This window comes from Podarcis muralis, chromosome 1, assembly GCF_964188315.1.
Source record: "Podarcis muralis chromosome 1, rPodMur119.hap1.1, whole genome shotgun sequence".
NCBI lineage: Eukaryota > Metazoa > Chordata > Lepidosauria > Squamata > Lacertidae > Podarcis > Podarcis muralis.
In genome coordinates, this window is record NC_135655.1 from 8,903,039 (window position 1) to 8,963,337 (window position 60,299).

Here is a 60,299-nt window from a genome sequence, read left to right on the forward strand (position 1 = left end):
CTATGTTGCAGGCCTTTTACTAAGGACTTCTATACCATGTTGGTTACATTTGTGTTGTAAACTGCCCTGTGGTCTTCTGACAAAGGGCAGTAAATAAATTTAATAAATAGTAATAATAATAGTGTAAAGCAGTGAACTTCAGCTGAGGGGCCAGGACCCACTACTTGGGTCGTGGGGTGATCTAAAATGGGTCACAAGAGTAGCACTGCCAACATATATAAATATAAATTTATAAATTAAAAATAAAATTAGAAATTGTGGTGTTTTTATATGCGCTGGAAGCCACCCAGAGTGGCTAGGGAGATCTATTTTCCAGGGACGTCCCCGATTTACAGGTTTCTGATTTCATCCTGGAATGTCCTGCTTTTCCTTAGGACAGCCCTATTTTCATCGGAGAAATGTTGGAGGGTACGGAGTTATCTGACCCTTGAGGCATCTGAAGGCAATCCTATATTGGGAATATTTTTTTAAATGTTTACTTTTTTATTATGTTTTTATATATGTTGGAAGCTGCCCAGAGTGCTTGGGGCAGCCCAGTAAGATGTGTGTGTGTATGTATAAATCATCATCATCATCTTAAAAATATAAAGAGGTATAGAAATGAAATGAATAATAATAATGGAATGGGACGTCCCTATTTTCATTGGATAAATGCTGGAGGGTACAGATCCAGCCAGATGGGCAGGGTAATAATAATAATAAATTTCCCCCCTGAAAATATAAAGCGGTATAGAAATAATAATAATAATAATAATAATAATAATAATAATAATAATAATAATAATAGATTTTTGTCTTTAAAGTATAAAGCGGTATAGAAATGAAATGAATAATAATAATGGAATGGGACGTCCCTATTTTCATCAGAGAAATACTGGAGGGTATGGACCCAGCCAGACGGGCGGGATAATAACAATAATAATAATAACAATAATAATAATATATTTCCCTCCCTTAAAATATAAAGCTGTATAGAAATAAAATGAAAAATTATTATGGAATGGGACGTCCCTATTTTCATCGGAGAAATGCTGGAGGGTACAGATCCAGCCAGATGGGCGAGGTAATAATAATAATAAGAGATTTCCCTCCCTGAAAATATAAAGCGGTATAGAAATAATAATAATAATAATAATTAGATTTTTGTCTTTAAAGTATAAAGCGGTATAGAAATGAAATGAATAATAACAATGGAATGGGACGTCCCTATTTTCATCGGAGAAATGCTGGAGGGTATGGACCCAGCCAGATGGGCGGGGTAATAATAATAATAATAATGATAATGATAATAATAATAATAATAATAATAATATTTCCCTCCTTTAAAATATAAAGCTGTATAGAAATAAAATGAAAAATTATTATGGAATGGGACGTCCCTATTTTCATTGGATAAATGCTGGAGGGTATAGATCCAGCCAGATGGGCGGGGTAATAATAATAATAATAATAATAATAATAAATTTCCCGCCTTGAAAATATAAAGCGGTATAATAATAATAATAATAATAATAATAATAATAATAATAATAATAATAATGGGGTTTTGCCAGCTGCCCGCCCTTCTTCTGCCGGAGCCTCTTCGTCTCCCTCTGCACCCACCGCGCACTTTTGCGATTCGCCAGGTGAGAGAGCCTGCTGTTAATAAAGCAGCCCCTTTTTTTCTTTTCTTTTCCTTTCTTTTCTTCCCCCCTTTTTGATTCCCCCTGGAAGGGAGAGAGGAGGGGAGGGAAGGGGAGGCGCCACGGCGGCCGGCCATCGCCGCCGAAGAAGAAGCCATTTCCCAGCCCCGCATCCTCCTCAGGAGCCCAGGAAGGAGCAGAATTCAGAGAGGGAGAAATAAATAAATAAATAAAAGCAGAGAGAGAAATAGAAATATCTTTTCCTCCCCCCCCCCCCAGGCTCCCGGAGAAGGGCGGGCTCCCTCGGCTGGGTGAGTGGGCGATGGATCGATATCTCTTGATCGATATCGGGGGGGAAGAGGAGGAGGTGCGGGTCCCCGCGGGATCGGCGACGGCCGCTCCCTACCCTCCGAGGAGACCTCTGTTGCGCGCTCTCCTTCCTCCGCTTTGCCGGGGCCAAAATGGCGGCGGCGGCCCTGAGGAGAAAAAGGCGCGAAGAAGGGAAGGGAGGAGGAGCGGCGGCTCCTCCGCAGGCTCCCTTCTTCTTCGCCTTCCTGTCAGGTTTCCGGCCTTTGGGGCTCCTTCTCGGCCCCACCCGGCTAAGCATGAAAGGCTTTTGCCGTAATAATAAACGTTTTTTAAACTGGCCACGGGACTCGCTATGTGGTTGTATTTTCGCCCTCTCTCGGCCTCTGCTCCCCCCCGAAAAGCGGCTGGTTTGGGGTTTTCCGGGCGGGGAGAGGAAGGAAGGCGCTTGCTGCTGCTGCCGGCCAGGGTCTGGCTCTTGCTCAGCCCCTGCCTTGCCTCGGCGTGTTGCTGCCAGCCAGGGTCAGGCTCCTGCTCAGCCCCTTGCTTTGCTTTTGTATGTGGCTCCTGGGTGGTGGCTGCCGGCCAGGGTTTCACTCTTCTTCAGCCCTTGCTTTGCCATGCAGCTCCTGGGCTGCTGCTGCCAGCCAGAGTCTGGCTCAAGCACCCCTTTGCCTTGCTTCGGTACGTAGCTCCCAGGCAGCTGCTTGCTGGGGTTGCTGCCAGCCAGGGTCTGGCTCCTGCTCAGCCCCTTTGCCTTTATTTGGTATGTGGCTCCTAGGCGGTTGCCAGACAGAGTCTGGCTCTGGCTCAGCTCCTGCCTTTGCTATGCAGCTGTGAGCCAGTGTCCAGCTCTTGCTCAACCCCCTTTTTTTTGTATGTGGCTCTTGGTCTGCTGCTGCCAGCCAGGGTCAGACTCTTTCTCAGCCTCTTGCCTTTGCTGTGCAGCTCCTGGGCTGTTGCTGCTGCCAGCCAGGGTCAGGGCTCTTGCTCAGCCTCTTGCCTTTGCTGTGCAGCTCCTGGGCTGTTGCTGCTGCCAGCCTGGGTTGGGCCCTTGCTCAGCCCCTTTGACTTGCTTTGTCATGAGGCTCCTGGCCTTCCTATGACAACTTGACCCTTTCGCTATAGAAACCATCAAAAGGTAGAGTTGTGGGTGTGTATTGTGCCTATTCTGTGTTTGTTAGTTCCTCTGCAGTTGCCAAGTGATGGTGGGTGAGGGAGAACGGATCTCATTAATTGCTCTGCTTTATAACTTGTTTTCTTCTTTTTTTAAGGCTACGGATTCTCTTTAAAGGGTTGTTTCATCCAGCAAGCCTGCCGTTCTTTTCAGCCTCTGAAATGTAACCTTCCCCAGGTATGTTGGTTTCTGCTGTGGAGTTGACCTCTGTTTGGTCACAAGCGGCGTCCATGTCTCTTGAGAGGCTCAGCCTCAACTTGCTGGTTAGGGTTGCCAACTCTTAATTGGCCATTGCACCCTGTGCTTTTTAACACCAGCTTGTTGCGCAAGAGATGGGGGTGAGCGAATAGCAAAACATTCTGTATTTGCAGATTTCTGCAAATCAGGCTGCTGAAACAGGCACAGAAGTAGGCCGCATTAAAAAAAAAAAATCCTGATAAGTTGGCAGTCGTACTGTGGTGCAGTGGGTAAAGTGTTTGATTCTGAATCCCCGTGAATTTGAATCCCCTTTAAAGCCACTCTAATTTTTTTGATGAATTGGCATAAACTGCCCCCCTCCGTCCCCAAATGACACCTGAGTTGCAAGAAGCCTCTTTGCTTGAAAATTGGCTTTAGTTTTTCATACTTGAAGTTTATATTTTATATGTGTGATTCCCACATGTGCCTTTCTGCGTGTCTCAGTGTACACTTAGTTAGGCTTACATTCTAGTTTATAAAGAACTGAAAGCTGATGTTTTAACATTTAATTGATAAGTACACCTACATTCTAGCTTATAAACAGTCACTTAACCTCAACTGAACCTGAGCTTGAATTAAAAGCTAGGTTTCCACTTTTGGTTCATAATCTGGCTTCTTCCAATATCTGGGTTTGCACCTTTTGGTACAGAACAATTGTGTGTGTGGACACACACTCTTGTGCAGTTATTAATGTATTGGGAGCAATTAAATCACTGACTGGTTCTCCAGTATTTGCAGCGGGGCTAGTGTGCGGTGCGATGGGGTCTAGCTTCCACTGTGCAGCAAACTTCATTATACCTGCCTCTTCCACACATGGAACCTCGGTTGTTGAACGCTTCAGAAGTAGAACATTTCGGCTTTTGAACTCCAACAACACAGAAGTGAATGCTTCCTTATTCGAACACGTCTCAGAAGTCAAATGGCTTCCGAGGCGCGTTTCTCCATTTTTTCAGTGGATTTTGCCGACTGCCCATTGCGCCTCGGTTGTCAAACGTTTCGGAAGTTGAATGGTTTTCTGGAACATATTACGTTCGTCAACCAAGGTTCCACTGTTTTAGCATTTTCGGGTAGTAGGAGGAAGCTTTATTTTTCCCATCATTTATAAGTCATTAGGCATACATACACAGGTGTGTACAGGGGAATTGCCATTATAAAATAAGGTTACCAGATGTCTCTGTTTCTTGGGGACAGTTCCCAGATTTACAAATCAGTCCCCTGACAAAATCCATTGAAGCTGAAAGGTGTCCCCGAATTCATTGAAAAAAAAATCTGGTAACCTTATTATAAAAGAACAACTCATGGTGAGTTCTGGCACCTCACCTCTTTTTCTAGAAAAATAGCACTGCCTGATCCTATCTAACCAGTGATCAAGAACATATAAACGTACACAATATAAAATCATCCTCTTACAAAGCACAGAATATCAAGTCCCTGTTTAATAACCAAGGGACAGACTTCTGTAATGCTGGTGCAAACATGCTGAAGGCCCTGTTGGCAGTCGCTACAGCCTGAGCACATGGCGCCACCAGCAAGCACACATTCCAGAAGTGCTATTAAGCCAGACCTGCTTCTGATTTGCCAACATCTTGGGCCCATATTGGAAGGCGTCTTATACTAAGTCTTGCCTTAGTCCATCTAGTCTGGCACTGGTTCTCTCAGGAGGACTTGGGCATCCTTCCTAGCCTGGGCGCCCGAGATCGTTTTCACAGGCGATTCCACAGAATTTTATTCCTTGGCATGAGTTCACCAACGGTTTTCCGGTGTGGTGTTCTATTACAGGCAATTCTCCATTTACACACGCTCAATATGTGTGTGACTGCGCACACATGCATTGTACTGAACCTGGAAGTGCCCCGAGAAAGTACGGTAAAGGACCAGAACAGCATGGGAGCTGAGCAGGGTGTTTGCAGGCTTTTAAAGTGGTGTTTCAAATATATGCAGTTTGGCTTAAACACATGGTGCCTCGGAATGTAACCTTCTCATAAATGGTGGGTTGCCTGTATTTCCCATTCTGTTGCCCTCTTCTACCTGCTAAGCAAGCCTAAGAGTAGTAAGGCATCATGAAAAACTAGGATGGAAAAGCTGAATATCTCATCTGGGGCTAACTAAGTTTGTTCTTGGTATAAGCTTTCGTGTGCATGCACACTTCTTCAGATATACTGAAACACTGAAGAAGTGTGCATGCACACGAAAGCTTATATCAAGAACAAACTTAGTTGGTCTCTAAGGTGCTACTGGACAAATATATATATATATATATATATATATATATATATATATATATATATATATATAGACTGTGTCAGACCAACATGGCTGCCTACCTGAATCTAGATCCTCCGAGGCTGTTGAAAGTCCAGCAGCATCTTGAAGTTCTTCACTTCTGCTCTAAAGTATGTGTTCTCTCTTAAGACAATTTAGCAGCAATTTAAATTTTATTACTGACCAGCTGGACTTGAAAACCATTAATCTGTGGGGTAAGATGACTGTCAGTGGTACATGGTAGTGATTCAGAAAGGCCTGTGTCCATAGTTCGTAACAGGCAACGATGCCTTTATTTTGTAAATCCTGTGGTGGTTCCCAAGCAGAAGATAATGGATGCTGGTTACCGAGACACTTAAAAGGTATTAAATATTATAGTAGGAAGATTTGAAAAATCGCTTTGCTTTCCCCCCTCTTGCTAGTAATAAAAGATAATTTAAAATGAAGCAGGCTGCCCTTAAGCAACGCAAGGCAGGTGAGGTTTAAGGAGTGTCTAGGTTAGTGCTTCTTGTTCTACGGCCACAGATACCAGAAGAAAAAGCAGATGTCATGCTGCAGTTGACCAGGAGAAAGCTAATGTAGTGAGATGCTTCTGGGGAGAAGGCTCCCCTCTGCGTAAGATAATGATGTCTTGATTTGTGGTCATGCTTGAGTCCACTGAAACCACCCAGATACTGCATAGCCTGCTGGATAGTAATGTCAGTTATGCAATTATTCATTCACGAAAGATTGTTTATAAATATACAGAACAGTTCCCCTAAAGCAGCGGTGAAGAACCTGTGGTCCTTCAGATGTTTTTGGACTCCAGATGCCATGAGCTGCACTCAGGATGTTCTATAATTGGGGGACGATGGAAGTTTTAGTCAAGCATCTTCCCAAGGGCTACCAGCTCTCACCTGTGGCTCCCAGAAGCTGCCAGCATGTGACAGTGGAACAGCCTCCTTCAAGAGGTTGTAGATTCTCCTTGCTTGGGAGTTTTTCAAGCACATCTGTAATGGATGCTTTAGACGAGATTCCTGCATTGCAGGGGGTTTGACTAGATGACGCTTGGGGATCCCTTCCAATTCTGCAACTCGATTCTATGACAGCAGCCACACCCCAGGGGGGGGGATTGCGAGGGGAGGTTGAGGAAGAATCAGCTGATAGAATATGCCCAATTCCCCCCCCCCTAATAGGGAGTTATTAGACCTAATGTTGCCCCAATCAGGGTTATGGAGAATCTGGTTTTTAGAACGAGGCTTTCACTTTCATTTTTTTGGGAGAAACGCTGTTTTATTATCAATATTTAGAATGGCACTCTTATTAGTAAAATTTTACTTTTGTCCCTTTTCCTCCTCAGAGAAAATGAGATTCATTCAAAGTCTGAGTGAATGAGAATGGGCCCAGATGTTCCTCTGCTGAACGACCACAAACAAGAATTCCTCCTGAAACGTTTTCCGCAGACTGTTTTGGGCGGCCCTCGATTTAAATTGGGACACCCTGCGCCTCTTTATGTCTACGTGAACCAGATTCTTCTCTTCCTGCTACCATGTCTTCTGGGAGGTGTGGGGACGCTGCTCTACCAACTAAGTGTTCTGCAAGACTATTCTGCGGCTGCTGTCTCTGGAGGACTCATGCTAGTTGCTGCTGTTACTGTCCAGGCAGCAAGCCTGTATGCAAAACAGAAAACGGCTTCGGTGGAAAGAGTGCATACCCACAGTACCCTAACGGATGAAGATGAATGGGAGTTCTCTAGTTGTCTGGGCTCAGAGACAGTCAAATTTATTATTCCAGGCAAGAAATACATAGTTAACGTCATCTTTCACTCACTTCTCGCTGGGGTGCTGTGTGGCTTAGGAACTTGGTACCTTCTACCTAATAGAATCGCCTCGTTGTATGGAGGTAACATTGGAGGAACTGTTGTGATCTTTGTCTTTGGTTGGGTGACGGTCTGCATTGGGGAGTACTCCTTAATTGTCAATACTGCTTCAGAGACAGCTACGTACCAAGCACTAGACACTTACGAAATTGTACCTCTGATGAGACCTTTCTACATTTTTGTCTTCTTCGCAGTGGACCTCACTCACAGGTAAAAATGTATGCGCGGCCTACAGCAGTGACTGCCTTAGGAGATTTTAATTTATTTCTTGCTATGGAAGCCAGGTTATAATCTTTTAAACAAATCAGTACTTTTTACTGGTCCATCTTGTGCAACATCTTTCTGTAAACATTTGTATTTAGTTACATAAATTGAAACAATCCATAATAGGGCTCAGAAACTCTTCAGCAAAATGGTGGGCAGGGCAATGCGACTGGATGTAAAAAGCCTGTCTTCTGTCCCAGAAATAATACATATTTCCATTTTTTGTCCAGATTCATTGCTGATGTTCCAGCTTTAAAACTGGCAAACCAGATTTTGCACGTTGTGTTTTTGTGTTTGCCATTCTTGTGGACTCTGGGAATTTTGCCCCCACTGGACGCACTTTTTCTCTGGGGAATGGAACAAGTGTTGGAGCTCGGTCTAGGCGGTTCACCCATGTCAAGTAACACAAGGTAATCATTGTTTGGCATAAGAATACACATTTATTCCTCTTCAGTTTCATTCTGTTTTATGGGTTTTTAAATGCATGGTAAATTCTGCATTTTAATATTTTCGTTTTGTAAAAGCAATGAACAAATAGTAGTAATCTGTTGCAGCAAAAACAACTTATTTTGTGGCATCTTAAAGGCAAAGACATGTATTAAAGCTTAACCTTTCATGAACTAGAGTCCTCTTAATCGGATGCAGGAAGCATTATCCTAATGGAACTGTAAACAGTGACGTTTGAAAGAAATGGCCTGCATTTTGCATCCTCCTGAATTCATTCCTTCAAATTCCTCACCCTCTGCAACCATATCTGCCGATTTAGGTTAACATTTTGCATATCTGTTGACGTGAACTCCAGTCTTAAGATAATTTATGCTCTCATAAGTTTATTAGGTTCTGGGGTGCCAATATATTCTTTATTTTTTTAAAAAACCATGCAGTTCAGCAGAAGCATATCCCTAAACTACACACAGGCTTCAAAGCAAGTTTCACAAACCCTCCAAACAGTTTGCAAAACTGCATAGGAGATTAATTGCTAATACAGTGGTACCTCGGGTTAAGTACTTAATCCGTTCCGGAGGTCCGTACTTAACCTGAAACTGTTCTTAACCTGAAGCACCACTTTAGCTAATGGGGCCTCCTGCTGCTGCCGCGCCACCGGAGCACAATTTCTGTTCTCATCCTGAAGCAAAGTTCTTAACCTGAAGCACTATTTCTGGGTTAGCAGAGCCTGTAACCTGAAGCGTATGTAACCCGAGGTACCACTGTATGGCTCTTCCCAAAATGAAAATAGACCCAACTCTCCAGATGTCATTTATGACTTCTTCCTAACCAAATAAATCTTTTTTCTCCCCTTTCTAGGCTGCTATTAATGTTTCTGATTTCTGTGGGAACAGCTGTTGCCTCTTATTTCATCCCCAGCACTCTTGGTGTCGTCCTCTTCATGACTGGATTTGGATTTGCATTGAGTCTTAACTTAAGAGAGATTGGGTTTGCGTTCAAGTGCACTGTCATCAACTGCTTAGCCTCCAACAAGTTTACAAAGGCATCTGGCTGTTGTGGGACCCAGTTTGGATGGCGGGAATTTGTTTTCTATTTGACTGCATTGACTTTGGCTCTCCTGGAAGCTGGCCTGTTGCACTCCTTCCTCGGTCCTCAGGCGTTTTCTAAAACCAGCCTCCAGGCTGTTGTGAGCTATTTGCTGATGGCATTGTTCCTTGCGACGTGGATTCTTGGACAGATTCAGGCCGTGTACCTGTTCGGAATGTTGCGAAACCCGTTTTATCCAAAGGATGTCATGACCGCGAATGTATTTGTGGAGAAACAAAAGAGGCTAAAGAAAATTGGTGTGCTCAGAAGGATTTTGCTAGCTGTAGGTAAGAGAGCCTGCAGCCTTCTGTATTATGTATAAGCTGGAGACTGAAGAAAATTCATGAAATGTTCTATACGTACATTCCAAAATAACCCACATTAAGTGGAGCCAAGGCATTTAAATCTTAATGATCTGAGGGTTTACTGAATAAGTGTTCCTTTATAAATGCCACATTCTGTGGAATATACTGAATTGCTGAGTTCTCCCTTAAAAATAAGCTTTGATTTAATGGTCATTCTTAGATTCTAAAGCAGGAGTGAGAAACCTGTGGCCCACTAGATGTTGCTAGACTACAACTACCATCATCCTTAACCATTTGCCATGTTGAGTGAAGCGAGTGCCCACTATATCTGGAGCACCAAGGGTCCGCAAACCCAGTGCCAATCTAGAAGAAGGCATTTAGGAGATAATATCTGATTCTCTACCTAAGTTAATCATTCAAATAAAATACAATTTAGCTGGTGTACTGAATTTCAGAATACAGTAGAAGAATTGAATTGGCCATTATCTAGCACAGAACTGTAGAATTTAAGGCATATGAAGCAATAAAAAACAATAGGTTTTACTATCAAAGGCAATTGACCGGGATATCTAATTTGACATGTTACAACTGATTTCAAATGTTTCAGAACATCCCTTCTCTCCCCCTCTCCCCAATTTGCTGAATAGAAAACTTGTTAGAATTTTTTTCTGTAATTATAGTATATAGTGTAGCAATTGGCAGATCAGTCTTATTATACAAAAGGGCTACTGGATTACACTGACTTCTGAAAGTGACAAAGACATTATGTCAATGCCCCTTGCAATAAGATTTTCAAAACAGCTTACAAAATGAAACATAAAATTGCTTGACATTAAAACAAAATAAGAACCAGTTATTAAAAGTCAAAACTGTTAGCACAACACTAAGGTCCCAGTTAAGCATTTTCTAATGGGGGATGAACGTCTGCCCACTCAATTTTGAAGAGATGTTAGAACATAGACACCTATCCTGTAGACACCTTGCATTTTTGCCAGAGATAAAAGCCAATCTGAGCCTTTCATAAGATCTTGGGACCAGTGAGAGTCACCTAGAGAACGTCAGCCGCTGAGAGCCACATAACATCAGTGTAAACGATTTTTAAAGGCCTGATAATCATTAAGTATATAATTCCACTTTTACCTGCATGCACAAATTTAAGTGCACTGTGTTGAACTCTGTTTTAGTAAATGGAACATTCATTGCTGCCTTCTTTCCAACTTCCCATGGAATCCCAAATAGACAAAACTCTGTAGATCATGGTTGCAAAATCTCTGTTCTGAAGCATGCCCCTTATGTATATACTTCTTGTATGAGGAAAAACATTGTGTATAATTTCTTTTCTCTTGTAATTTCAGTGTCTCCATTTGCTATGATAGCGTTTCTTTCCCTAGACAATTCTCTGCATCATCTTCCATCTGTATATGTTTCCATTGGATTCTCAAGAGGCTTTAGAATGGTAACTTTTAAGTATTTTGTAAAAAAAAAAAAAGCACCATGGAAGAAAAGCACTTAATTTTTAGGGAAGATAGAATAACGAATGGATGTGAGAATTACATTTTCCAGTTCCTGTAAGGGGATATTTGTTCATAATAAGGGATGTAGACAATGTGACTTGTATTTTCACGGCCCCATGTTTAAATTTAAGTATCTCTAGTTAAAGAATTCTTAGGTAACATTGACCTAAGTCATTGTTGGTCGTTGTTTGGATTTAGACAAGGGATTGTTCTCTGCCGCAGATGCCATCGTGTATTGTGGAGGGTAAAAGACTGGCCAGCCTTAACGTTGTTTGTAAGGATTACTGAGATAATGCATGCAAAGTATTTTGACTACTTGGAAAGCATTAATAGAGCACTATTTATAAAGTGCTTTTTCTATTATTATTATTATTATTATTTTCTATTATCTAGCTTACTGGTTTGATGTACCGTGTTTAAATCTAGATGTATTTTGTGTCTGGAATATTGCCATGGTTTTGTATGGAGTTATCTAGTGCAGAATTCAGCTTGCCAAGTTTGAGTTTATTGCTACTTTTTTCTTTCTCTTCTCCCCCCCCCCCCCCATTTATCACCATTTTGGATGTGCTGTTGAGAACATGGGGGAATTATATGGTCTGAACTTTGAATTCTGAGAGAGATACGAAAAAAGCTGGCAGTGGGAACAGCTGGTGCGAGTAATTTCTTGCTCTCCGTTATGGGCTCTGTTTGTCTGACTCTGCCAATGCTCTATTGCCCAATCCCATTTTATTTTCCTCGGGACCTGAGTAAAGATTAATTGAAAACCTGATTCTTGGAATTAGAGCAAGTCACACAAAACAAGCACATGGTGGACTGCACATGCTGTTCTTAGCCTAAGGCAGTACTTCTATAACCTAGCAGTTCAAAAGCACGTCAGTGCAAGTAGATAAATAGGTACCGCTGTGATGGGAAGTTAAACGGCGTTTCAGTGAGCTCTGGTTGCCGTCACTGTGTTCCATTGCGCCAGAAGCGATTTAGTCATGCTGGCCACATGACCCGGAAAGCTGTCTGTGGACAAATGCCAGCTCCCTTGGTCTGAAAGGGAGATGAGCTCTGCAACCCCATAGTCAACTTTGACTGGACTTAACCGTCCAGGAGTCTTTTACCCTTTTTAAAAAAAAAACAAACTTCTATAATAATATGAGAATTACTGTATGGGACAAAAATGGCAAACAGAGGAAAGACGAGTAAATTTTAGGCAGCATTAAAAAAAAAAAAGATACTTGAATAGATCTTTGGTGGTCAGGCACCCAAAAACATTTGAGAAACTCCTGCAAAAAAAAACCAGAGGAATAACAGTTTTGGGTTGTATCCAAAACTGCATGAACAGTGTTCCAGTTCTGAGGGCCTTCTGGCCGTTCCCTCAGTGCAAAAAGTTACAGGGAACCAGGCAAAGGGCCTTCTTGGTAGTGGTACCTGCTATCTTCTATCTTCTAGTTTTAGAAGACATCTGAAGGCAGCCCTGTATCAGGAAGCTTTCAATGCTAGATATTCACTTGTGTTTTTATATTATGTTGGAAGTCACCCAGAGTGGCTGGGGCAACCCAGTCAAATGGGTAGGGTAAGTTATTACTATTAATGGGCCTCCATTTCCTCTCATCCCCATGTGCTTCCACGTACCTCCAAAATCTCCTCTGTTAGGTCTCCAGAGCAGATTTTGAGGGTGCACAAGGGGGCTGTAGAATACAAGTGAGGAAGGCACAGTTCTGTGGTGCACACAGAAGTCCGTTGCACGGATGGAGCTGCAGTGTTGAATATAGCCCTTTTTATTTTAAGTATTAAAATTTTCAGGTCAGGAGTGAGATGAACATATTGTAAGTCAATAAAGTAATCTTTGTTCCAGGTATGGCAGGATACAGAGCATGCTTTGTTGGATATGGTGGTAGTGTCAACTGTGCAGTTGCTGGTGTTCAATACTGATCTTTGGTGGAATAGAAGCATTGATACAGGAATCAGGCTCTTGCTGGTAAGTCTGATTTTATTTGTAGCTTCCTTCAGCATTACTATTCCTCCTTTCATATATATATCCTAGGTGGTGAACCAAGTAAGCAGAAATTAAAGCAAATTATTAAAAGGCCAATTAAACAAGTCAAGAACAACAAGTCAGAGTTGGTATCAAACAGTGGCACTGTCAAAACCTGTTTTTAAAAGGTCAGACCAGCCTCTTGGAGAAGGTTAAGTCCTAGCTGCTCACCAAAAGGCAAGCAGTAGTTGAGCCAGGGAAAGTTTCTGTAGCAGGTGCCACCACTTAAAAGGTCCCGTGCCTCATGCCTTTCCCCCACCCCCAGTGGAGGCCAAAAAATTGAAAGCAGAAAGCCTCGTACAGAGATTTCTCTGTTGTGGCACTGCAGCAGACTGGTGTGAGTGTGGGGTGGTTCTTAAGATACTCTGGTCCCAGGCCATACAGAGCAGCTCTTAAGATAAATTGATAACCCAAACAGATGGTATTTGATCTGATCTACATACTCCAATGGGACGCGGGTGGCGCTGTGGGTAAAACCTCAGAGCCTAGGGCTTGCCAATCACATGGTCGGCGGTTCGAATCCCCGCGGCGGGGTGAGCTCCCGTCGTTCGGTCCCAGCTCCTGCCCACCTAGCAGTTCGAAAGCACCCTTAAGTGCAAGTAGATAAATAGGTACCGCTTTATAGCGGGAAGGTAAACGGCGTATCCGTGTGCTGCGCTAGTGCAGGCTCGCCAGAGCAGCTTCGTCACGCTGGCCACGTGACCCGGAAGTGTCCTCGGAAAGCGCTGGCCCCCGGCCTCTTAAGCGAGATGGGCGCGCAACCCCAGAGTCGGTCACGACTGGCCCGTACGGGCAGGGGTACCTTTACCTTTACCTTTAATAATAATAATTAAAAATCTTATGAAACGTGCTATTGCCCTTCAGCCCTCCCCTATTCCTTCCCAAATAGACTCCTATTTTGATTCAAACCAGAGTTAGGGTCAGAAAACCATGTGACAACCAATTCAAGCTTGATAATAATATTCTGAGGACATCCCAGCGACTTTAGCAATACAAAGTGCTGTAGAAGAGCCTACAATTTAAAGAAAAAATGATATGCTATTTCTGTCCTGCTAGGTCGGAATAATCCGGGATCGACTGTTTCAGTTTGTTTCAAAACTGCAGTTTGCACTTACTGTTCTCTTGACATCATGGACAGAGAAAAAGCAACGCCGGAAGTCCACTGCTACCCTGATTACACTCAACATTGTCTTCTTTCCAGTTGTACTGACCCTCATATTGCTGTCTGCACTTCTGTCTTCCCCCTTGCTGCCCCTTTTCAGTCTCCCCATATTTCTGATTGGCTTTCCAAGACCTATCCGAAGTTGGCCGGGACCTGTGGGTGTGACGGCCTGCATTTGTCCTGACACCATATATTACCAGCAAATGATTCCAAGTTTGACTACTGCATTGCAGTCAGCACTGTCCAATGGTAGCCTGGGTAAGTAAGCTTCAAAACAACTTTGTCACTCATTAGATCACATTTTATCATGTGCTGAAAGCTGACCTGACTACATGGCTATGAGGCCAGTTTGAATCGGACCTTTTATACTCAGAAGCCTCCAGTTGATTGTAGCAGCTGTGGCCTCTAAAGGCTGCTACAGCTGAATGGAGGCTTCTGGGTATGTAGGGTATGGTTCAGTCCCATAGTGGTTACCAGATCTGGAAAATGATTTTCTCATATCAGTAAATGGATATCAAAAGCAGGTGCAATGTAAGAAGACTATTCTTTGTTACTAGGGTTGATGGGTGGGGATCTATGTTAGACATTTTCAAAGGTATGGGGAGAAATGCAGTAGGAAATCTCTTTGGCTCACATTGGAGAGTTCTGTGCTAGGGCATGTATGCCTTGGGGATTTAAATGATTTTAAAAATTAATTATCAAGAAAAAAATTACCTGGTCTTTAATGGGCGAGGCCTTGACTAGACATGTCTTGGCAGGATATCACTTTATGTTTTAAGGTTAAGGCGTATTTTATCAGTTTTGGCAGCTATGCACAATTAAGGAAACCTTTACAAAAATGTTAGCAAGAGAATGCACTCTATTAGCTCAGCAGGATAGAAAAGGCTATTTTAAATTTTAACTAATGTAATGGCAGGTTTCTTAGATTGCACTTGCTTTATTCTGAAACGCTGTAGTTTTAACTGTGCCAGCTGAGATAATTTAGTAATCAGTGGTATGCAGTCAGCCGACATCTGACACATCTCAAACCCCTGCAGTTATGTGGGGGGAGTAGTTTTGCTTCTACGACAAAATAGGTTTGGTTCGATTCAGTAATGTTCTCTTTAAAAGTGTAGTTGCAAATAATAGTTGTGCACGAACAGTTGTGCAGAGCCGATTCCTCTCTTCCATGCTGCGGTGACTGCAAAAGCTTTGTCTACCAAATTCTCTCCTCAACAATTGCTGTTAGTGTGGCAGCCCTTTTCCTGTAATCATTAAAGTGAGATTTTGTTGATCCGTTCGGCACCACTGTATCCACTAATGGAAACAACCAATTCAAAGCAGAAAACCTCAACTGAAACTCATGACATCCATGCGTCTCCAAACGTCCATAGCTAGAATCTGTTTGTAACCTGTCGACACAACAATTTCCCCATCTCTCCATTATTTTCGAGGATTGCCATTTGGGTCAGGGTTTGTCCTTTTATTTTTCTCACTGTACCTTTTTTTTAATATATAAAAAAGGGAAATAGTAACCACATGCAGCTGTGTCTTTGTAGAAACTGTGCATGTCAGTGTGATAGCTGCAGTCATGTACAGCTGAGATTCAGTAAGCAATTTCAGGATTATGGCTATGATGTAGTCTGATGTATTTAGTTTGTTACTTTAACCCCACTTTTCTGTGAATATAACAACCGTTGCCTTGATTCCTGCATTGCAGGCAGTTGGCCTAGATGTCCCTCGGGGTCCCTTCCAAAATGCCGTTCAGCAATCCTGCAGCAAAAATTAATTCTTTGTGTGTGTGTGTGTCTTTTTCAAAAGGGCTCTGCTCACCTGGCTCTCACTACCTGTGCCGATTCCAAGACAGACTGGTATGGATCCTTGTGTTAGAAAGAGGCTTCACTTATTGTTGTCTTAATATCAAGGTGACTATTGCTAAGCCTATCTGGTACCATTGTGGCAGAGGAGTAGCTCCCCCCCTCCTTGGCAGTCAGTAGAAGTTGCTCTAATTTTCATGGCGCACGAACTATCTGCTAGAGTGACCCAAGGAGGGGTAAAGTTAAAAAAAGAAAACATGCTACATGTGTGGGCATTGGATTCAGACTATCTGGGGGTGGAACTTTTTTCACGGGACTATCCAGTCCCTAGGGAAGAGGAATTTTGTGAATTTCCCTCTTCCTTCTGCAGGACCTACATGGAGGGTTGAAGACCCTTTCAGAACAGCCCGGGAAGTAGCGTTGGGGGCTGTAATGTGGGTGGGAAAGAAAACTGGCCCAAAACACCCCTCTTCCTGTAGCACAGCCTTCCCAAAACTTGTGCTCCGCATGTTTTGGACTACAAAATGCTGCCTGGTGCCGATGGGAGTTGCAGTCCAGCACATATGGAGGGTCCCGGCTTGGCGAAAGCTGCTCTAAGAGGAGCCTGTGGTGGGTGTCTGTGCTTCTGCTCCCATAATGGCAAGTCTGAATCCAACCCAAGGTGTCTGATTCATTCAGAAAGCTGCTTAACCTTTCTGCAACTCGGAAACTGTTCTTGCTAGCATGTTTTAGGTTGAATATTGCTGTGTTGCCTTCTGACCATCTTTCTACTGCCCTGCCCCTCTGTTTCCAACATTTAGAGACGTGTGGTGTTGCATACATAGCTTAAAATAGCCATATCCATGCACAGGAGGGGACCATACCTACTGGCTTGGGGAAACCTAAAGTTTGCAGAAGTGCAAAAAAAAGGGGCTAGCGGGAGACTCACACACACACACACACCCAAAAAAAATCCCAGTTCAAGGGAAAGGATGAAGCATGTTTTTATGAGTACGACCAGCAACAAAATGTTGCAGTAAATCCCCACTCTTGCAGGATCTCTTCGGGAGAAGCAAAGGCTCAGGAGCTACGACAGTTGGATGGTGCCTTGTATGCCTCCTTCTGGGGACTCCTGCAGCTAAGCTGGTGTCAAACGTCTTGCTCTCTCTGCTTTCCTTTGGGCCACATCAGCGAGGCCGAGAGGAGGGGTCTTGTCGTCTGGGCAGCCCAGGCTTGCACCCCAGGGAGGTCACTTCGGTGCTGCTAACGCAGCAGTTTGATTTCACCCCCGGATGCACACTCCATTGTCTCTCAAGACAGATGGATGCCAACCCAAGGCAGGGGTGGCTAACCTTTTTCCGCCCAACAGCCACCACCCTTTGGAGGGTTGCATGCCAGCTCATGCTCACATGCTTGCACTTGCAGCTGGGGCAAGCGAGTAGCCTGCACAAATGCTCAGCAGTGGGTGGGGGGTGACAGAGAAGCAGCCACACATGCTTGCTCACTCAATTTCAGTACACACCCCATTGCTACTATCCCAGTTTTGCCCTGAGGTAGAAAAACACACCGTTCTTGCTCTCTAGTGCTGCACCGTAGGTTAGAAGGGCCTTTCCCCCCTTTCTCTTAAACAACCCTATATAGTTCATAGAGTAAGAGTCTTTTGACCACACAGCACTCACCCCTTCTCTATCATAATAATCTCTCTTCCTCCAGGATATTTAGCTCTGTTGAGACTCAACATAATGTGCAGTGGTACCTTGGCTTACACGGCGTTCCGTGTGCTGCGCTGGCTCGCCAGATGCAGCTTGTCACGCTGGCCACGTGACCCGGAAGTGTCTGCGGACAGCGCTGGCTCCCGGCCTATAGAGTGAGATGAGCACACAACCCTAGAGTCTGGCAAGACTGGCCCGTACGGGCAGGGGTACCTTTACCTTGGTTTACAAACTTAATCCGTTCTGGAAGTCTGTTTTTAAACCAAAGCAAATCAAATATCTTTAATACGGTCAATGACCAGCAAGTAAACCAAAGCATTCTTAAACCAAGGTGTGCTTTCCCATAGCAGTGGGGGACTCAATTTACAAATGGAACACACTCAACAGGAAGCGGAATATGTTCTGCTTCCAAGGCAAAGTTCACAAACCAAAACACCTACTTCCGGATTTGCAGCGTTCTTAGTCCAAGTTGTTCATAAACCAAGCTGTTCTTAATGAGCATGTGGCTTATTTAAAAGCAGATCTAAACCAGACCCATGTAGAAACCATGAATTGGCACCTTTTCTATTTCAAAGTGATAAGCACTCGGCCAACTGAACTCACTGTTCGTATGCATGTGTGTGTTTTTCCCCATCTTTCCACTGAGAGTACCCAAGGTGTATAAAAAGTAGAATTAGTCATAAAAACTTAACAATTGAACTAATAACAATAAACACTCATGATGATGCAGTTTGCAGGCTCAGAAAGCTGATATTCATGCAGATGATCTTGCTGTGAGACATTGCTTTCTGTGTCCCATTAAAGCTGAAGGGCTACATAGCGAGGGAACCTGTAGCCCTCCAGATGTTGTGGCACTAAATTCCCACGGTTCTTGACCTTTGGACATGCTGGCTGGGCTGGTGGGAGTTGTAGTATTGGGAGCGCCATGGGTTCCCCATCCCTACTCCATCCATATGTTCGTTGTGATGTCCAAATCAGGTTAGCGCTACCTTTAAAACCATGGCTTGAAGTGGGCCTGCAAAATCTATGATTGTGATGACCATCTAAACTGAGCCAGTGTATTACTCTGTGTACTTGAATACACAGGTTTTTTAAAATCTTTTTTCCCCTTTTTGTCTGTTTGATTTTCAGGGGTTAGAATTGCAGGAAACCTCCTGCCATACTGCTGAAGCTCACAAAGTAGATGAAATGTTTGAGACGGCCTTCGAACACGAGGAGCACAGGAAGATCCTCTCCCTCAACCATCACTTTTTAAATATTTTAACACCTTGTTGTGTTCTTCCTGTGAAGCTCTATTCAGATGCCAGGAACGTCTTGTCTGGAATTATTGACTCGCCTGACAACCGGAGGCAGTTGAAAGACGATTTTCTGAAAAACCTCTTATGGGTGCTAGTCCAGTACTGCTATAAGAAATCAAAAACACACAGAACACGTGAAAGAACACCCATATCCAAGCATAAGTCGCCTTCAGTGGAGCCACCTGAAGTTTTAAGCAAGGCAATAGAAAGTCCAGACTCCTGGAAAAATGATGACCACCTCAGTGTGGAATCAATAGATGAGTGGACTGACGACAGCAACCTTTTTGATGATGAACCCAGCAAGAAAGGACCCAAAATGGCATCGCGAGGAAGCACACCAAGACCCTTCTTTTCTCTCCCAGGTTCAGTCGAAATACACACCACAGACACCGAACTGCCAGAGGCCCCCAGTGTCAATAAACTCTACAAACCTGTTGTCCTTGGTCTTCCTGCTGTAGACACTGGGGGGAAATGGGGCGTGGTGGATTTACGCCCTGTTAAGTTTAGCAACTCTTATTCTGAGCTGCTAAGCATTCCCGAAGAGTGGAGAACTGTACCCTTACCTGTGGCCAAACTTTACGAAATGAAGCAGAAGTTCCCGGAAGACTGGTACCATTTTGTACTTCGCCAGCTGGACTTCTTCCCCTTGAAGGAAAACCCTTCAAATTTACTCGAGGACATCGTTAAAGATGCTGCTTTGAAAGACTTGTACGTCAAGTGTGCCCTGTCCTGCTACATTGCCGTGTTTGGGCTAGACGATGTTCTTCCCTCGCCTGGCCACATATTCAGAGCCTACAACGGAGGCCTCCCCTGGTCGGTCTGTTTGGACTGGCTGGTGGCAAAGCAGGAGCTGTTTCAGCTGGCCCTGAAAGTGTTCAGGTAACCGTGGCAAGAAACTGTTGAAATAAGGGTAGCAAAAGTGCAGCTAAGAAGCTCAAATCATATTTAGGACTGGCAACCTTTATCGGAAATTAAAACAAATGTCCAGACTTTAACATTCAAATACTTTACTTGCAGAAACTTATAGTTATAGATGAATTAAAACATAATATTTACAGCCCTATGCTTCTCCAAGCACGGGCTTGCAGTCTGTTCTTCTAACTTCCAAACAACTGTATTTTCCTCTTTCTAGAGTTCAGCACTTTCAGACTTCTGTATCTCAATTACAGCTTTTACAGAGATTTCCGCTTTTACCTTCTGTAGTTTTACCCTCTTTTTTTTCAAGTAGAGAAGCGCTCCAGCATTACACTTTCCATTTTTAAGTTTGGAATAGAGTAGTTGCTTTGGAAGACACTAATCAGGCATCCGCACAACATGACCAGTCCAGCAAGGACTGGGCTTTATATACTAATAGTAACACCTTGAACTCGGCCCGGTATCTGTATTGCAATTGTTTCCAAAGTATCTTATGTTTATCACTTGTTTGCCTTCCTGGCCTCCCTTTGGGAGGAAGAGCAGGATGTGAATTCAATAAACAATGACTGGGGATGGGGTGATTTGCTTCTGCATTGAGTACTGGACTCCACTGCCCCCTCTCTGTGCTATTACATTGCTTTTTCTTTTACCTCCAAAAATGGAGGTTTTGGGGGAGCAGAAAAAATGGATTTGGGTTGCGTTGGGCCTCCAGACTGGGCCTTAGCCACCCCTACTATAAAGTTGTGCATTCACATACAAATATACAGAGAGAGAGAGAGATTAATAGTATTGTGAGCTGAATCACTAATGTGCCACTCTGCACGTTCAGCATGGGTTATAGAGAATGCACATCATCTGTCCATGAAGAAACACTTGTGCACATTTCCTGGTCAGTACATACAGTCTTGAACAAACCTTAAAAGAATGTGCATTGGACATAAATCTAGACTGTGCACTGGAGATAAAAACCAAGGGTGTGTCTCTTGGAGAAATGTACAAGATTCCAGTATTCTTTGAGTGAGGCGGGACTCTGAAATCACAAGGGCATCGCTAAAAGGCTCATGACCTGTTCTCAAGAGGCTCTGGCCTTTACATTTTAAGAAGCCATGAGTAAGAATGCTAATCAGGAAAAGTTATAGAAGGATGTCTTTTTTTCTTTTACTTAAAACAGAACCATTCAGTAAATGAGTTGGTCAAGCCATGTGTGGCAGAGCAGCTGCAATCGCCCTCTGCGGCTGCGTGGATAGAAAGCTGTAATATATTTCTTCGAAAATTGGTTTTGATCCAGTAGCCCTCTTACCATCTAATGTGCAGTCTAGCCAAAGAGCGTTTAAAGGGTTTTTGCAGGAACTACTGGCCAGACAGGACAGGGAAACCATGAAGGCTGAATGAGCTACACGCAAGTAATTTGCTTCCCAAATCAGCAGGTGCAGACATAACCTTATTGGGTGATTAATGCATGTTATGCTCATAATTAATCCTAGGCAAATCTAGCTGTGGCTTCAGCCACACATGAGTGTTCCCAGGGTGTCGTTATAGGCATTCTTTCTTAAGTAGCTTTATAGATCTACACATTGTGCACTGGTCCTTATATGGTTTATCTTACAGATACACAGTTAAGCTTTTGGTTGACCAAGCAAGTCTGGGACCAGTGGAAAGTTTCAAAGAGCTGCTAAGCTGTCTTGAAGAATATGAGAACGACTGGTACATTGGACTGGTGTCTGAAGAAAAGTGGCAGCAAGCTGTTTTACGAGAGAAGCCATATCTTTTTTCCTTGGGGCATGACCCTAATATGGTAAGTGGTTTTTCTATTTTTCATGCATGAATTTTGCTGCAAGGCACAAGAATGTTGCTTTTTGTAAAAGAGTGTTAATTAAAAACAGTTCAAAAGAACTTTTTAGACCCAATCAAGGTGCTTGAATTAGATGTAGTTATTGGACAACGAATCCTTTAATTGAATCCAAAACTATGATTCAGCTGTTGTAACTGGCTTGGGGGCATGAAACAACCAATTTCTTTACTCAGTTAATAACCTTGTAAGGTATTTTATGGCCTTGGATTGTATCCAAGGATGTTCCTCTGCTTCTGAAGGGCACTTTGACTCAGCAGATGTTTCCATCTGTGAAGTGGGTAGGGACACGCTCATTGTTAGGAATGTAGGACCATGTCATTACCAAGGAGGCAGGCTTAGTCGTTGTTTGAGGACCATCCCTGCCTCTGGGTCTGGCCCTGACCAGAAGGATACTGGAATCAGCAAGGGAAACCCACATGACCTGAAAGTGTTGCTGTGCAATGCCAGGTCAATGATGAATAAGACCACTGCCATCCACGACCTGATTGTGGATGGAGAACTTGACCTGGCATGTGTGACAGAGACTTGGTTGGATGAAGCAGATGGGCCTGTCCTTGTCGCTGCTTGTCCACCAGGTTTCTCTTACCCACAGCAATCCAGGTCATGTGGGCGAAGTGTGTGTGTGTGTGTGTGTGTGTGTGTGTGTGTGTGTTGCAGTGATTTTTAGAAAGTCACTAGTTTGCACCAGGTGTCCTATTGGGAAGACCCAGTTTTCTGAGTGCATGTTCTGGAAGTTGGGCAATAGGGGCAGTACAGAATTCCTTTTGGTGTACCGACTTCACCGCTGCACCAAGGATTCCCTGCCCGAGCTGCTTCAGGTCGTGGTGGATGTGCTCCTGGAGACACCTAATTTGGTTGTCCTACCTAGGGGATTTTAACATCCATGCCAACACGAACTTACAAGGGGCCGATTGGGACATTGTGGAAAGCATGGCCTCCATGGGGCTCTCCCTAAATAAGTTTGGCCCATCTCATAGCTGTGGACATGCCTTAGACCTGGTGTTCACCTCTATGGATGTAGGTGATCTGACACTAAGTAAAAGAGAAACAAAAGAAGTGCCATAGTCAGATCACTTCCTGGTGCAACTGGACTTCTCCATGACCCTTCCCCTCTGCAGGGAGGTGGGACCTATTTGGATGGTCTGCCCCCGCCACTTAATGGATCCAAATGGCTTCCAGAGAGTGGTAGGGGATGTTTTATCTCATGTCGATGGCCTTTCAGCTGTTTTCCTGGTGACCCGCCAGAATGCAGAGTTAACCAGGGCTATTGAATGTCTGGCTCTGAAGCGCCCTCCGATTGCTCCATGGTTTTCCCTGGAGATGAGGGCGATGAAACAATTGTTGAGATGGCTAGAGCGCCGGTGGCAGAAAACTCATTCTGAATTGGACTGGACACAGGTTAGGGCTCAATGTTGAGCCTACCAAATGGCGATGGCGAAGAGGACCTTCTTCACTGCCTTTATTGCAACTGCAGAAAACAGCAGCAGGAGACTCAGGTGGTTCACAATCTATCAGAACCACCTTCATCACCGGAGCCTGGTAGGGACCCCAAGAACTCCTGCAATGCTTTTGCAAAGTTTTTTGCAGATAAAGTCGCTCAGATTCGGAAGGAGGTAGACTCCATTTGGGAGCAGGGCTGGGGCAGGAGAGTGCTGGAGTCCTGTCTAGTTATGTTATATGGGATCAATTCCAACCTGTTACCTCCGAGGATGTGGACAGGCTGCTTGGACGAGTGAAACCAACCACCTGTCTCCTTGATCCTTAATAAAAGCGAGCCAGGAAGGGCTGGGCGATGGGGTCTGCAGGGTGGTGAATGCTTCTCTCTGCGGGGGAGCCTTCCCAGACCCGCTGAAAGAGGCAGTCATTAAACCACTTTTTTAAAAAACATCTTTAGACCTGGCCAATTATTGCCCAGTTTCAAATCTTCCATTCTTGGGCCAAGGTGATTGAGCAGGTGGTTTCCGAGCACAATTGAAAGTGTTGTTGCTGACCTTTAAAGTCAGTATACCTTGGTCCAGTATACCTGAGAGTGTCCACCCCCATTGTTCAACCCGGACACAGAGATCCAGCACCGAGGGCCTTCTGGCGGTTTCCTCACTACGAGAAGTGAGGTTACAGGGAACCAGGCAGAGGGCCTTCTCGGTAGTGGTGCCTGCCCTGTGGAACACCCTCCCATCAGATGTCAAGGAAATAAGCAACTCTCCTACTTTTAAAAGACATCTGAAGCAGTCCTGTTTAGGGAAGTTTTTAATGATGAATGCTGTATTGTGTTTTTAATATTCAATTGGGAGCCACCCAGATGATGATGATGATTATTATTATTATTATTGGAAGATGCTTTATACAGAGTTTGGTCTGCCTAGCTCAGTAGTGTGTACACCGTCTGGAAGTGGCTCTCCAGGGTTTGACACGGGACATTCCCAACACTACCTGGAGATCTTGGGGTTTGAACGAGCGGCCTTCTGCATGCAAAGCAGATGCTCTACTATTGAGCTATGGCCCTTCACTCTGCAACCCCGTCACCATCTCCCACACTACTTTGAAGTGTCCCCCACCCTAAACTCTAGAATATTTGAGTGAAAAACTACCTTCCTCCCCATTCCAACGACAAGCCTCTGATGGGTCAGAATCTGCTGTCAGCAATATACAAGAGCGCTAATTTTCCACATACAGTGGACGCTCGGGTTGTGAATGTGATCCGTGTGGGAGGTACATTCGCAACCTGCAGTGCTGCATCTGCACACGCACGGGTTGCAATTCTGTGCATGCGCAAAGCGCAATTTAGTGTTTATGCGCGAGCGCCAAAACTCAGAAGTAACCTGTTCCGGTACTTCCGGGTTCAGGGTGGTGCGCAACCCGAAGCATCTGTAACCCAAGGTATGACTGTATGTGCCTTGTCTTTCAGGGAGTTTATACCAGCAGAGTCCTCACCCTTCAGGAATTCCTAGTGCAAGTGGGGAAACTGAACAGCGAAGCTGTTAGAGGGCAGTGGGCAAACCTTTCTTGGGAGCTGCTCTACGCCACCAACGACGACGAGGAACGCTACAGTATCCAAGCTCATCCTGTCCTCTTGAGGAATCTGACCATACAAGCAGCAGATCCTCCCCTGGGCTACCCAGTTTATTCCTGCGAACCTCTCCATGTACCTCTGCTCTAGAACTTGACCCTTGGCCCTTTGGTTTCCTAAAGAAAAACTGCATTAATTTTCTTGACTCTTGCAGCAAGGAAAACTTAAGTTGCCAAAGATGTCGGTGGCAGCAGAAGAGGCCGGGTTTTTTGGGCAGGAATATTATGAACGTGTCTCTTTCAGCCCCAGTGATGTCTGAACCTCTGATCCTTGTTGGGCTGATGGAGGGAGATGCTGGGAGAAGACTTAAAAGCAGGCAATAAGCTCATTGATGTATTCTGCGAGGTTGTTGTTTTTTTAAATGAAAAATCAGTAACTTGACAGGTGACTTGCATTAGAAGGCAGGTCACAGCTTACATACTTTGAAACCACAGGTTAGTACAAAAATGTACATAGGATGAAAGCTTTCCCCCTGATTTTGAAAGACCACACTTCAATTTTATCACTTGTTTATATTGTATAACTTTATTTGCATTGTCAAAGCGATACTTGAAGAAACACTCAATAATACATCTGTTCAGCCTGCAGCGAGTTCTTTTCAAATATAGCAAGTCGGATACTCTTACTTTGGTGCAAGCAGTCTCATGGTGTAATAAGCCTGGCAAGTGGAAAAGCTTGCTCTGCTAATGTGCCCACCTCTAGATAACACTGAAATCATTGGGACCAAAATTCCTATAAGCAAGGAGAGGTTTGAAACCCGTTTTTACCTGTACCCTGCAAGGTGGAAAAACAAATCTCATGTAATATTTCCTGCCTCAGAGTACTTTAGAATGACTGCTGTAGAACATGGAAATGAACATCTGGATTTTTGGGGGGTAGAAAAGGCTTTCTGACCTCGTTTTGCTTCGTTTTAGCATTTGATTTGAATTGTCCTTTAACTTTCAGTATCTTCCCATCCTGCTCTTCCACTTACATTTTGGCATGAGACTTACTAGGTGTCCCATTTATAAAGCCAAGTGCTTCAAAGGCAACCCAAACCACCCGCCCCCTTTCATGCAATCTCTCCCCTCCCCCTTCCTTCCTGCACACCCACAGGAAGGAGCTCCGAAATTTCTGCTTCTAATTAACAGCAGCTTGCCGCATTGTTTGAACGGCTAGCCTTGATGATGAAAAGCAGAAAGAAGCCAGCTTCAATGCGCAAGCTTGTGAACCTTTGTTTTTACTAGCTATAATCAAGTTTTTACTAACTATAATCAAGACACGTTTAAGGCTCATTTGAATTAATCTTTTAAATTTGAAGCAGCTTTGGGTCTCATCGCCACATGGGAGAAAGCCAGGCTAAAAGTCAACATGAGATCTAACTGCTGCCAAAGTACTTTTCTTTATAAATGTAAATATAGTGAAAACCACTTTAAGAACACAGCACTGCCTTAGTAGCATTCAGTAAGAAAATGGAGGTGGTAGATAAAAGCTTGGCCCTTTTTGTGTACCTGCAGGTCCCACTATCCAAACGCTCGTTATGCAAAAATCCATCCAAAAACGAGGAATTAGTACCCAAACCTCGTTATACCCACTGCATTCAGATATCCAAACAGCCAGACCTGTTTAAACAAATAAGCAGCCTTAAGCAAGCCTTACTTATTTGTGTTTTGCTAGTAGATAGCAGCCATTTCACCAGAACAAGGCAGAAAGGGGGATTGGACAACTGTAGAGAGCTTTCCCACTCCCCCTTCCTCATTTGCCTTTCGCAAGCTTTCGGAGGGTTTTCCAGTGAAAATTCCATGGTCAGGAACACATTAGAAATTTCCCCATAGGAATCAATGGAAATGGCTGGTTTTATGCAAGCGCTCGCCTAACAAACGTTTTCCTGAGAATGCATTGTTTGGAGAGAGACACCTGCATATATTAACATTCTTTTTTTGTATCCTGAGGTCTTGAAATGAAGCAAGAGGCAAAAACAGTAAATGAGTCACTAAAGACATTAAGGCAGGGCCTGAGAAAATACTGGAATGGGCTGTAGATTTGAATGGTCCCCCTAGCATACAGCGGAAGATAGCACCATGAAAGGCCAGGTAGTAAAGGTTTTTGGTGGCTAACCACACTACATTATCAACAAGCGTTATAAAATCATTTTTTATTCAAGAGACTATAGTGAAACAGGTATGGGTTACGTATTATAACGTCATTCCTTATCCTCAAAAAAGAATGTGTACTTTAAGCCGGGGTTCTTCCTCCTCCTTATGCTGGTATTGGTGAAAAGGAGAACGTAATGCTCCTTTAAGAAGATTTTTTATAGTAAGAAACATCAGCGTCCTGCAATGAACAAAAAGCACAACTTAGTCCAGACTGCTCTTAATTTCATTTATACTTAAGTATACCCGAAGGAGAGGCCCTGTATACCTGAAGAAGCATCTCCACCCCCATTGTTCAGCCTGGACACTGAGGTCCACTTCCGAGGGCCTTCTGGTGGTTCCCTGACTGCAAGAAATGAGGTCACAGGGAACCAGGCAGAGGGCCTTCTCAGCAGTGGCGCTCACCCCGTGGAATACCCTCCCATCAGATGCCAAGGAGATAAACGGTCTCCGACCGTAATAAATTATCTATCTACAGCTTTTAGAAGACACCTGAAGACAGCCCTGCATAGGGAAGTTTTTAATGTTTGATTAAATATTTAAAATGTTATTATGCTTCTATATTTGTTGGAAGCCGCCCAGAGTGCCTGGGGCAACCCAATCAGTTGGGTGGGTTACAGAGAACAAAAACATTTTTTTAACACTCCTCCAACTGGGCTGTAGGAAAGAGGACCACTTTCGCTGCCTAACAGCTTTAATGCATCATGGGATTAAGATCGTCTAACTTGAGGAAGGATCCAAAGAGTTGGGCCAGAGCCTTTGCCACCACCTGCCCCTCCCCTCTTCCTCCACCTACAGCTTGTGAAAAGACACTCTGGGAACCTGAATGAATATTGCAAAGGCAGGAGATGTGAGAGGATGCCTTGTGTTCTGATCCTGCTTCTTCCACCTCTTCTGGCAAACAGCATGAAACCGGATCCTGTTTATTTCTCATTTTAAAACTCTCCAATAAAATGATATACGATATCTTTATTGTCATTGTCCCATACAGAACAATGAAATTGAAAAACTACATAAAACATTCAAAAACCCCTAAAAACTCTGAAACCCCATTTTAAAATACACTATACTATACAGTGGTGCCCCGCAAGACGAATGCCTTGCAAGACGGAAAACCCGCTAGACGAAAGGGTTTTCCGTTTCTGAGGCGCTTCGCAAGACGAATTTCCCTATGGGCTTGCTTCGCAAGATGAAAAAGTCTTGCGAGTCTCGCCATTCCCGCCCCCCGCTTTTTTCCACCTTTTTCAAAGCCGCTAAGCCACTTATAGCCTTTTAGGAGCTTAGCCGCTAATCGTTTAATAGCCGCTAAATCGCTAATAGCGCTAATCCTGTTAGCCGCTAATGGGGTTGCTTCGCAAGACGAAAAAACCGCTAGACGAAGAGAATCGTGGAACGGATTCTTTTCGTCTTGCGAGGCACCACTGTACTATAAAATACACTATACTATAGAGACCCCTTATGCTGCGTTTAGAACCAGAATTGCATTTGCGTAGAAACTGTTTCTCAGGCAGCTAGTCCTGGCCTTTATAACCCTATACCTTCTTCCAGAAGGCAGAAGCTGAAAGAGATCACTTCTGGGGTGCGTACTATCCTGTGCTATCTCTGCCGCTTTCTTATGGCACCTGGCAGCATAGATTTGATCAAAGGTGGGAAGAGTGCACCCAATTATTCTCTCTGCAGTCTTTACAACCCTGGACAGCATTGTTTTTTCCCTGGCCGTGCAGCAGACTGATCTGAACACTTCGGCCCATATAGAGGATGAGCAGCGAGTAGCCCACAAAGTGGGTTGATACAATGCACTGCAAGGGGGCAAATGAAGACTCAGCCTTCAAAGCCCTTCAGCACACATTGTTTCTGGCTGAATAGGCTAGAGCAGAGTTTCCCAATCTTGGGTATCTCCAGCTGTTGCTGGACTACAAGTCCCATCATCCTTAGGCCAGGGATAAAGTCCCATCATCCCTAGTGGCCAGGGGTGATGGGACTTGTAGTCCGAAAACAGCAGGAGGAGACCCAAGTTTGCGAAACCCTGGGCTAGAGTGATACCGGGACATAAGAACAGCTCCTGCTTGAAGGACTTACCTCTCCTCTCTTGAAATTCTCGATTCGCTTCTTCCCTAGGCGGTTCAATAACCACCATGCCCAGGTAGGTGTGTATTGCCAAAGGTAACAGACTGCCAGGTAGGGATGGTCGCTGATCCAGGCTTCCTTTATATCGTTAGCCATGCTGATCAGTGTTAGTCGCACGCAACGGCCGGTTTCCATTTTGTGAGACTGATCCCCAACGTTTGCATTTGCCTGGACGGGAGAGCAGGGGGTTAGGGAAGAGAGTAAGCTGGAGAGGGAGCATGCGATCTCCCGAGGATCACAGAGTGGTTTGCCGCATAAGATCTTTCTTTTTTAATTATTTGCCGTATTTTTTGCTCTATAAGATGCACCAGACCACAAGACGCACCTAGTTTTTGGAGGAGGAAAACAAGAAAAAAAAAATTCTGAATCCCAGAAGCCAGAACAGCAAGAGGGATCGCCGCGCAATGAAAGCAGCGATCCCTCTTGCTGTTCTGGCTTCTGGGATAGCTGCGCAGCCTGCATTCGCTCCATAAGACGCACACACATTTCCCCTTTTTAGGAAGAAAAAAGTGAGTCTTATAGAGCAAAAAATACGGTATTTGATTTTTCAGATTGCCGTTTTACAATCACATATACAACATAAAACTTAAAAGCAAGATTCCATAGAGTCTCCTGAACATCCCTCCTCCCCTTTGTGGGTCCTATTGTTAGTCATTTCCTCCTGCACCTTTTATAATAATCCAAATATTTTACATCTCCATTTTGTCCGAAATTCACCAGTAAACTGCAAGTGTTATTCCAATCCTACTAACAGTTTTAACTGTTTACAATGGTTTTTAAGATTAATTATAATTCCTGCCCCCCTACAGTGTAAGATCTAACCGGCCAGGCCAAATAGGTTTGTCACACCTGTGCCAGGTGTGAGCTAGGAGGCAGGTGAGCTGGATGGGAATTGGCCCATGCTGCCCCCAAGCTGGAGGCATTGATACAACCATATCAGCGTAAAAGGGACACAGTTCAATATGCCAGTCCACTTTCAGAAGGCTGTATCTGTGCTAAGAGTAGAAAATGTGGCATTTTGCCCTTGCCCATTTCTGCTGAGTTTTAATCAAGCAAGAACTCACAGTACACCCAATGAATTTATTACAGTGACCACATTTGGACAATCTTATCTTTGTCATGTTTAATAGATGGACTGGTAAGATTTTTTAAGTGTACTTTTTTGCTTTCTTCTTTGTGTCTTAAATTGTTTTGACCTGCCCTGAGATCGCTAATGGTGAGGGGCGGAATATAAATCTTTATAAAACAATCTCCCATCTTAGTAAGCAAAGATCTGGTTTTTATGTTCCCATTGTAAACAAAGGGGCTGTGTGCTTGCTCAGCAAGGCTTGTTCATCTTTCTAACAAAGTCTGTGTGTGTCATATATCTTTGAAGGTAACCCCCAGGACACGGTTAAGGAACCTCTGGTGCCCTAGACCTTGTACTCCCAACTCCCTTAATCCCTGTGTTCCCATCCCTGCCTTAGTGGGAGGGGTGCGCAGTGTGGAGACCTGGGGCCTAAAAGCCAGGGAGAGTTCTGGACGGCCAAAAGGGGTGTCAAGTATTCATGGGAAGAATTATCCTGAGTTGGGGGCAGGGGCTTATGAGAAAAGAGGCCTAGATTGTGTGACCCCAAGTTGATAGAAAAAGCTGTTCCCCTAAACTGGATCACTATCTTACGAGCAGCTTGAGTAGGCCACAAAGCTACCTAAACAATGTCCTGATTTATTTGAGCTGAGCTATTATTGTCTGAAAAGGCTTGGTACGAACTCTTTCAGGCTTACTTATCTGAACAATGTTCAGGCACATTAATCATAAATTCAGTCACTGCGAGCGATTGGTGCTCCGTTGCATTTTAAGAAGAAACAGCTTTGCAACCTGAAAGTTTCTTGCTTTTAAAAAGACAAAAGCGGACGAGAGGCCAGCCGGAGCAATTTGGATTTACGGGCTATGACTACATAAGAGTTTGGCCTTGCCAGAGGATTACAGAATAGCCAGCAAGACAAAAGAAGATCTGTGCAAGCGGCAGACCAGAGTTGCCTCTGTGAAGGCTACTGTGTTTGGCCTTTCAAAACCCACTCCTTTTTAAAAAAAACATAGATGGGACACGAAATTCGGCACCACACAGAACACCTGACAAAAGCACAAAACTCGCCCCAGCATGGAGTTGTATTTGGAGAGCATCGCATTGGCTAGCCTAAGCTTGTTCTAGACTTGCAAGTTTCCTATATGTGTAGGCACCTTGGGGGGGGGGGGAATGTGGGGGAGCATTCGGAGACATGATTGCCCCACCTGTGTCCTGAAGTGGTACAGTCCCAGGACAGCTGTACCCTCTTTACCTGGAAGCTGTCATACAAGATGCTGTGGGTCTTTTTAAAAAAATAAAATTATTTCCATTGTGCTTCCAAGGAGGATAATTTGAAGCTGCCTAGAGACTGGAATCCATTCATGAAGAACCTTGTGTGATTTTGTTGTTCTGGCTTCGATTAATAAGCACTGAGTTATTAACTTATGGAGGAACAACGTTTTACAGTGCAATCCTAACCGTGTCTGCTCAGAGGTTAAGGTAAAGGGACCCCTGACCATTAGGTCCAGTCGTGACCGACTCTGGGGTTGTGGCACTCATCTCGCTTTATTGGCCGAGGGAGCCGGTGTACAGCTTCTGGGTCATGTGGCCAGCATGACTAAGCCGCTTGTGGCAAACCAGAGCAGCGCACGGAAACGCCGTTTACCTTCCTGCCGGAGCGGTGCCTATTTATCTACTTGCACACTGACGTGCTTTCGAACTGCTAGGTTGGCAGGAGCTGGGACCGAGCAACGGGAGCTCACCCCGTCGCGGGGATTCGAACCGCCGACCTGATCGGCAAGCCCTAGGCTCTGTGGTTTAACCCACAGTGCCACCCGTGTCCCACCTGCTCAGAGGTTAGTCCTATTCAATTCAATGAGGCTTCTAGGTTAAACTACTTAATAAACAAGCTTTATAAATATTTAGTGACAACTCTAGGTGATATCCAACTCCGCGCACAGCAGTAATGACCCTTAACTATATTTCTTTGATTTCACAGCCTCTTCTAATCCCAGTTAACACGGTCCTTTAATCATCTCAACCTTTCTTACCTTCGCAATATCTTCAGTGAAGACGTTTTGTATGATCTGTGACTGCACAGGCCCCGGGCAGATGTTAATTATACTTATCCCAGGATAATCAGTCAGCTCAGGTCGGAGAGAGTTGAAGAAGCCCTGGGAAACAACAAGAGCCTGACAGTTAAAAGTGCCAGCTTTCTTCCCCCAAGCTCAAACAGGACGGAATCTCTTAGGAATCTCAGATAACCTGCACTGGGGTGCACCAAGGGCCATAGCTCAGTGGCAAAGCATCTTCTGTGCATGTAAAAAGGTAAAGGTAAAGGGACCCCTGACCATTAGGTCCAGTCATGACCGACTCTGGGGTTGCGGCGCTCATCTCGCTTTACTGGCCAAGGGAGCCGGCGTACAGCTTCCGGGTCATGTGGCGAACCAAAGCAGCACACGGAAAAGCCGTTTACCTTCCCGCCGGAGTGGTACCTATTTATCTACTTGCACTTTGACATGCTTTCGAACTGCTAGGTTGGCAGGAGCAGGAACTGAGCAACGGGAGCTCACCCCGTCACGGGGATTCGAACTGTCGACCTTCTGATTGGCAAGTCCTAGGCTTAACCCACAGCGCCACCCGTGCATGTAGAAGGTCTCAAAATTAATCCCCAACATCTTTGGACGTAGGGCTGGGAGAGAACCCCTATGTGAAACCTTGGAGATCCCTTGCCTGCCAGGGTGGACAGTACTAGGTTGGTATAAGTCAGCTCCCTGTGTTCCTTACAAACCACGGTTGTCTCATCTATCACAGATTGGGGCAGGGCGGTGAAATGTTCACAGGGGAACAGTTGGGGCCAGAGGCACCAGCTTACGAAGGTGATTGTGGGGTGGGGACTGCCTCTCCTGGTATGTCCCATGGGGGACCTTACGGTCTTCAAACAAAAACATCTTGGAGGTCCTGGGCCACAGGGAGGTTAGGCTGGCCTCAACCAGAGCCAGGGCTTTTTCGGCCGTGGCCCCAATCTGGTGGAACGCTCTGCCACAAGAGACTAGGGCCCTGCAGACATCTTTCCGCAGGGCCTGCAAGACAGAGCTGTTCCACCAGGCCTTTGGCCAAGGCACAGCCTGACCCCCTCCTTTGGCAATCCTCACAGAACTCTAGCCCAATGGTTGCCATTAATTTGACTTTGAATTGATTTTAGAATGCTGTGCTACTTCTATTGTTAGCTGCTCAGAGCCCGGCTTCAGCTGGGGAGGGTGGGATATATATAAATAATTTTTATTATTATTATGTTGCACACATGAGCATCACACTTCCCTCCCTAAGCTGGGCAGAAGCTTCCTGGGCTTGAGGAAGGAGGTACCAAGGGAACATTTAGGGGACTAGCCTAGTCCACTGACCGCACGCCACTGGGGAAGTGGAGACCAAGCCTGTGAGAGAGTCATTTGCCGAAGGCCACCTAGTGAGTCCATGGCAGAGATAAGAGTCTCCAAAACAAGCTGTGAGCAGTCAGAGGCCGGAAGAGAACCCTTACCTGCAAGGCGTGTTTGCTGGCGCAATAGCCGGTGGCCAAGGGAGCTCCCATGATGCCCATCACGCTGCTGATGGTGACAATCTTCCCCTGCTTCCTCTGTATCATGTGGTCCAGGACGTATTTCGTTAGGGAGATGGTGCCAATGTAGTTGAGCTCCATGATAGCCTTGTAGACATCGACGGACGTGTCTACATAGAGGGAGCGCTGGGAACGGCCGCCGTTGTTCACCAAGACGTCGATCTTTGGGAACAAGAGGGGGAAAGTTAAGCATTTGCAGGGTTACAGGGTGGGGAAAGCCCCGAAACTTGATTTTTCTGTGGGGAATTCCCCATTTCAAAAGACAGGTACCAATTGCAAAGTTGCAAATTTGTCAGCTTTGTTTTACTAAGTAAAAGGAAAATAAGCAAGCTGAATTAGGTAATCTTAGGGGCTGTCCCAAAGACTTATTTATTGAGCATTCGTTCTGATTTGTTTGCGCAAAGCTTGCATGAAGGTTAGGCTGTATCTGCACTTAACTGAGCATTTGTTCTGGTTTTTTGGCCAGGAGGTAAAACAGCAATGAGCATCTTCACTTTCCTAACTACAAAAGTTACTTTCTTTTTTCCACAAGGCGTCAGAGTGCTTTAATGTACGCTGCTTGCAAGTTCTGATATATAAATACAGTGGTACCTCGGGTTACAAACAGTTCAGGTTACAGACTCCGCTAACCCGGAAGTAGTACCTTGGGTTAAGAATTTTACCTCAGGATGAGAACAGAAATCGCGCGTTGGTGGTGCGGCGGCAGCAGGAGGCCCCATTAGCTAAAGCGGTACCTCAGGTTAAGAACAGACCTCCGGACCGAATTAAGTTCGTAACCAGAGGTACCACTGTACCGGATATAAATACTTTTATTATTTTTAAACTGAACTCAGGATCCCAACTGCATGACTAGTTCCATGTGCCGAAAGGGGCTTTGGGTTCGAGTTTCTAGAACACCAGCCCCCTCATGCTGCTTACGACAGCTTTTAAAACCAGTTTCGGATATCTCATGAAGAGCTGGCTTTTCATGCACCAGCTTGAAGAATGCCAAACTGCTCCGCACTTTATAACAAACGACCTTTGACGCCCATTTTCTGCCCCTTTGCAAACTGCGGCCAAGGCAGGTGCCCCTGCAGCTCCTCTCTCTCCCTAAGCAATCCACCGAGGAAAGACCGACTTACCTTTCCAAAATGCTTCAGGACAGTTTTTGTCGCCGCTTCGTGGGCACTCCTGTCAGTCAAGTCAAGCGGCACAATGAGGATATCCTTGTCAGTGAGGCTGCTGATCTCTAAATGTGGTTTTTTTTTAAGCCGGGGAGAGGAAAGAAGGAAGAAGAGGAACCGTTTAGAAACAGTGGTAAACAATCCTTCCTCTTCTGTTTCATTAGCCCCACAGATCTTGGGATGCAAGAGGCGCTCACATGGCCTGTGCTGCACAGAATCACCATGCAGATTGCATATGACCTCTGGCAGGTCATGCTAACATTGGGAGCGGCCTTAAATTATTGGTCAAACCAGCTCTGCACTGTCCAAATGATGACCAGGACAGAAAGGCGTGTTAAATTTTCCAACTTTCAAATTCCAAAAAGCTGTAACATGACTTGGGAATGCAAAAGATACACTGGTTAAATTAATACACTTTAGTATATTGGTTTCGTTTTCTGCAGGAAAGGAGTCCTTGGGTGTTTAGTATTAAAGCTCCTCCCCCCCCATCTTAAAACATACCCGCATTTTTCACTCCATAAGGCGCACCTACCGTATTTTTCGCTCCATAAGACGCCCTTTTTCCCTCCTAAAAAGTAAGGGGAAATGTGTGTGCTTCTTATGGAGCGAATGCAGGGAGGAGGCAGGCAGGAAAAGGCCCCAAGAGCCGCACACAAGCTCCGCGCGGCTCTTGCGGGCTTTTCCCCAGGAGCGAGAAGGGACTGTCTTGGCTTCTTTAGCCGCGCACAGCCCCTCCGGCCGGGAGAGGCTGCGCGCAGCTATGGCACAAGCCAAGACAGCCAGCGGGATGGATCCTGTGTGGCCGGGAGAGGCACGACTATGGCAATTCCCCTACCTCCCGCAAAAGCCCACAGGAGCCGCACACCCTTTAAGCTCCTGCGGGCTTTTCTATGAGGAGGGAGAAGGGACTGACTGGCTGCGTCAATCCCTTCTCCCTCCTGGGGAAAAGCCCGCAAGAGCCGCGCGGAGCTTGTATGAGGCTCTTGGGGCCTTTTCCTGCCTGCCTTCCCCCTGCATTCACTCCATAAGATGCACACACATTTCCCCTTACTTTTTAGGAGGGAAAAAGGGCGCCTTATGGAGTGAAAAATACGGTAATCAGCCTTCAAAGGTTTCTCAATTTATTTCTATACTGAACTGTACGCAACTATTTTCAGGGTTTGCAAACGGGTTGGCGGGCACATGAAGGAACCCTTTGATCAGCTCTGCATTTTTTTTAATGCTCGACATTGCTGCAAGGCCAGCCTCCCCCTCTCCACCCACAGAGAACAAATGATTGTAAACTGTGTAGTTAATGGATAATCATGAAGGCTAATGCAGGGACCTCATATTTTTGCAAGCAAAATGACCCCTGTGACGTTCAAATGCTGTCTACCCATTTGACCCTGATCTCTCCTTTCCATCGGTTACACACTGGAATCCAGGAGCCCTGGACAACATCTAATAGGACTTGTTAATGATTAAATCCCTAAATGCTCTCCATAAGCAAAACTGGCATGGACCTTGTTTCCTCCATTTGTTGAGCAAATACGACGTGGGCTGTGCTTGGTTTGCAAAAGCGGCTCTGGCACTGCAAGACTACAATCTTTGCCACAGATAAACTGCCCATCACTGTGACCTTGGAAACAATAACCCCCGTTTTGTGGCAAGATGCCACTGTTAGAAGTAGCTGATAACCTCTCCCCCACTTGGCAATGCTTTAATAATGGGGGAAGGTGGGGTGGGAGGAACAAAGGGTGTGTTGCATCAGCAGAACAACTAGGCAACATCGCTGCTTAGCTCAAGCTCAGCAAGGGTTCAATGGATGGAACATTTAAACCATTTGGTTGCCAGTTAAAAGAGAAGTTAAACCATCATTCTGGGTTGAAGTACAGGAAGCCCCCAGCTTACTCAGGGGTAAAGGATTGTGCCTAAAACCAATATTGCGCAGAGTCAAAACACACATTGCGTAGAGTCAAAACACTATTTCTGCCCCCATTTTATTTTATTGCCAAGCACATAAAGCTGAATGCACACAAGTTAAATGTGCGTAGGTTGCAGGCTTGCTGTATTGACCCCCCCCAAAAAAAAATTATGTTTCAGGGGAGAAGTGGGATGAGAATGCCCCCCAAATTTTGGATTAATATTCAGGGGCAGGCAAATCCTAAGAATTTTCAAGGGGAGACCTTATCTGCGCTGACTGCCAGTTTGCTTCCAGGCACAATTCAACATGCTTGCGTTTGTGTTTAAAAACCTAACTGAGTGCTATTTCTCTAGAAAAAGAGGTGCTGGAACTCACAATGAATGCCTCCTTCGTCGGCTGCAATGGCACCCACCTGAGACGTGTCGGAACTGAGCTCCGGCATGTTTTGGCTGGAAAAAAAGCCCTGTGCCTAACCAATTAGGTCCTAAATATCTGGACTTGGAAGCAAACTTCCATCCCCACCAACCTTGGGCGTTAAGATGGGCAAAGCGGGGTTCTCCTGGTGCTTTTATCATGCACAGGTGTACAGGAAACGGTGGCCCAGAGCAGGGGTGAGAAAGCCCGTGGGCCAACTTTGACATAACAGCTTATGATGATGCTTGATTGGCAGGTGCGTTGGAAGGGACCCAACGGATCATCTAGACCAACCGTCTGCCATGCATAGAATACGGTTTCCCACTTGCAGCGGGGGATTGCAGGCACAGATATTCTAAAAGCAAAATAAAAGACAAGCTTTCAAGATAACGAAATCCTACCAATGCACTTCTTTTTCACTCTCTCCAACTCGTTCTCCCTTCTCGCCGAGAGCGCAAGTGGCGAGCCGATCTTTGCCAGCTGGTAAGCCATCTCCTCGCCGATTCCGCTGGAGGCTCCCGTCACCCAGACAACTTTCCCAGGCAGCTCCTTTTCTGTTGGAAGGAAGGGGTGCAGTAATTTAATGGGGTGTCTCTTCATCAGGGCAACTTTGGTTGGTGAATTTTTGTGTGCATGCACACACCCCTATACAGTCATACCTCGGGTTACAGACGCTTCATGTTGCGTTTTTGCGGGTTGCGGACTGCCGAAATCTGGAAGTTTCTGGTTACTTCTGGTTTCAGCGGCCGCACATGCGCAGAAGCACTAAATCACATTTTGTGCATGTGCAGAAGCGCCGAATCGCAACCCACGCGTGTACAGACACGCAGACACAGGTTGCGAATGCTGCGGGTTGCGAACGTGTATCCCGCACGGATCACGTTCGCAACCCAAGCGTCCACTGAATATAAATGGGGGTGGGTGCATACACACACAGTACACACACACACAACTATACATATAACTATATATACTTATATATATAATCTCATTCCAGTATACCTGAAGAAGAATCTCTTACCCACATTGTTCCTCCTCTGAGGGCCTTCTGGTGGTTCCCTCACTGCAGGAAGTGAGGTTACAGGGAACCAGGCAGAGGGCCTTCTCAGTGGTGGCATCCGTGCTGTAGAACACCCTCCCTTCAAGGAAATAAACAACTACCCGACTTTTAGAAGACATCAGCCCTGCTTAGGGAAGTTTTTAATGTTTAATGTTGTATTGTGTTATTTAATGTTTTGTTGAAAGCCTCCCAGAGTGGCTGGGAAATCCAGTCAGATGGGCAGGGTAGAAATAAATTGTTATTGTTTAAAAAAATATCAACACATTTCAGCAACATATTAAAGAAATAAAATGCAAATAATACAATTAAATGAAAAAAGAAACACACACAAAGATACAAATTTAGATCATTGCACTCACTATCCCTGGGAAGAATACTAACAAATATTGAGGTTGGAAGGTAGCAACACAGAATCATATATTTGTAGAGTTGGATGGGGCACCAAGGGTCATCTAGTCCAACCCCCTGCAATGCAGGAATTTCAGCTAAAAGCATCCAGGACAGATGGCCATCCAACCTCTGCTTAAAAACCTCCAAGGAAGGAGAGTCCACCACCTCTCATGGGAGACCGTTCCACTGCCAAACAGCTCTTACTGTCAGAAAGTCCTTCCTTGTGTTTAGTTGGAATCTCTTTCCTTGTAACTTGAATCGGTGGATTCAGGTACAGGCTGGTTTTTTCGGCAGGCAGCAAGTGTTTGTTTTTGCTAAGGCAGTTTTCTTCTTTAGGGCAAACTCCCTAGGAGTAGCCCCTGCTAGACTGGTTTAGGGGGAAAAAACAAGGAGTCTTGTGACTTAACAGATTTATTATATAAATCAGTTTCCATGGGCTATTGCACTTGCTCATAAATACAAGGAAGACAAAGGAGCTTGTGGTGGACTTCAGGAGACAGAAGAGCAATGTCCAGCCACTTTTCATTGATGGGGTCTGTGTGGAGAGGGTAACAACGTTCAGATTTTTGGGCATTGAATTACAAGAGGATCTGTCCTGGAGTGTCAACACAAGGGGGCTTTTGAAGAAGGTGCAGCAGAGACTGTACTTTTTGAGAATTCTAAGGAAAAACCATCTTCCGCAGAAACTTCTGCTTGCCTTCTATCACTGTGCCATTGAGAGCGTGCTCACTTATGGCTTATGTGTGTGGTACGGAAGCTGTACTACCCAGGACAGGATGGGGTTGTGCAGAGTTGTCAAGGCAGCAGAGAGCATTGTTGGCTGCCCACTCTCCACCTTAGAGCAGATTTATGCCACAAGGTGCCATAGGAAGGCACTGGACATAGTAAAAGATCCATCGCATCCTGGTCACTGTCTCTTCGAGCTCCTGCCGTCGGGACGGAGATACAGGATGATGAAGACAAGAACAAGCCGTCTTAAGAACAGCTTCTTCTCCAGAGCGATCTCGGCCCTGAATGGGAAGCCTGGACTTTGAAAGTCATCTAATCTTCCTTGCTGTATTATACTGTATTGTTTTAATTAGTGTTTTTATAGTGTTTTATAGTGTTTTTATAGTGTTTTGATTTTGTGTGGAGTGCCCTACCTGGGTGGATGGAGCAGCCAAGTAATTTCGTTGTCCCCGAGAGGGGGCAATGACAATAAAGATATTATTATTATTATTATTATTATTATTATTATTATTATTATTGTCTACTTCATCTAGACCAGGGGTAGCCAGTGTGGACTCCCAACTCCTACCAGCCCCACCCAGCAGAGCCAATGGCCAAGGATGATGGGTGTTGTAGCCAAAAGGATGATGGGCTTTGTAGTCAAGCAACATCTGAAGGGCACTATGTCAGTTACCCCTGATCTACACCATAAATGCTTCCACAAGATGTTGCCCATGTGCTGCTGACTTGATGTTGCTGGATGTTACAATCCCTTCAGCCAACTTGGCCACTGATCAGGGATGATGCAAGTTTTAGCTCAGGAACATCTGAGGACATCACACATGGGCTACCCGTGGTTTAAACTGCAACATTTTTCGTCTTTTAAAAATGCCACAAACTCTTTTTTTCATTAGCAGGTACACACATGCTTTCCAATTTGAGCTTTTCATTCTTTATAGGGGGGTTTCATTATTTGGGGAATGCCTTATAATTTATTGTCGAAGTGCTGTTTTTCGTATCGTGGCTTCTTAGCTTCCCTGAGATCCCCAGGAAGCAAACAGGATATGTTTCATTGATAGATGATAGATAGATAGATGATAGATAGATAGATAGATAGATAGATAGATAGATAGATAGATAGATAGATGATAGATAGATGATAGATAGATAGATGATAGATGATAGATGATAGATAGATAGATGATAGATGATAGATAGATAGATAGATAGATGAATAAGGTGGTTTTGGCCAAGCAAGATCCAGTTTATCTGTAGGCAATGGAAGAAAGTCAACTCCACGCAACATAAACTTCTGTGTTCTTGCACAAATGAAGGTCCCTTGCTGCATCAACAGAAAGAACTTTGTGCTCACCAAATTCTCAGAAATTGCAAGCGACAAGGCAAACAAAGGGATTCCTTGCTAAATCGCTTTCTTCATCCTGGGCTTCTCTTTAGCAACAGATACCATGTAGGTGTTTGCTCTCTCAGTTGTTTCACATAGGTCTGAAGGCGAACGAAACACCGTTTGCACAGTCATGGACTTGCACTCCAGAGACAAGGAGTCGGTCCACATTTCCCTCACTTACACACACACACAAAACCCCCTGCTTGTGACCTAAACCCTTAACCCTGAAGAGAAGACTATACAGTGGTACCTCGGCTTACATACACTTCAGGTTACAGACTCCGCTAACCCAGAAATAGTGCTTCAGGTTAAGAACTTTGCTTCAGGATGAGAACAGAAATCGGGCTCTCGCGGCGCGGCAGCAGCGGGAAACCCCATTAGCTAAAGTGGTGCTTCAGGTTAAGGACAGTTTCAGGTTAAGTATGGACCTCCAGAACGAATTAAGTACTTAACCCGAGGTACCACTGTACATGACTGCCTTGAGATATCTTCTGAAGGTAGTATACTTACTTATCTCCTTGGCTCGGGGGTCACATAACATTTCTCTGATGGAAATATATAGTAGTACAGTGGTACCTCGGGTTACATACGCTTCAGGTTAAGAACTTCGCTTCAGGATGAGAACAGAAATTGTGCTCCAGCGGCGCAGCGGCAGCGGAAGGCCCCATTAGCTAAAATGGTGCTTCAGGTTAAGAACGGTTTCAGGTTAAGTACGGACCTCCGGAACGAATTAAGTACTTAACCTGAGGTACCACTGTAGAACTCATCCCCTTCTGGTATAAAAGGACATTTTGAGGGGGTTTTTACATGGAGGAAGCACTTTTTTTTTTAAAGAGCAATATAACCTGTGAGGTTCACAGAATCGTAGAGCTGGAAGCGACTCCAAGGGCCATCTAGTCCAACCCCCTCCAATGCAGGAATCTCAGCAAAATTGCGTCCATCTGAGATCATTTGCAGGAGTGCTGTTGTTGGTTGTTCCCCAAGCTGATGAGGCTCATTTTGCAACAAGAAACAGGGTCTTTAGTTTCATGTCGAACATCCTGCCAATGGAGATTCAGCAGACACCTTCTGTGCCAACTTTTAAATGCCTGCTGAAAATATTTCTATTCTGCCAGGTCCATGAAGGCAGTGAATCCTACATCCTTCTGCAATGGTTAATGGATGTTTGGTTTTTATACTATTTAATGGCATTTTTATTGCGCAGTTTTATGTTGCTATTGCTGTAAACCGCTTCGATTTTTTAAAAAAATGAGGCAGCAGTATACAAATATTTTTTATAAATAAATAAATAGAACGTGCCCTCTTTTTAGTTTATGTAAAGAGCAGCTGCAGGAGGGGATCGTAGGGAGTTCGGAGGAGAAACATAGTTCTCTCTCCTTGCATTTCACGGGAAGCTTCCATTGCCACCAAAGGGATAGTCCCTGGAAAGGCAAAGAAAGAATTCAAAGAGGCGATGGCAGCTGGAAGAGAAAGGGTTAATTCTTGCCCCTCACTCCCCTGCCTGGGCTGCTGCTTACAAAACAAATGCTGTGATTATGTGATGTCCTCATTGGCCTTTGGGCAATTAAGATTAGATGCAACTGTATTTGCACAAAGGCCCCCTGACACCCAGCGGAGAAATTTCAAGGTGGAAGAGATGTATTCAGGATACGTTTGAGGGTATCTGATGACCTATTCTGGTGTTTGGGGTGTTAGGAAAAGGCTAGTACCTCTGGTGGAGGACATATCACGGTCTTTTGGGGTGTTTTGTCCACCTCTGGTCCTCGTCTTGCACTCAGGTCTCACCTGTGGCTCCCAGAAACTGTCAGAATGCGACAGCGGCCACACCCTGGGAATGGCTCTGACTGGCTGGCTAAACCAGGTGAGGGTAGCCGATGGGCTTCGTTGTTGTTGTTTAGTCGTTTAGTCGTGTCCGACTCTTCGTGACCCCATGGACCAGAGCACGCCAGGCCCTCTTGTCTTCCACTGCCTCCTGCAGTTTGGTCAAACTCATGCTGGTACCTTCGAGAACACTGTCCAACCATCTTGTCTTCTGTCGCCCCCTTCTCCTTGTGCCCTCAATCTTTCCCAACATCCGGGTCTTTTCCAGGGAGTCGTCTCTTCTCATGAGGTGGCCAAAGTATTGGAGCCTCAGCTTCAGGATCTGTCCTTCCAGTGAGCACCCAGGGCTGATTTCCTTCAGAATGGAGAGGTTTGATCTTCTTGCAGTCCATGGGACTCTCAAGAGTCTCCTCCAGCACCATAATTCAAAAGCACCAATTCTTCGGCAATCAGCCGCCTTTATGGTCCAGCTCTCACTTCACCCAACTGCAATTGCCTATCACCTTTGCTGGAAAATATTAGTGAGTGAAACTGATACACGGCCAATGTAAGCCTGCAGTACAGATCTGAGAGTTGCAGTGCAACTGCATTTCGGGATTATTTTCGCAAGAGGATGGGGGTCTAGCCCTGACGTTAGGTGGCCCAGCCTTCTGTGGTATTGTTCCCCAGAAGGCCGCAATCTCTCTCTATCTACAATTTACAATCCAACCGTCATAAAGGCAAGCATGCTGCAACTGCTTTTTAAAAGCAAAGAGCTCAACAGCCAGCCAGCCATAAGGAGGCGGTTTCTGCAATTGCTCCGTCTGGTTCAGCGCAGATAAGAACGGAGCCCAGAACATCTGGAGGGTGAAAGATTGGGGGAGGCTGGGTTAGACGAATCAGAGGGACATTGTTGGCTATGGGTTACAAGAGCCAATATAGAAGGAACGTACCCAAGTAACAGATACCAAGATAACACATTCTCCCCTCTGAATGAGGGGCATTTGACTGGATATGGAAAGGCTTTTGATCCAATAGAGGCACCCACAAACAAAATGGAAGGTTGGGTTTTTTTTGCTGATTTCCCTATTCTCCGGCAGTTTTCCACCCCGCATCAGTTGCAGACATCAGGAAAGCTACCACCAGGGCCAAGCAGATGCCAGCAAGGTTAATGAATAGAGTCAAGGAAGCTGGTAGAGGCAAGGAACACAAATTGCTGCAGAAATGGCAGCGGATACTAAGGGAGGCAATAAATAAATTTGAGGAGCACCACTAAACACACACATTTAATGCATTAGGAAACCAGCTAGGCAGTTGGATCTTTGGACCAAAAGGGAGTTAGAAGGAGACTTCGGAGAACCTGAATGAATTACCGTATTGGCCTGAATAGAAGCTGCACCTTTTTCCCCCCTCCAAATTCCGACTATGAAAAGTTACAAGTGTGGCTTAAATTTGTGACCTTACAAAAATTGGCTGGGAGTTACAATTCTACCAACCGCAGCAATTTTCAGCCTGTAACCCAATTTTAAGGGAGCGGCTTATATTCAGGTATTGTCTTTTTTTATTCCCCCCCCCCCCGAATTTTAAAGGTGTGGCTTATTTGCAGGCGCGGCTTATATTCGGGCCAATGTGGTATTTGCATCTGTCTTCACAGTGAGAGATGTAGGGCAGATCCCTTACCTAAGCTAACTTTCTCAAGAAGAGAGCCTAAGGGACAGAGGCAAAAGGTGATGACGGGAAATGACGTTCTAGGCCTTATTGAGAAATTTAAAAGGAACAAATCATCCATGGAAGGAGTTCTTAACTCAAATGCGGAACTGCTGGTCTTCCAGCAAAAAAAGTTGTAACTTGTCCCTAAGATCAGCTTGACAGTTGCAGCTGTACTTGTGCGTACAGTTCTGGTCACCATACCTCCAAAAGGATATTGTAGTGTTGGAAAAGCAAAGAGCAACCAAAATAAACTGAGGGGTGTAGCAACTTCCGCCAGTTTACAGCAGCATCTGTGTGAACAGAATCCCAGATCAGATGGCCTTTGGGCTGATTCGGCAAGGTTCTGTCTTATGCCTTTAGCACCAGGCCCTGCAAAATTCCTGCTGGCACCCTATCTGATTCAGAGGGAGGTCTAAGAGCCAGAGTTGGGATTTCCTCTCTGAAAATCTGCGTAAGTGGGCATAAATGCATATATAAATCAGCACACGCAGATCTGTGGGCCTGTACCCAACTCTGTCAAGTGACTAGGAATGCCCCTGCCTAGACAGGATGTGATTTCCGAGCTGCATTCAGCTTGGAGGGTTCTGAGTTGTGCAAGATGGTAGCAGAATTTTCCAGCACGGCAGCAGCTGCCAAGAAGCACACATGCAAGCATTTGTCCTTCGCAGATGTTTGCAAATTGTCTGGCATACGCTGTTCCTTTGGCTCCAACAATCACTTTTTGTGTTTCCAGATTTCCCCCCTTAGGCTGCAATCCTAACCCCATTTGCCTTTGAGTAACTCACATTGAATGCAATAGGTCTTACTTTTGAGTATGTTTTGCAATAACGTTAAAACGCACACAATAGCAATATAATATTTTACCTTTTCTTTTTACCTATTTAACCCTCCTGGAAAGGAACGGGTTATTATCCCTTAAATGTACATACAACCAATTGATTAACGGTCCATAAAAACGTGCTTTCTCCATATACATTTTAATTTCCAGTACTGGAGTGTAGATTCCTTTTTCGTAGGGGTTGTGACTAAAATAGTAACCACGAGCCAGATTCAACTACTCATTTCCGTTAGCAGAAAACAGAACAAGGACTCCCACTAGGGCAACATGGCTTTTCCCCTCTCCTCCCCCTGCATGCCCTCCTACCTCCCCCAAATCTGCTCTGGAGGATCGGGGAAAACCCCCCAAGTAGCTGGGGGAGGAAAGGGGAGATTGTTCCATCAGGCAAGCAGAATAGCTTGCGCTGAGAAAGCAATCTCCTTGCAGTGTTTCTCAAACTTGGGTCCCCAGTTTTTGCTGGACTCCAACTCCCATCATCCTTAGCTAGTAGTACCAGTGGTCAGGGATTATGGGAGTTGTAGCCAACAACAGCTGAGGACCCAAGTTTGAGAAAGGCTGCTAGGGCTACGCTGAATTCTACCCCAAGTCCAGGAATGGAGGACAGTAGTTATTCAGGGTTAGCCATCACTTGAATTTTGGACATTTTTCTTTCACTGCTGGACTCTTTCTTTTTAAATCCATGTTGTTGGATACAGTGGTACCTCTAGTTAAGAACTTAATTCGTTCCGGAGGTCCGTTCTTAACCTGAAACTGTTCTTAACCTGAAGCACCACTTTAGCTAATGGGGCCTCCCGCTGCCGCCGCCACGTGATTTCTGTTCTTATCCTGAAGCAAAGATCTTAACCCGAGGTACTATTTCTGGGTTAGCAGAGTCTGTAACCTGAAGCGACTGTAACCCAAGGTACCACTGTACAGTTGACAAACTGCGTCAGAGCTGGGGAACCAATGGCCCTCCAGATATTAAGGTAAAGGTAAAGGGACCCCTGACCATTAGGTCCAGTCGCGGACGACTCTGGGGTTGCGGCGCTCATCTCGCTTTATTGGCCGAGAGAGCTTCCTGGTCATGTGGCCAGCATGACTAAGCCACTTCTGGCAAACCAGAGCAGCGCACGGAAACGCCGTTTACCTTCCCGCCGGAGCGGTACCTATTTATCTATTTGCACTTTGACGTGCTTTCGAACTGCTAAGTTGGCAGGAGCAGGGACTGAGCAATGGGAGCTCACCCTGTTGCGGGGATTCGAACCGCCGACCTTCTGATCAGCAAGTCCTAGGCTCTGTGGTTTAACCCAGTGTTTCCCAACCACTGTTCCGCGGCACACTAGTGTGCCGCGAGATGTTGCCTGGTGTGCCGCGGGAAAAATTAAAAAATTGAAAGATTTTTTTTTTTAAGTCAAATTTTCGATTGGGGCGCCGTCACTAGATGACCCCTGGGGTTCCCTCCCTCCCTCCCGCTCTGCGCCTCCCTCCTCCTCCTCCTCCTCCAGGGAGGCCCTTCCTGGCTCTCGGCCAAGGCTTGGCGGCTGCCACTCACTCACTCGCTCGCCCACCCGTCCCTCCATCCCTGCACCCGGCCTCTCCCCCTCCGTCCCCGGCGCGGGGGCTGCCGGGATCCGTAGTCCCCTCGTCCTTGGGCTCCGCGCCCGCGCAGGGTGCGCGAACTACGTTTCCCAGCGTGGCCTGGCGGGCCGGGCGTTTTGTTTGAAGCGCTCTTCTCCCGGCCATGGAATGAGCGCGGCGGCGGCGGCCGGGCGGGCAGGGGCTCTTCCGCACAGACCCCGCGCAGCCTGCCTGCGCCCCCGCGGAGATCGGGCGGCAGGATGGAGGCCGGGGATCCCCGCGGAGGCGGAGCGGCGGAGGCTGCCCCCGAGGTAGGGCTGCGTCGGGGGTTTTTTATTTTTGCAATGCTGCATCCGCGCCGGAGGGGACGCATCGGACCGCGGGGAGACCCCTTGGCGTGCGTGCAAGCCAATGCATGCGTGCAGGCGTTGCATGGAGTGCAGTGCAATGCAATGGCAACGCGGCGCCCTGCATGCATGCATGCACCTTCCACCGGCGCTCCGGACTTGGCAGGTGAGGGGGGTCCCCAGTGGGCGGCAGAGAGAGCCGGGAGGGCGAAGGGGAGCCGGGGGGGAGCAGCGCTGCTCCCCGAGCCGAGCCCGGGGGGAAACTTCAGTGTCGTTGCGCCGGGTGTTGGAAGCGGAGGCTGGCGGGGGCCCCTCACCTGCAAAACCTGGTCGCCTCTCATATATTTCGTGCATTGCATTCATCGCCCGCTTTCTCCTCCAAGGAGCTCCCGGGGGCGCGCGTGGTTCTCCCCGTGTTATCCTCGCAACAACAGCCCTGCGAGGTGGGTCAGGCGAGTGGCCCAAGGGAGCACCCAGGGATTGTCCTGGCCAGGTGGGGTGATTTGAACCCTGCTCTCTGCCCGGTCTTCGTCCTCATTTAGCCCCCACATGTGCATGACTGTGCATGACTGAGGTTTCCCCCCCTCGTCTTGGCTATGGTGTGAGTCTGTGCTGTTAATTAATGGGGTTCTGCCTTCAGAGAAGATGAGCCAGCCCTCAAGGAGGTGATTATGTAATTTGCTAGCAATTCATGTCCCTCCCGGCGTGACGCTGCGCGCTGACGTCACGGGGCTGTAATGGTGGTGTGCCTCGAGATTTTTTTCATGAAACAAGTGTGCCTTTGCCCAAAAAAGGTTGGGAAACACTGGTTTAACCCACAGCACCACACTACAATTCCCATTGTTCCTGACCACTGGCTATGTGGGTTGGGGCTGATGGGAGTTGGAGTTCAGCAACATCCGGGTGACACCAAGTTCCCCTACCCCTGGACTACATGGTAGAAGCAGCTACTCTGCTACGGAATGGTCTGTTTTGTTTTTAAGATACACATGTATACACACAGGATGAACACACAAAGCCTTCTAATTTAGAACAGTGGGGCTTAATTCTGAGGAAGCCATGTATTGAATCAGGCTATGGGGTGGTTTGATTTCACAGAAACACACTTCACTACTCACATAGCTCAGCCAGTAGAGCATGAGACTCTTAATCTCCGGGTTGTGGGTTTGAGCCTCGCTTTGGGCAAAAAGATACCTGCATCTCAGGGGGTTGGACTAGATGACCCCCATAGGACCAAATTTACCCTTGTGGTCCCTTCCAACTCTGTGATTCACCTGACAGCAAGCTAAAACCCACAGGCCCATCCCAAAACGATCTCACACTATGAAACCAAACCCTTTCCAGTCCTGTGGCTGCACCAATCGTTTCATCTGTTGCTGGTTGCTGTGCCCAAAAGACTTGCTACATCAGCCCAAGCTGGTCAAGATTGCAGGTTGCCCAGATTTTTTTAAAGCAGCAACTGACGAAGGGTGACTTGGACAGTGTTAGCGGATATGTGCATAAAGGCATTTCCCTTCGGGGAAAATCAAAATATAAAATATTTGCCGGATATGAATAGATATCTTTTCAAAATCAAGTGCCACTGGGAGTTGTTTCTTCTTGTTTTCCAAGGTGTTTCTTATTTTTTAAAAAAATCTGTGTGGTGCAAACAAATTTTTATTGCCCAGTGTTGCCCAGAGTCTTAATTAGTCCTTAATTGCTAACCCACAGTTCCTCTATCATAGCCATTAGGCTTCGTTGCAGTTGCTTTCCAGATGAAAGGCCACACCCATGTTGCCCCACTTAATCTCAAAAAAATGTGCCTAGAAAATTGCTGTAGGCAAGCCAGCCTTTGCCAAATTAGTTCCCGATTGTACCTCCCACCAGCCCTAGGTAGCAGGGTTTATACCTAGCTGCTGAAAGTTGATACGTTTGCAAACCAAACCTGCTCCACTCCCTCGCCTGCAAGGGAGCAACACTTCTGGACAATTGCACATACGGATGCTCACAGGGCACGCATACACGTGAAATTGTAAAGCTGTGCTTTGCTACCCAGAGCTTAAAAACAGGTGTATTTGGAGAGCTACCCTGCAGAGAGCCGCTGCAAGTGGGCGCAGACTGAGGTAGCCATATCCTGGTGCGCTCCAGATGTTACCCAACTCCAGCGCGCAAAATCGCTACCCATTGATCATTTTGACCCAGGCCATCCAGGAGGGCACCACGTTGGCTACCCCTGACTCCGAGCAGGGCAGCTCTCTGCGTTCAGGGATGGAGAAGTGTTTGGACACGTCCTGCCACGTCCCACACGGAGAGGGGAAGCGAAGAAGGCGAAAGAGGAGGAGGAGCGCAAACGCGCGCTCCGGGGGAGAGAACCAGAGCGCCGCGGGCCCGGCGCGCCGCTTACCCGGCTTCTTGCCCCACCATTCCGCCGCCCGCACGGTGAGGTCGCTGTCAGCTCGGAGCCAGATGGCGAGCTGGATGATCAGGTAGATCAGGAGGCCGGCCGCCGCCAGGGCGCAAACGAGACCCCAGCACACCATGGCGAGAAAGAGCGCGCGACAGGCAGCCGCCGCCGCCCTTAAGAGGCAGAGGGGACGGAGCCAGGCGAGAGGGGCCGCCCTTCTCGGCCAGCAGGGAGTGGCCGTGGCTCCGAAGAGGCCCCATACAGGGCTGAGCCGTCCCCGGAGGGGTGGAGTTGCCGCGCGCGGTTCTCTCCAAGAAAGTGGCTACCGCCCCCTTCGTTGCGCGCGGCATCCTGTGCAGAGACTGGAGGCGTGGAAGGTTTCCAACTGCCCAGGGAAGGAGCTCGGCTTGGCCTGTTCCTGTGGCTTTCACAACATAGAATCATAGACTTGGAAGGGATCCCGAGGGTCTTCTAAGCTAGTCCAACCCCCTTGCAAAGCAGGAATTTCAGATAAAGCACCCATGCTGGATGATCATCCAACCTCTGCTTAAAAACCTTCAAGGAAGGAGAGTTCACCACCTCTCCGTTCCACTGTCGAACAGCTCTTGCTGTCAGAAATGTTTTTCTCGCTCTCGGAATATCAGCTTGCATGTGAGCATCCACTGTTGGAAGATTCAGGATGAAGAAAAGGGGCCACAAAGCGTTGATGGCCACCCATGGCTTATGTTAATGGCTTTTGGCTAGAACAATAAACTTTGTGACTTCCCTATGTTCATATATTGGTAATTTCTAGGGGCTGTGGTGCCAGATGATGCCAGTGCTGTTTTCAACAATTTTAGGTAAAGGTAAAGGACCCCTGACCATTTGGTCCAGTCGTGGCCAACTCTGGGATTGCGGCGCTCATCTCGCTTTACAGGCCGAGGGAGCCGGTGTACAGCTTCCGCGTCATGTGGCCGGCATGACTAATCCGCTTCTGGCAATCCAGAGCAGCACAAAGAAACGCCATTTACCTTCCCGCCGGAGCGGTACCTATTTATCTACTTGCACTTTGACATGCTTTCGAACTGCTAGGTTGGCAGGAGCAGGGACTGAGCAGGGAGCTCACTCCATCCCAGGCTCTGTGATTTAACCCACAGCGCCACCTGTGTCCCTTCAACAATTTTAAATACACTTAAATTGCATCTACAAGCATCCTTCTTCTGGGCCCCTTCCAGCACTGGCAATTCTCTGCGCAGAAGAGATGTTCGTTTGCTCTCCCCAAGCTTGCTTTCAGTAGGTTCTCCCTGGAAACTAAAAGTTAATACTGTTAATCTTTAACTTGTTGCATCCAGCACTCTGTTGCTTACCACAGCCCTTGGGGGTTGTTTCTCTAGAAGGGTACAGAAAAAATACTCTTGGAGGCCACTGGTTACACTCCTCCACACAACTAGCCAAACTTGTTATTGTGGGGCCGGGCAAAATACTGGCTTTCCATCCACAATTGTCTTGGCTGTAGTTTGCTGCTTTGGTTTCATTCAGTGTTTATTGCTCCCTGCCCCCAAAGAAATTTGAAATACCACCCAAGCTCTTGTCTCACTATAAACTGCTCAGCATAACATGAGTGCATTAATGGATAAGGAATTGACAGGAGTACTATTTCCTTTTTGAGATTTTGCTAATTTAACCACCACGGTGTTGTGAAAAAAAATGAGTTTGTTACCTTTTTTTGGAAAGATACATTTGAATTATTTTTTTATCCTACCCACCCCTCTCCAAAGCACGAGATATAGAGTATGCAAATGTTATTAAATGACTGAGAGTTCCTGATGAACCAAATACCGTAATCTGTGTGCCAGGATTTCTCAATGGAAAAGATGTGGTTTAAGATAATATTGCTTCCCATCATTGTAATCTGTTGCAGCAACTGGAATTCCACTCAGTAGACCACTGAAATTACTGGTAATAGGATTAAGCAGCAGGAAAACCAGATGCCTTCACCTGCCCCACCTGCAACAAAACATGTCTTACAGCAGGCGCTGTAACTTTCATTGTCTTCTGAGGCAGATGGATGCCAACAGTAGTCATGTCCATTCATTTTAATGGTTCTATTCAGAATAGGGTCAACATTGGCTCAGACCCAGTATGAGATAAAAGAATGCGGCAAGTTTCAGAAACGCAAGAGTCTTGTGCCACCTTCAAGGCAAACAATTTTTGGATACTGCGTTCATAATCCTTCCCGAACTAGAGCCCACAGCCTAATGCATAAACTCCTATGCCATAATTAAAGCTTAGTTCTTAATGTGCTGCAAGGAGCGAAAGCAGGAAAATCAGCTTGCCCTGGAACAGCTGTAATACAAAAAGGTTTCACGATTTCCACAGGAAGTAGTAGTAGTAGTAGTAGTAGTAGTAGTAGTAAATTAATTATTTGTACCCCACTCATCTGACTGGGTTGCCCCAGCCACTCTGGGTGGTTTCCAACAAATATAAAATCACAATAAAACATCAACCATTAAAACAGGGCTGCCTTCAGATTTCTTCTAAAATTCAGATAGATGTTTATCTGACGTCTGACAGGAGGGTGTTCCACAGGGCAGGCGCCACTGCCAAGAAGGCCCTCTGCCTGGTTCCCTGTAACCTCACTTCTCACAGTGAGGGAAGACTGGGCTGAACAGCAGAGGTGCAGAACCTACATAATCCTGCAAAGGAGAAATTCCCAACACCTAAAGAAGAACAAGCAACTGGTTTGGCAAACAATAGGATCCAAATTCCTGGTCTTGGCCAATGATGTAGGCGTCGGGGTCATGTTCTGCTGGTTAACTTGTGCGCCCTCTACTGGGCATTCTGCAGCAGAGCACAAAACATTATGCATCCAAGCCATGCGTGCGTGAGAGAGGAATCATGAGAGTTTCATTATGTTCTGTGTATCACAAGTTTCCATGTTTGCCTCACCAGAAAGTGGCGGTATGGCAGGGAATCTAGCAATTCTAAAGTAACAGTCAGCATGACCTTGACAGAAGGGATAACAGAACTTGTTTAAGCCAGCTGGACTCAGCTTCTGGGTTGATCCAACACCTTATGCTTTTCCTCTCCTGTTACTTCCTAACATATGAATCAAGTCCAGGATGTACACCATATACAATCCTTAAGGTATAGAACCTATTTAATTAAATCCAATGCAGATATATTTCTTCCTTTCTTAATACATTCTTGTACTACACAGGCCTCGAATGTGATTAAGGAAAGGTCCCCGGATTGTCAAGGGACGCGGGTGGCGCTGTGGGTTAAACCACAGAGCCTAGGGCTTGCCGATCAGAAAGTCGGCGGTTCGAATCCCCGCAATGGGGTGAGTTCCCGTTGCTTGGTCCCTGCTCCTGCCAACCTAGCAGTCCGAAAGCGTGAAGTGCAAGTAGATAAATAGGTACCGCTCCAGCGGGAAGGTAAACAGCGTTTCTGTGCACTGCTCTGGTTTGCCAGAAGCGGCTTAGTCATGCTGGCCACATGACCCAGAAGCTGTAAGCCAGCTCCCTTGGCCAATAAAGCAAGATGAGCGCCGCAATCCCAGAGTTGTCCACGACTGGACCTAATAGTCAGGGGTCCCTTTACCTTTACCCTTATCCCAGAATGTTACGGACAATACAGCTGATGAGGTTGGCTAACTATAGGTAGCAGACACAGGCAGGCTGGCCCAGGCAGCTGGGTAGGCAGAACAAGGTTTCCGGATATTTCCTTGTTTTGCCCCGAAGGGCTTCCTCAAGCTGTTAATAGTTCTATATAATATAGACACTTGATAAGACAATGATTACTATTTGACATGTAGAAATTACAAATATAAATCTGTTATATCATGACTAAAAATATAGAATTCATACATTATTAAGCATTATCAAGCATTAGAAGATACAGAGGTTGTACATACCATCGAAGTGTGTAACGATTAAATAAGCAATGATTCTTGGACGATTTCCCAGGGTGTAGCTGCTGTCACATGCTGGCAGCTTCTAGTAGCCACAGGTGAGAGCTGAGCGCAGGGTGGGGACCAAATGTCAACAAACTAATATTTACCGTAGTTATTTATTTATTTGAGTTATATACCACCCTTCATCATAAGATCTCAGGACGGTTCGCAAAATAAAATACAGGACAAAAACAAGTAAATAAGTAAAGCAAAACAGCAAAACAATAAGCACCACCTTCCCACAGACAAATTTAAAAGGTTGTAGAATATTGTTCTGTCAAAGGCATGGTTGAAGAGGAATGTTTTTGCCTGGCGCCTAAAATATATATATTGAAGCTGCCAGGCAAACCTCCCTAGAGGGAGCATTCCATGAACAGTGAGCCACTACGGAGAAGACCTGTTCTTGTGCTGCTACCCTCCAGACCTCACATTAAGGAGGCACACGAAGAAGGGCCTCTGATGATGAACGCAGAGTCTGGGACGGTTTATATGGAGAGAGACAAGTATTGCAGTCCTGAGCCATTTAAGGCTTTATAGGTCAAAACCAGCACTTTGAATTGTGCCTGGAAACTAGAGGATGACGTGTCCCGCACCAGAGGTACTAGACTTCCTCTACAAAAATAACTTAAGTACATGAGATTTTATTTTAATTTGTTGTTGTCATCTTACTGGGTTGTATCCAGCCGTCTTTCTGTGCATTGCATAGAGTTGGACTAGAGGACCCTTTGTGTTATGTACTGAAGTTCTCACCCTGGGCCAGCAGGGGGATACTGTAGATAGTTTTCACTCAGGTCCACATATGCAAATAAGAGATTGAAAGTGACGTTCAATGATTGGATAGTTACAGAAAGTGGTTACTGTTGCGTTGTAGTGGAGCTCTATATAAGCAGGCTGGCTGAACCCTTCAGTTCAGTTCTGTTCTGGCCTGTGAATAAACAAGAGCTGTTTGAAAAATCGCTGTGTCGTCTGATATGTTCACCCACAACTTAACACTTTGAGATCCTTTCCAACTCTCCAACTATCTCCCCACCCCCAGCAGTCCTCTGTTCGATCCATTCTGGCCAGGGTTGAGATACCCTCTGCTGCAGATTTGAGGGAGCACAGAGGGCTACTAGGGGAAGGAAGGGGCAAGTTCTGTTATGCAAGTGGAACCCGACTCATGTGACACTGGAGCTGTGAGCTGCTGTCTCTTTAAAAAGACAACTGTAACTTCTCCTTCAAGAGCGGGGCAGGGTTTCTGTTGACACTCGGAACAGATTTTGTTTGAGAAAAACAAAATATATATATAGTCATCTGTTTAGATAAAAATACCATTCGTTCAGCATTTTGTGGTGAGCTTCACTGGTTATCTCTGTACTTGCCCTGAGAATGAACCTATCTGGAGTGGGAGAAATCACCTTGCTTTTGCTGTTCTCAGCTCTCCGTGGTCTCATTTAAACATTTATTCCAAGCCCTGCCTGGGATTGGACTAGGGAACTTCTGCATAGTCCATCCTCATTGATTTGAAACATACTGTGATCTTAAAGTGTCATGTGGAACATCTGCTTTAATTCCTTTAGCAGCGCTGCTGTGGAAGCAACTAGAGACAGATTCTAGTCAATAATTTTTTGTAAGATTCAAGTTTTCTATAAACATTTCACAGTTGTGCGTTCCGACATTCTCATCTGCACACACATTGGCTCAAAGATATTTTGATTTGCTCATGAGTCAAAGACAGCATGAAGAACATGCAAAGTCATTTGGCAGCAGCAAATGTTCAGATTTGTGCTGTGAGTGATTGGAAGCTGCAAGAACAGCAGCAAACATCAGTTGGCTCACATCTGCCAGTCAGTTGTGGCCCGAATTGCTGCCAGCTCACTCACTGTGGCCATCAGTATTCAAACAGGTGAGATGAGAGTGGAATCCTGGTCTCACTAAGGCTCCTGAGGTTTACCAACAAGTCTCTTGTGCTAAAAACTTCCGTTTCATAAGAAGTTCCAAGCCCTTTAAGTGTTTTGCAGTTGGCCTAATGATTTCAACTATGCAAGACAAACAGTACAGTGGTACCTCGGGTTAAGAACTTAATTCGTTCCGGAGGTCTGTTCTTAACCTGAAACTGTTCTTAACCTGAAGCACCACTTTAGCTAATGGGGCCTCCTGCTGCTGCTGCGCTGGCAGAGCCCGATTTCTGTTCTTATCCTGAAGCAAAGTTCTTAACCTGAAGCACTATTTCTGGGTTAGCAGAGTCTGTAACCTGAAGCATATGTAACCTGAAGCGTATGTAACCCCAGGTACCACTGTAATGTTAAGAAGCACCCCCCCCCCAAAAAAACCCCACAGCTTTTGCCTGATGATGCCTCAAGGGACTCCATTCTAGGAAGCCAGGCACACGTTCTGCAAGCAAGCTGAGTTGCAACAGCACCTAGTAAATTCATTGTCTCCTTTCACTTTAAATCTCTACGGTTCCTCCCTTATCATTTGCAAAACTGAAATAAACAATGCAGTATTCATAATCCTCTGAGAAGTGTCAAACCAAGGTAACCGACATGCCAGTCCTTCATTTCTCCCCTCCTCACAGTGACTAACTGAATAGTTCTCAGTGGCCTGAAGTTCTTGTCAAAAGAGATGAAGAGAAAAATAATTTTTTTATTGAACAGAAAAACAACAATATAGGAGACAAACAATAATAGAATAATATAAGTTCAACACTATGAGCGTTTAATAATGATGTAAAAAAAATATGAAATGGATACAATAATAACTTTATAAATATATAAAATCAGCTTCTATTGAACAATGAAAGTGACGGGGGTGAAAAAAATTTGCAACTATTTACTTCAATTAAATGTTGCATCTGATCAGCTGTATTCATTTTACAGTGATCAGCTGGTTTCTCGGTGAGACTTATTTAATAGTATAATGCTATTTTTAAACTTTTTAAAAAACTGATTTTTTATACTTTGTATTTGATTTTTATTCTGTATGCCATTTTGAGATTTAGGGTATTTACTTTTTGTGTTTGGGCTCTGTTTGGTGTATTCTTTTATTTTTACCTACACTCTGTATATTGTTTTGAGATTCCTTTATAATGTATTTGATTTTTATATTGTATATTGAGATGTGGTTAGTTTGTTTTGTAGTTGATCACTATTTTGGTAGTCTTTTCTAAGGTACTTGACCTTTCTTTTGCCTAATGTCCTGAAACTGTTTTACTGGATTTGGTTTTTATTTTCTTTTAGATTGTTTTGAATATAAAGCAATGAAGAAATTTATGTAATAATGACTCCTACTGGAAGTCTCCAGGCAATGGGTGGCAAATTTCTGGAGCTAAGTTTGGTGCAAAGTTGCATCGTTGCCAGAGCATGTCAAGGACTAAAGGAGTATAGTACTGACGGGGAACAGTTTTCAGCTGGAGGCCACATTCTTGTATGGGCAACTTCCTAAGGGCCACATGTCCATGGTGGGCATTTGTTGTTGTTGTTTAGTTGTTTAGTTGTGTCTGACTCTTCGTGACCCCATGGACCAGAGCACGCCAGGCACTCCTGTCTTCCACTGCCTCCCGCAGTTTGGTCAAACTTATGCTTCAAGAACACTGTCCAACCATCTCATCCTCTGTCATCCCCTTCTCCTTGTGCCCTCAATCTTTCCCAACATCAGGGTCTTTTCCAGGGAGTCTTCTCTTCTCATGAGGTGGCCAAAGTATTGGAGCCTCAGCTTCAGGATCTGTCCTTCCAGTGAGCACTCAGGGCTGATTTTCTTCAGAATGGATAGGTTGGATCTTCTTGCAGTCCATGGGACTCTCAAGAGTCTCCTCCAGCACCATAATTCAAAAGCATCAGTTTTTCGGCGTTCAGCCTTCTTTATGGTCTAGCTCTCACTTCCATATGTCACTACTGGGAAAACCATAGCTTTAACTATACGGACCTTTGTTGGCAAGGTGATGTCTCTGCTTTTTAAGATGCCGTCTAGGTTTGTCATAGCCAGAGGGGACAGCAAGAGATGTGACTATTAGTTTTGAACAGTAGGCTACATTCCAGCAATACAAAAACCAGAGGCTTCACATACACACATCCAGGCAAGCAAGAGGCATTTGCAGAATTCAGGCGTCTATTGTTTCCACACCAAAGGACTCGCGAAGGGTTTGGAGCAGAGCTGGTGCAAGGTGTAGCCTGGGAAGTGGCCTTGCGGAAAAGGCTTGACCCAGGAAAAGGACCAAGGGCCAGATAAAGAGGCCTGGGTAGCTGTATTGATCTGTAGAGCATGAAGTTCCCCACTCCTGAGGTTTAGGATATGGCAGAAAGTCAATGGGGCAGATATTTATCTCTTCCACATTGTGAGCCAATTTTGACAGGTTTGGGGCCCCACCTACCTATCAATCACCTGACGTCTGGATGATACAAAGTGATATAATTTGGCCCCTTAAAACTCTACAATTCAATGATTCTGTGGTCCAGCTGAGATTCCTGTATTGTAGTGGGTTGGACAAGATGACCTGTGGTGTCCCTTCCAACTCTACAATTCTATGATTTTATGACCATCTGTCACAGCAGACATACAGGGTGGGGATATGGGAGCGCCCAGCAGGACTTACCCCTGACCACTTGCTGATCAGCTTATACCATCCCATGACATCAGGTGAGTGACAAGTGGAAGTGGTGGTGGGAGGCAATGACCTTGTGGGCTAATTCACTGGCTGATCCACAGGCTGGAGGTTCCATAGCCTTGGGGTACGATGTCAGTGTGCCTCCTCCGTTGCAGTTGCCCACATTCTGCTCAATAATTTCACCCTATTTTAGCCAATGCATCTGAGACGTTTGCAGAAGTATCTGTCATGACTGCAACCAGGGGCGTAGGAAGGGGGGTGCGCCCCGGGTGTCATCCCAGAGGTGGGGTGACAAAATCCTCTCTGGGCAGATCGCCACTGCGCCAATCGCCCCTCGGGTGGATCGCCACCATGCTGATTGAACCCCCAGGTGGATCGCCCCGCCCCCTGGCATGTGCATCGCTCCGGGTGTCCGAGTGACTAGTTCTGCTGCTGACTGCAACACAGCTGGCATTGCAACAGCAGCATAGAGCTTATAAGCCCCACATCCACCAATCTTTTAAAAGATAGCAAAGAGATGGTTGTAAAACTCTGTCTTCCTCTTTTGAAGAGTTCTCCAGAGCAGGCAAGTTCAGAAAAGGAACATCCATAATATTTTCTGCTCTTGGGGACTACTGAAGAGCCATACATGGCTGTTTTAATGGGAAGGAAACATTATTGAACAGTGCTTAATCTCTTTCATATGCATCCACACACAGATACCAGAGGAGATCTGTGTTTTGCTTATGTTTTGGCAATACTAGTATAACTAATCCTGCCAATAATTTTGGACTGTGGTTGAAACATTCTCCTTTCCCTCTGGAGGAAATGTGCAAGAGCTCATTCATGTTCTCTGTTGACATACATCCAGAGCTTGGAAGTTCACGATTCAAATCTTACTCCAAATTAGGGACTCACTCAGGCCACGTTCACACCAAACATTCAAAGTACTGTGATACCACTGTAAACCAAAGGCTGCTGTTCTTACAGCAGCCAACCAGATGCCTATCGGAAGCCTGCAAGCAGGACCTGAGTGCAGCAGCAACTCGCTCCTCTTGCAGTTTCCAGCACCTGCTATTCGAAAGCATACAGCCTCTGCCAGTGGAGGTAGAAGAGAGGCATCAGGCAGGGCCGGCCCACCCAAGAGGTAAGGTGAAGCGACCACCTCAGGTAGCAGAATCCAGAAGTGCAGCAAATCCCAATGTAGATCTTCACCACTCACCCTTTGTTCCCTGGCAGCAAGGAAGGATGCCATTTTGTGGTTCATTCACCTCAGGCGCTGAAATGTCTTGGGCCGGCCCTGCTATTAGGGTTGGTAGCCATTAAGATTTGGGCATTATTGGCTGAAACAAAAGATAGACCTTGTCTATAGTTGTGTACACAGCTCCGAAAATCCCTCCTGAGGGAAGTTTGTCTCGGCTCCCCCTATAAATTTTGGTGGATGACAAAATGCCCCCCTCAAAGGCTTTTGGCTTCTAACATCTGGATTTAATAGCTGGCTCAAGATGAGCTGCTTATTTGTAGGCATCGCTCTGTCTCCTGCAGATGCTTTTTGAATGTTGTTTTATGCTGTGCTGACTTCGGTAATTAGCAATATCAACTGTTTCAAGTGATGACTTTAGTCGCCCCTTTTACTATTTATAGGAAAAGTGAGGGGTAAATCTTTTAGATAAACAAACTCCACTCGTGGTCCTCTGGATTTGAGGTACATTGGTTCTACGCTAAGGCAAAAAATAAAATAAAATTCATTTGTAGTTAGTGGGGTCTCCTGATACTTTCACATGTACTGTATATGCCTGTATTATTACCATTACTATTATTTATTCTACCTTCCTGAGCAGTGGTTCTGCTCCTGCTGCTTTTTCTCCTAAATCACTTTATCTTTTCCTCAGCCTTTTGTATTTCTGACCTGCCCTGTAGGGCTACTTGTTCTGAGGGAGGTCTGCCGTGTTTTAAATCTCCACCCGCACCCCAGGCACAAATATTCCTGTTTTTTCCTCTACCAGAAGCTGTGGAAGAGGCTAGTTTTATCGGGGATTTTTGTGTGCAAGCGTGTCCGTTTAGGGAAGAAAACACGACGAACGCGCTGCACCCTCACTCCAGGGTGGGCGGGAAATCGGCGTGTATTATGTAAACAGCAGCGAATGTTTCGGTTGCTATTCCCCTCCACCCCCGCCATAAATTTATTTCACCAGCACCAGTAAATACTAATACAAATACTAATGCTATTAATAACAGAAGCGTGTGGTGGGCTGTGCCCGCCTGGCCGCTTTCTCTCTCTATTTCCAAAGCTTCCCTCAGCCCTGAGAGAAGAGGAAGGCCC

General features: G+C 45.6%; 2 protein-coding genes across 11 annotated transcripts; one reads left to right on the forward strand and one right to left on the reverse strand.

Moving 5' to 3' along the window:
- Nucleotides 1-1,517: 1,517 nt before the first annotated feature.
- Nucleotides 1,518-25,454, forward strand: PCNX4 (pecanex 4). Of its 10 annotated transcripts, none has more exons than XM_028737737.2 (12): nt 1,518-1,625; nt 3,203-3,282; nt 6,944-7,672; nt 7,957-8,136; nt 9,032-9,546; nt 10,920-11,020; nt 12,922-13,044; nt 14,158-14,521; nt 16,064-16,167; nt 18,882-19,927; nt 21,572-21,758; nt 24,721-25,454. In XM_028737737.2, the coding sequence occupies exons 3-12, from the start codon at nt 6,975-6,977 to the stop codon at nt 24,970-24,972; spliced, it is 3,570 nt and encodes a 1,189-aa protein (XP_028593570.2). In that variant the 5' UTR covers nt 1,518-1,625; nt 3,203-3,282; nt 6,944-6,974; the 3' UTR covers nt 24,973-25,454. The 10 variants fall into 10 exon arrangements, with proteins under 10 accessions (XP_028593570.2, XP_028593478.2, XP_077777565.1 ...); XM_028737645.2 differs by lacking the exon at nt 1,518-1,625 and adding an exon at nt 1,746-1,933; XM_077921439.1 differs by lacking the exon at nt 1,518-1,625 and adding an exon at nt 1,746-1,933 and having other exon boundaries at nt 16,064-16,113.
- DHRS7 (dehydrogenase/reductase 7) lies at nt 25,389-49,671 on the reverse strand. The gene is made up of 7 exons (XM_028738201.2): nt 49,482-49,671; nt 37,685-37,837; nt 34,925-35,031; nt 33,726-33,965; nt 32,239-32,361; nt 29,094-29,309; nt 25,389-27,195 (listed from the first exon to the last, which is right to left on the reverse strand). The coding sequence occupies exons 1-7, from the start codon at nt 49,615-49,617 to the stop codon at nt 27,160-27,162; spliced, it is 1,011 nt and encodes a 336-aa protein (XP_028594034.2). The 5' UTR covers nt 49,618-49,671; the 3' UTR covers nt 25,389-27,159.
- Nucleotides 49,672-60,299: the final 10,628 nt, after the last annotated feature.

What these genes read in the sequence shown, in the direction of transcription:
- PCNX4 (XM_028737737.2), top strand. Translation starts at nt 6,975, where the DNA reads ATGAGAATGGGCCCAGATGTTCCTCTGCTGAACGACCACAAACAAGAA. An exon ending in TCTCAAGAGGCTTTAGAATG is followed by an intron (nt 11,021 to 12,921) that starts GTAACTTTTAAG and finishes TCTTTGTTCCAG; the next exon opens with GTATGGCAGGATACAGAGCA. An exon ending in ACTGTCCAATGGTAGCCTGG is followed by an intron (nt 14,522 to 16,063) that starts GTAAGTAAGCTT and finishes CTTTTTCAAAAG; the next exon opens with GGCTCTGCTCACCTGGCTCT.
- DHRS7 (XM_028738201.2), bottom strand. Translation starts at nt 49,617, where the DNA reads ATGGTGTGCTGGGGTCTCGTTTGCGCCCTGGCGGCGGCCGGCCTCCTG. An exon ending in ATGGTGGGGCAAGAAGCCGG is followed by an intron (nt 37,838 to 49,481) that starts GTAAGCGGCGCG and finishes TCCTTCCAACAG; the next exon opens with AAAAGGAGCTGCCTGGGAAA. An exon ending in TCCTGAAGCATTTTGGAAAG is followed by an intron (nt 33,966 to 34,924) that starts GTAAGTCGGTCT and finishes TTGTTCCCAAAG; the next exon opens with ATCGACGTCTTGGTGAACAA.